General features: G+C 36.3%; 5 protein-coding genes across 7 annotated transcripts; all 5 read left to right on the forward strand.

Annotated features, from left to right (window-relative positions):
* Positions 1-6,695: 6,695 nt before the first annotated feature.
* On the forward strand, positions 6,696-11,637 carry LOC141903895 (uncharacterized). Of its 3 annotated transcripts, XM_074792271.1 has the most exons (7): positions 6,696-6,779; positions 7,320-7,394; positions 8,009-8,318; positions 8,542-8,710; positions 9,004-9,393; positions 9,851-10,443; positions 10,978-11,637. In XM_074792271.1, the coding sequence occupies exons 4-7, from the start codon at positions 8,542-8,544 to the stop codon at positions 11,314-11,316; spliced, it is 1,491 nt and encodes a 496-aa protein (XP_074648372.1). In that variant the 5' UTR covers positions 6,696-6,779; positions 7,320-7,394; positions 8,009-8,318; the 3' UTR covers positions 11,317-11,637. The 3 variants fall into 3 exon arrangements, with proteins under 3 accessions (XP_074648372.1, XP_074648371.1, XP_074648373.1); XM_074792270.1 differs by lacking the exon at positions 8,009-8,318; XM_074792272.1 differs by lacking the exons at positions 6,696-6,779; positions 7,320-7,394 and having other exon boundaries at positions 7,725-8,318.
* A 6,268-nt stretch (positions 11,638-17,905) lies between these two features.
* LOC141904571 (uncharacterized) lies at positions 17,906-19,972 on the forward strand. The gene is made up of 8 exons (XM_074793181.1): positions 17,906-17,981; positions 18,075-18,162; positions 18,434-18,607; positions 18,730-18,827; positions 18,948-19,075; positions 19,186-19,298; positions 19,381-19,532; positions 19,622-19,972. Exons 2-8 carry the CDS (start codon positions 18,104-18,106, stop codon positions 19,825-19,827), a joined length of 930 nt encoding a protein of 309 aa, XP_074649282.1. The 5' UTR covers positions 17,906-17,981; positions 18,075-18,103; the 3' UTR covers positions 19,828-19,972.
* Positions 19,973-28,360: 8,388 nt separating this feature from the next.
* Positions 28,361-37,596, forward strand: LOC141904374 (coagulation factor VIII-like). The gene is made up of 5 exons (XM_074792959.1): positions 28,361-28,411; positions 30,318-30,560; positions 32,469-32,756; positions 34,198-34,446; positions 37,423-37,596. The coding sequence occupies exons 1-5, from the start codon at positions 28,361-28,363 to the stop codon at positions 37,594-37,596; spliced, it is 1,005 nt and encodes a 334-aa protein (XP_074649060.1).
* Positions 37,597-39,006: 1,410 nt separating this feature from the next.
* Positions 39,007-41,345, forward strand: LOC141904375 (uncharacterized). The gene is made up of 2 exons (XM_074792960.1): positions 39,007-39,095; positions 39,257-41,345. The coding sequence occupies exons 1-2, from the start codon at positions 39,007-39,009 to the stop codon at positions 41,343-41,345; spliced, it is 2,178 nt and encodes a 725-aa protein (XP_074649061.1).
* Positions 41,346-41,411: 66 nt separating this feature from the next.
* On the forward strand, positions 41,412-44,396 carry LOC141904377 (uncharacterized). Its single transcript, XM_074792961.1, has one exon. It carries the CDS (start codon positions 41,412-41,414, stop codon positions 44,394-44,396), a length of 2,985 nt encoding a protein of 994 aa, XP_074649062.1.
* The last annotated feature ends 27,693 nt before the right edge of the window (positions 44,397-72,089 follow it).

Genomic DNA, 72,089 nt, shown 5'->3' on the forward strand with positions numbered 1-72,089 from the left:
AACCATGGACTCCAAAACGTTTGTGAGTCCATGATTTCACCGAACACAAATTCGGCGCTAGGCTGGACTGACTGCACAGTTCAAACTTCAATAGCGGGGAAAACCGGATCCCGAAAGCAAGCTTAAACGAATGCTCCCGCCAATATTGTACAAACAAGATAGGGATTATAATCTCAATATATCCCTATGGAAAATGTGAAGAAATTGAATGTCATTTAAGATTTCTTGTCACAAATCTCAACGTTCAGTGAAATGGCGTTGCGCAGTGGGAGACCCCTTTGGCGCGTAATCTCGAACTCTAGCGGTTACACATCAGTCATTAGGGAAGGTATTTAATAAAATTCAACGCAAGCTAAAACTGCAAATAATGCTCTTTAACCTCAGTAAAGATGGAAAATCTAGCTTTACTAACCACTTTCAAAATTAATAAAAATCGCAATTTTTTTGACGCGCGGTTAGTATGCGGTCCTTGGTTTCACATCGACATTGCTCTTAATTGTTGCATTCAAAAATTCCAAGAATCACCGGCAAATATCTGCATTTCATTTCCTTTAAAATGGTCTATGAATTAATTTAATCGAGCAAGGGACTGCAGAGGTATGACATTCAATCAAAACTTATGTTTCAAAAATGAGCGTAAGTTACCAACAATGGGGACCTCGAGGGACCGCCACAGAATGGCGCCTAGAAACTGGAAACTTCTTTATTAGACTTGATCGGTTATGTTGATAATGATAATTTAGAAGCATTTTTGGTAACCATTGATCAAATGAAAGTGTTCGATCGACGTGTTGACTGGCAATATATGTTTAAAACTTTAGAATCTTTTGGCATTGGAGATAATCTAATTCGATACATCAAAACCGGCTATTCAAATCCAAAATCAAAAATATATGGCAGATAGTAACAGCTTCTTAACTATACCTTTCACATCAGAAAGGCGTAAAAAGGCGTACGTAACCTACGAGCAATTATCTAACTCGTGCCCCATGAGCGCAATACTCTACGATAGCAGCAGAACCGCAAGCAATCACAATACGAGAAAACAATTACATCAAAGGAGTATAGCTACCATGACACAGAAATTAAGATCAAACAATACGCTGACGACACCACGCTATGTTTAACCGACGTCTTCACCACTTTGTTAATTTTGCACTTTTTGAACGAGTATTTGGGTGCAAAAATTAATAAAGATAAAACTGAATGTATGTATTGGATCTTGGAAAACTAGAAACGATAAACCTTTATACCTAAATTGGAGGAAATCAAAGAAAATTTATGGTATCCATTTCAGAAATGGTACTGAAATGAATACTGATGATTTAAACTGGAATCCAAAAATTGATAAAATTAAAAATATAACAGCCCTTCGGTGCCAAACTAAATTATCTTAACACGGAAAAAGGTCGTCATTAACAATATTACCGATTTTATGGTACACTTCCGAGATATTTCCAACTCCGGATATATACATCAAAATCCTTGAACCAAAAATCGTAAATTTCCTATTGGATAATGGAAAATGCCTTGTCGGTAAAGACATACATGAAATTCAAAAAGAATCGAACACGGAGGCTTTGACATACACAACATAAAATACAGACAACAAACAGGCAATGAGGACGATAACCACGCTCTAAGACCAACAAAACCTGAAAACCGCTTATTGACTACAATTTAGGGTAAAACCTTGGCCCAGGCTGGATTATTTCAAACGTCAAATTCGAAACGAGGTACCGAAAAAAACATTACAAACGACTGTTAGACATTTATCAAAATCACAGACAGCTTTCCAACAACATTTGACTCCAAATGAAACCATTACCGAAATTCTGCAAAACCCTATCTTTGACAATCCTAAAAATAAACTAAGAAAACCCATTCACAGAAAACATGCAACACGGTATAACTAATCTGCTATTAGATAACCGTGATAATTACAAACCACTTATCGAAACTCCACTAACAAATAAATCGAAATACGCAAGCAACGTGATACCGCAACATTGGAAACTAATTCTATCAGACCTTAATTAAAACCATGGTGGGTTACCAAAAATGTTCAATTTCACAACATAAGTTGCACCAAAAGACACATTTAATCATCTCAAGTTAACATTTAGAATTCTACAATTCAAAAGTCTCCATCAAATCACACCGACTGGGCAAACAAAATTACTGAAATGTCTTGAATTGAAGGGAAGTAATTCATGGAAAAGTAATTCATCAGTCAGGAGCAACTGTTGAATACATCGACCAACTACTCTCGAAAATTAGCTCCAATATTGCCCATCCCGATTCTGTTGAAAGTGTCGTGGTCCATCTCGGCACTAACGACATTAATCGACATACTCCGAGGTTGACAATGTTAAAATGAACTTCACCATTGGGATAGCGAAAGTTCAGGAGCATTTTCCGAATTCGAAAATTTGCGTATCAAGCATTATACCTAAGAAGGGATCATCTCCTACCGTAAAAGATTATAATGCAGCGTTTGGTTTCGTAAATAAATATATGGAGGCGTTTTGTGTTAAGCAAAATATGATTTATATAAATAATGATGTGATCATCAAACCTACAGGCAATATTCGAGATAGGTATTACAATGTCAGTGATAGTCGCGGGGTGCATCTTAATGATTTAGGAAAGTCGGCACTTTCCAGTAACTTTGAATCTGCTCTTAAGCCTGACGACAAAGTTACATCTACGCCATCAAATAACAAAAGAAAGAACAGATCGGTGACCTCTCCACCCAGCGCTGAAAAATTAGCGAAAAAACCAAATGTGGAATCAGATGGCGATGATGAATAAGACTCTTGACAGTGTGACCCGACTCGGGTCAATGTTGACATTAATGTGTTCACTCGACTAGAACATTTATTCTATGGTTGATATATCAGTCAATAACACCTGTCGTTATCACGACGAAAATGAATTACTCTCATGTGGAGATAATTTATCTTTTTTTCTCATAATGCCAGGAGTTTCAATTCAAATTTTGATAAAATTACGGATTTTCTCTACTATTCGGCTAATAAATTTTCTGTAATAGGATTCACAGAGACATGGGCAAATGATGACCACGAAAATAATATAATGTATAATATGGGGGTGAAACCCAGGGTGGTGGAGTAAAAAATGGAACTCAGTCTGATTTCTTTGACAGTTTCATCAGCCTAAGACAATGAGATAATTTGTCTCCTCTTTTTTCTGTCATTATCAACGACCTAGAGTCGTATCTCTGTAGTTGTTCGCTTTCTCTCGGCTGTGACGTATTTCGGCCCACTTCGATACGTGTTACTGCTGCTATTCATAGTGTTTTCATCACTTAAAGTACAATAACAGTTCTAAAATATAGCTGCAGAGCAGCGATAACGGATTTTCTGACAAGCCATGCTGCTGAAATTAAAGCAATTAGAGAAAAAAAAGATATTTCATTCGCGTGATTCGAACTTGATGTGGCACCTTCTGATTTAAGAATACATTTCCGGAGATTTGAACCAGATATAACTGGAGAAAATTAAAAGATGTCACCGAAGTAAACGGGTGCAGACAAAGATGTATGCAGGAATACGAAGCACCTGAATGGACATACCGATAGCATATTTCTTCCGGTGTTAACTGTCTGACAGTAAGTAATTCTAAGTTTAAAATAGGATGGAAAGCACATACATAGAATCTACGCCGAGAGAATCTGTTATATTACTACCAGAGTTCAACATTTCGTTTAGAATATGTTAGTTTAGTCAAATCTGATAGATGAATTTTAAGTGACGAAAAAAGTTAAAATATGTAATAATAATGATAATCAACAGAATTACAAAAGGGATTTCGACGAAAGCCAAAAAACCCTAATTATTGATTTCATAGAACAAAATATAAAAACAAGTTCATTGATGTAGGATGTCTAACTACGCATTAATTTTTTAAATTTCCATTAATCTAGAAATATGTCGTCTTATATTAATATCATCGTGTGAATAGGTCTATCATGTTAGTGTTGATATAATAATATTCTCATTTTTCAATTACCTCTATTTTTTAAATAAATGACTGATTCACTTTTAATTTCTAGAAATATTTCATACATAAACTGTTTACTCAATATTTGAAATCTGAAATAGATAAGAATATCATGTTCAATGTTCTCATATTCTCATATTCCCATAATCATCTGCATATTTCGTTCTGGCATTTTTTTTCGTGTGAAATTTTTACCTCTGACATTAATACCTGGATTCGGCAATGTTAACTTGTTTAACTCCTTTAAAAATCGCTATGAACACCTTTTCCATGGAGGATTACTCTCATTTTTAGCCTTTCAATTAATATTTTATTTGCCCTATTAGCATAATAACTCCACCAAAATGCCTCCACCTAAATATACCACACCCAGAATCCCTCCACCCAGAATACCCTCATATGTGACTAGAATACCTCTAGGCCCTAAATACAGTGGATTCATGCCTGAAGGAAAAAATTAGGAATATATTAGTGAAAATTTTTTAGAAAGAACATTCTCTGTGATGGTGGAGCTAGAATGTGCAGGACAGACTCATTGTTGAAACCAACTAAAGTTCTAACGTATAGTGTAGTGATTAAAATTATTTTTATCAAAAATTTCATCTCCAAACTAGCAAGGGCACATTTAGTCGTCCCTAATCAACAACTCAGTAAAGAGATCATTTTTTTATTGTACGAGGCAGATAATTTCAAAGAAAAATGGCACATTCAGTCTACCATCAATACCGAAAAATTAAAGAAGAAAGGGCACCTTGTTTTTATCAATCCCAAAAATAGGAAAGTGCATATTTTTACTAGACGAGGCAACAAAACGGTTTACCATTTTTCAGGATTTCATCTTTATTGCATTGAAACTACATTTTAATGCATTAGATTACCTAAAAGCACAATTTGCATCAGGAATTCATTAATTGCTGGCAAAAGCAGTAAATCTTCAAAACATTTCTTGGGGAGGTTTCCCAGACCACCCTCGTTTTTCGGAGATAATGCCCTTTTTTACAAGTCGTCCCGTGATCCGTTCATCTTTGTGGTCCAGATTGCAGGAAATTTATCTAAAAACTGGTAAATACACCAAAATTTTCTCACCCCTTTGGCGATCACACTGTCCGGCCCACCGCCATCACCATCTTGTGTGCCTTCGTGGTGACATTGCCCTTTTTCTCTCAACAGAACTCCCTCCCCCTAAAAAAAGTCCTGTGTACACGGGCCTGTCTAGTACACTGTTTTCTTAGATTTTAAGACTAATTAATATCCTATAATCTGAATATTACTTCCTTTACTATATGGATCAAAGAAATCTTGCAGCAGATTAAAGACTGATTGAGGTTATCAACCCGGATTTGTTCTTCCCAGTTTCAGATACGTTTTTGGTGTTTACTTTGTTTTCTAGATCACGTTCGAATGCGAAGTCACTTCAGAACCGATAGCCACGATCACTTTTTACAAAACATCAAAATCTCCAAACTTGCAGCCGGAGTACATTGTGTCTGAGACGGGTAGCACGCCCATAGCGACGACTTCCAGAGGAAAATGTGGTGAAAGCTAGGCTGACTGTCGATAGCCTGTAACCAGGGAAACACGAGCCTGGATACTGGTACATTTGCAACGCGGACAACGGATACGACAGTAGCTTCCAGGGGTTGTATATCAACCTAATCTCCGAATAGTAGCAAGGGGAACGAAGCTCGATGGCGATTAATAAACGGACAACCTATGTAGAATATTGAATAATATGTAATAGATGAAATCGAAGTGACGGACGCCTCGTCACAGCGAATTTTATTAAGTACATGATACATTATAGAACTACGGAAAGATGACTTGTACGTTTGGTGTGAAACATAGAAAATCAGCGAAAACAATCTTTTAGAAAGAAATTAACATTCACAAATTTACGATTTTGTGAATAAAGCTTCCTAAAATCCCTAAATCTTAGTTCATGTGTAAAAGTTATCCGATGCCGTCGATTTTATATTGAAAAGCCCATTGATCCCTGGGATGCATAAATCATGGCAATCTAATACCATGAAATCAATAAAATCTAAAATTACCCGATCCAAAAATGCTGGATTTAGTGAATGCGCTGCCGGATGACGTAAATTTACTTCCGATTTCGCCATGAACTTCAAACCGGACATCAATTGACATCATTTTTTCTGGCTTTGTCAAACTCAGATTCGGTTAAAAGGCATTTTGAAGTAACCACATATACGTGTTTATCAAAGTCGCGCTCATTCAAAATAGCCGTATGTTATTAAGTGATTAGAATTATTTCGATGAAATCTTTGTGCGCCTCCCAGTGCGACATTTAAACCGGCAAGGCAGAAAACCGTTGTCTTTGCTGTGCGGCTATATTTTTCGTTATATTTTGGCTTTTGGGAATGACGCAGGCGGCTTCGCGATTTGATGAGAAACAAGGTATCACTTTATTGATGGGCCTAATCGTGTTTATATATATATGCAGAAAAATAAGCATATTTCTATAGAAATTGAACGATATCTAAGTCAATATGAGAATATCTATAACTCATGTTTGTTGACGACTTGTTTGTTGAAATTGTATGCCATCCAATTTTTGTTAATACTGCCCAATCAAGCAATTTACCACGGAAATTGGCATGAAATATGTAATTACGAGAAAACCAGACACAGCAGTTATGTGCGTATGAATAATACCGAAAATGCATACAACACCGTTTTTCGACACTACTCAATGACACAGTACATGGAGATTACCTAAAAAATAATATAAGGTAGAATATACATGAACTGAATCCAGTTTCAGAGTTGTAAGTTAAGATTGTATTTAACTGAGTTAACTCTTAACTTGAAAGTTAACTCATTGGAAATGCACTAATTTAACTCACGACTGTAAAACTGGGCCAAGTTCTATAGTTTTGAGTATAGATTTGACTCAAAACACATTCCAAAATGGACTATCTTTATTTCAGAACTGTGAAACTGGGCACAGTTCCATGGTTATGAGTTAAGATTGGGCTCGAGGGTTAACTAATTGAATCTAATGTTAACATAGAGTTACTCACAACTCCAATGCAAATGAGACCTTGGACCCAGTTCCATGGTTAGGGGCTGACTCGGAGTTAACTCATTGAGAATGAAGTGATTTCAATTAAGATCCGGTAAATCAGTTTGTGAGTCAAGATTTGACTGAGAAATGTGGGGCTTGTACAGGTGCTTTACATATTTGTATATAATTCTGTTACTTAATAATACTTTGTACTTATCATTCTGTTAATGTTATAGTAAACTGGTTTTGTTTTTGATTCTTCCAGGTACCATCGACAATGACGCGGTACTACAAGTTGTTTATCTTAATCCTCTTAGTTCAAGTTAGTGGAGCCATGAAGGTTGGTATCGTAGTATTTAATAGATGATATCAGCTATTGTTCCACAGTCAGGCGCTGATCTAGGGGTTTGTGGCCCTTGCACAAACAAGACTCAACTATTTTGAGTTGCCCTTTTCTGAATGCTCTTTTCGACAATATCATTTGAAATACAGCTGTTTGACGGCCAATATGACGCATGTGAACAATTTGTGTGACTAGGCTCTTCAGTATTCCTGAATATGACCATCAGGGTGAACGTTAAACTACTAACTCAAGGAAACATTACTGACTCTTTTACTCTCAGTGTTGAATTCTGTATCATCTTTACAACACTCAGACTCAGAGTGTTCCTTCCACCAATGATTATAACGTGAACAGCATCGCATTCCCTGATGAGATGACTATTAGGATGTAGTCGGAACTTCGAATATTCTGTACCTAGTTTATATCATTTTCTTATTACTTAATTAGTGTCCTTGTTCAGATTAATTCGGTTATAGGGTCTAACACTAGTACTCCTGAAGATAGCATATGCAGTCGAAATCTTCTATAAACAACTCGCTCAAGGAGATATTTCAGACTATTTTCATTCTTAGTGTAGGATTTTATATTATCTTTACAACACGGACCGAAAGTTTCATCATTGGTTGTAATGAGAACAACAGCAGTCTTCCTGAAGATGATGACTATTAGGACATAAACGTTGAAATAACTACTAGCTCAAGGAAAGTAACAGACTTTATATTTTCTATTGTTAGTGTGGGATCCTCTACATATCCACCACTTAAAAACTAGTCAAAATATTACATTCGAATATGATAAAAACCGACTGTGTATTTTATGTATTTTAAAAACATAGACACTAAGATTTAATATTCGAAAATAGACAAGGCGTTTCAACTAGACAACTGAGGATGAATACGCGGAAAGCTATCATAACAGAAGGTGCTTATAATAAAACTGAAATGAATTTAAGTTTGGTTTCATTTAAATGAACCATTGGAAAAACATTCTTTAGCCGGAGTTGTAACGATTAATCGCATCAGGAAAGAAGTAATCCGATTTTTGGACACGTTTTGGACTTTTTCTATCGTTTGAATGTACCTGTACAATGAATGTAATTAACCGTCTGTTGTTTTTCACATTTTCAATCATTTATATCTAACAGATGGCCAGGACAAACCCGTGTCGAGCCGAGCTGGGCATAATCCGAAAGCTCGACGTATCGAACACCGGATCAGGTCGCGTCTTTAGAGCTCAGCTTGAATATGAAACTAATTTGCAATACGAAGTAGCCATAGCGACAATGAAGAAAGATAATGTTTACTTAGCAAAAGGTATTTGAAATTGTTTTCTCTTTGATCAGATAATTTCCCTAAATTACTCCTATTAAATACAGTGAACCCTGGCAAACGGAGCATCTGGCTTTTGCAACGAAGCTGTTAAAAAAACCCTGATATACTTCCACCATACTTTTTATGCCGCTCAAATTCTAAATCACCATGGCTTGATTTCAGATATCATTCTAATGAGCCCTTCCTTGTTTACTTAGACAGTCTAAGGAGCTCGTTCCCCTTCAGGTCATAGGTGCGACATATCATAATACCGTGAAGATTTGTTTTCGTTTCAGAAAATGAACGTGATTCATCTGAAGTAACTGCTGACGGCAAAGCATTGTCGGTTAAAACCTTCGAGTTTAAGGTCCGATCAGATACCCAAATCGACGAGCTCAATTTTCAGTTCTTCATCACTGACAACGGGAACTGTTTCGGAGTGTTTCTAGCCCACGTCAAACTAGGCCCGGTTTCTGATAGTAAAGTCGAGGTGACCGACTTTCAGTTGCCCACTATTGATATGATCACGCCGCTCGTGCAGAACGTGAAGCCCGGTTCCAAATTTTCGCTTATCACCGAAATGTCGCTGAAAGCCCCCGAAAAAATCGACGGACTGAGCACCTATGGACGATGGGCGAAAAATCTTCCGAGACGCGATCGAAATAAGAACGTAGTCAAAAACGAAGGTTAGTATCCTGGCAGAAGCTGTGGCGAAGATGCAACCGATCTGCTTAAATTCCTCAAAGAGAAGAACAAATCTTCAGAAATATGAATAGGAATTTGTAAAGAACTTAACGCACTTGAGAAAGATGTCTTCAGAAAGTGCTTGCGATAGAATAAACTTAAGTACACCAAACGATTACATGAATTGTACGTTATAAGTACCCCACACGTAGTTTGCTCTACTTCGTGTTTTTTAGTTTGTAACTGTGTTTATGCTGTTTACAATCCCTTGTTTGTGCGAGATATTGTTACTTAGTTAATCTCTTTGTTCTGGAACGTATACATATTCCGAGGTTTTTGTTACGCTATATTCAGGGATTCTAGAATCCCTGAAGATACCGTTACGGCCTATGATATAGTTAAAGGTATCGAAAAGAAAGGTATAATTCTTGTAAGAAGAAAATAAATCGTGTTTTTCAGTTAGGAAAAACTGGTTGAGCTCCGAAAAGATGCATGTAGTGCGACCCGAAATGGTAGTAAGCAAGGCGACCCCTAGCGACGAAGGCACGTACTGCAGTGGGTTCGGTTATGATAATTACAAAAACAGTTTCACGCACTGTGTAGTCGTTCGTTTAGTCGGATCGGGTACTTTTGGCAAAGTTGGCGAGGTTCAGGTTTACAGTTCTAGTACAATGCTGCGGGTTTTGGTACAATCAGGGGCGACCAGCAACACGTTGAAGTTCTTTGGTAATGTGCCAGTCTCGAGAGCGGGTGATATGATCTTTGTCGTTGTCGAGGGATGGCCTCGTCCGCACGTCCAAGTGCTGAAGACCGATAAATACGGCGTCACGAAGAAGTTGTCGAATGATGTATACTGCGGATACGATTTGACGACGGCCAGGGTGTGTTTCTGGTCGGACGATCATGCGGCTAACTCGTACACTGTTGAAGCCGGATATAGGGAGCCGCTAGTGAGGAAGTCGTTTGAAACGAGGGTTTATACGCCGATAAAATTCGCTGATGGCAAAGAGAATAAGAAAGTATCATTTGATGATAGGGACACAAATAATAGGGTGAGTGGATGAGTTTTAGTATGCAACAAAGTGCTCTTCTTCTTGATATACGTACGTAGCTCCGAACTGGTACGGACTTCTGCCTTCTTGTTTGCGTTGCTGCCATTTGTCAAAAAATACATTGTATATACAAAACTAGCTGCAAATTTGACAATGACCCTCTCTAAGATTGCGATTTTCGGGAGTACATAAAAATCGTATGAATGGATTACATTTTCCTGAATCGTTGAACTAATGATTGGTAAGGCTTAGAATAAAAACCATTCTAAGTAAGCTCATCTTAGATTTATTACCGATCAACTTAATGCCAGATTAATCGATTGTCATATGGCCAATCTAACACCTTAAAACCAGTCTAAGATTTGGGTTCTATCACCAATCTAACACCGTAAGCATGATAAACATAACATTTGCAACTACTTGAGCATCACGACTTAGCTAGATAGTTTTCCACGTTGAATTCTCATCATCTTTCAAACGAATATTTTACCAATAGGCATTATTTCAACTCACTGATTATATTGTGTTTTATAGATCACATTTGAATGCGAAGTCACCTCAGAACCGAAAGCCACGATCAAATTTTTCGAAACATCGTTCGGCATTGTAGATTCGAACTGGCAGCCTGAGTACGCGGGTCCCGCATTAACGGAGACGAGAGACACCCGTGTCGAGACTTCTTCACGAGGAAATACTTCGAAAGCTAAGCTCACCGTCAATAACATGCTACCAGGGGAATACGAATCTGAGCGCACGTATATATGTGGCGCCGACAACGGCTACGACAATATTTTCAAAACGTTGGTTGTAAAATGGCCCGCGACAGGTCATTCCTTCAACGCAACAATGTTCCACCACTTAGAAATCGATTAGATTCGCCGAGTTAATACACAAGTTAAATGGAAACTTACCTGTAAATTGAAGTTGGATTGCAATTATCTTGTCATAGTATACATCCATACTCCCTACTCATAATTTAACACTTTTTAACTTCCTTATAGTCTCTGCCATTTGACTGCAAAGTATAGAGCCAATAACGTTACCAGTTTCATCGCCAATGACTTAAGAGTCAACTCCGATAGCATCAATGAAACATTCAAACATTAACACATTAACATCCCAAGTTTGTATATAACGTGGCAGTGCTAGTCTATTATTGAAAATGCCTTATTATCCTTGAAAACTCTTACTAAAATCTCTCAATATACGTTCTGTACTCTGTTTGCTTGTTTCTGTCCCCGAAAATCCTTCGTTCTCCGGACACCTGCCGACAAATGGCACGCGACAACTTTTGCCACAGTGGGTGTTCCACATCCGATTCCGGTTGCCTCACTAACCTACGGTTTTTTGCCGCTAGTAGTAGAACGTGGGTGGAATACTAAGAATATGTCGGCCGGATTAAAGGAGGAAAGGAGGAAAATGTAGAAACTAAGACAACGCCATTCAACAGTGGGTGCATCTACAGTCCACGCTTCCGTATCAGGCTAACACGACACACATCTGTCAACATGACGGTTATTCCTCAATACAAACAAATCTACGCCAATAAGCAGATTTAAATCAGTTCTTAAAATTTCAAAAATGTTGGGATTGAGCATCCACTCAGTTTTCTGATTACATTCCTACTGTAAAAAATCGGCTTTATTTACCCCAGGTAGGCAGCACTGATCCATATTCTATCTATCAGAGAGCTTACTTAACAAACTTCAAACTATGTTGGAATTCATGCCCTCTGGGGACTGAAAAGAGTTATCTCTCGATTCGGGTGCTTCATCTTTATTTGTGGAAGCTAGTTAATTGGCGCTTTGCCTTTTTAGCTGGCATTTTGCCTTTCCCGATCATCCCCTTCTTAATAGGTAGCGCCTCCTTCTGGCGACCCGAAGTCCCAGGCTCCATGCTCGCAGTACGAGCAGACACACCCACCTCGCTCCCTTTTGTACCCCTCATCGTAGACCAAGAGAAGCTAATCGTTGAACTCAGCTCGGACACGATCACAGAGGTTAATTCCAGTAAATGTAGAATATCGGGTGACAAAACGTTCAGTTAGAATAAACACCAAACACAAACAAGAGCTTCCACGGAAAAGTAATCGCCTCTGCGAACCACAGAAAAATAAACACGTGTTACTGAGTTAAAAGCACTATGTACAATGAGCAGAAAGTATAGATGTATATCTCATGTTTTCTCGAGGTGACCAGGAAGGATAATGAGAATGGGAACCGTTAAACCAATGATCCCGCAAGGTGGCGTTATGAGCACTCGATCTTACGTTGTCAAAAGTAATTCATTGTCAATCAGCTTGGAACTGAATTTCTTGGCTCCCGAATCCATACAGTACTTAAAGACCCACCAAATATACATCACATTCATTTTACCAGTGATTGGCATAGTTTCCATTGAATTTTACTAATTAAGTGAAAGTTTTATTCGATTTTTACTGTTAAATGTCGAAGAAATTGAACGTGAAATACTGAAGCACCATAAGCTTGCCATAGTGGAATCCCCGATTGCCACACTAACAATGGGAGCTGACCATTGCGTACGTTGCTATGTTTCAGGCTAGATGAATACCATATAGATAAGATCGTTGTTTAGATTATTTGTTATTATATATATATATATATATATATATATATATATATATATATATATATATATATATATATATATATATATATATATATATATATATATATATATATATATATATATATATATATATATATATATATATATATGTATGTATGTATGTATGTATGTATGTATGTATATATATATATATATATATATATATATATATATATATATATATATATATATATATATATATATATATATATATATATATATATATATATATATATATATATATATATATATATATATATATATATATATATATATATATATATATATATATATATATATATATATGCATACATGCATGCATGCATGCATGTATGCATATATACATACATACATACATACATACATACATACATACATACATACATACATACATACATACATACATATATATAATAACAAATAATCTAAACAACGATCTGAACTCTTTTGGTAATGCGCCTCATTATACTGCTATTTCTACACGTTTATAGAACTATAGAATGAATAAACAAGTCAGGCCCGTACATAGGGGTTCGAGAGGGTAGGACGAAGTGTCCTTTTCAAATTTTTGCCGCCTGAAAGATTTCTCAAATTTTTCCCAAAAATGTTATCCCCAAACTAAAACGGGCACATGTTGTCGTCCCTATCAATCGCAAAAGTAAATAAGGGCACATTTTTACAGGATGAGGCAGATAATTTTAAAGATAAAAGGCACGACCGTTCGTCAATCAAAAAATAAGAAAGGGCACGTTTAGTCGTTTTTATCAATCCCAAAAGTAGGAAAGGACATATCTTTACAAGACGAGGCAGATATTTTTCAACAAAAAGGGCCATTCTTCGGGATTTCATCTTTATTGTCTGTAAACTACATCTCAAGACAGTTAACTTCCTAAAAAGCAATTTGCATCAAGACTTCATTTATTGCTTGGAAATCGCACCAAAAAGCAGTAAATCTACAAAGACTTGAGATCGCGAGATGGGGTAGCTCGAGGGGTGTCCCTCTCGACGTTTAGAAAGTTTTGGAAAATCCTCGGGAACATGGTGGAATATGACGGCATTTGAGCGATGGTTTCTGTAAAGATTATTACAGCCTACTGAGTCATGATAGTACCACAGCCAGGATGAGGTGTTGATAATTCAATTGCGATACCGCAATATTGATTCGGGGAGACTAAGCAGAGCAATTCAATTTAATGTAATACCTCTTTGGCATTCGTATTCAGATGAAATGCCCCGTGATTTTGAAAGTGTATATCTAAGATTGTAATTAGCTGATGAACGTACCACATCCGTTCAAACTAAGCGCACAGATATAGGTGGGATTTGAAAAGCAATCCATGTCATTCTCTGGTAAGGAATACGGACTTTCACGTTATCATTCGGGATTATCGTTAAGTGAGTGTAATTAATACCATGGTTAGACATAATACCGCACGATAATATTTTTGACTTATGAACTGATGAATGCAGGGGCGGATTTAGGTTTTTCAAAGGAGGGTGGCTGACATGAAACGTAATGAAGAGACTGTGACCAGCGCGCCGCGCAGCGGCCAAGTCTGAGTCGCGAGGCGGGGGAGCTCGAGGGGGTGCCCCCTCAACGTTCAGAAAATTTTAAAAATCCTCGGGAAATGGTGGAATTTTGATATCATTTTTTCAGTAAAAAAATAATTACAGCCTGCTGAGTCATAGTGCCGCGGCCAGGAAAAGGTGTTGATGATCTTAATGAGATATCCGCACGATTGATTTGGGGAAGCAGGTCATTTATCAAACATTTGTCATTATAATTTTTCAATTTGTCATAGCACTGATCTCGGGAATTTTTTCACACAGATTGGGAAAAATTTAGATAATTCTAATTGGAAAAATGACCGTTTACCGGACACATTTTCGGCCTAGCGGAATGCCTGTAACACTGAACGAAAATAGGGCCTAATAACAAATATCGGGTGGAGCTGCACTTACATATACACGGCGTCATAGGTATGTAATACAAAGTTGTTGCGCTACGAACTGTAAGTTCTGATACCGAGGCAGTGAAGCAACAATCTTATTGGCCCAAAAATTCACAAACCATGTTCATCTTAATTCAACAGTGGGAGTTTCAGAAACGCTACATAAGTCGATGTGAACAGATTTCTGATCTAGTGCTAACATGGAAAACTGGTGTACTTTAACCGCGGCGAATTCGATCCCTCGCACGAGTCAAGCATGACCTGGAGCGTCAATGTCTGCCGAACTGCTGCGATGACAGAAATAGGCTATTTACACGTACTAGAGAAGAAACACAAACTATATTTGTCGCAAACAGAGACGACATTCCTCGGTAATTTACTAAAAGTAACACAGGCTTAACTGGACCTTCTTTTATTTCAGTTACCTAGAAAATAAAAAATTATACAAACCATACAAACATACAAATAGAGGAAATAGGAAGTAGGAAACAAGAAATAAGGCTACAAAATTACTAATTCCAACACTCTTGAGACCTTTACCTATCCATGGATGGGGGGGGGGGGCGAATGCCACGAACATTGAAACATGATAAACCACGTAAACTTAAAATCATAAGCGTGAAAAACATGAGCACACGAGAACAGATATCAAATATCTGGTGGGGACAACTAAATATCGGCAATAATAGCTAAGAACTGATATGACAGTACAGAATGAGACGTATTGAGAAAGATATAATAATACATGACATTTCAATACACAAACGCAGAAAGCAGATTCAATCTTCAACAATATTAAAGGACCATGCGGGTTCAGAAGGATCAACTGAGAATGTTTTACTTGAGCACAATAATCAGGTTGTTCTCGAATTTGCAATATCGTTTAACATGAAATTATGGTGCACTGTACGTACGTGTTAGTAAGCATCTTCAACTTTGATGGTATATACATGGTCGGGGTTTTCCCATGACTCACTAGCACATGGCCGAACGAACTACATATGTTCGTGATGATGACGTCACTGGGAAAGCCCTTCACTAAAATGCTTTCCCAAGGGGCACTACACTTTTCACATTCGCTTTTCATAGATCAAATGATGCACAATCTGTGGGTTATTACATATTTGTCAAAAAAAAACTCTCACCCGATCAATAGACAATTGTGGTGTTATTAGCAGAGGCACTGAGGCTTGCACAAACGAATATCACAGATCAATCTTCACCGATGGTCTAATGAATAATTTGAATGTGGAATAAAATAATCTTTAATTTGATGAATGTCAAATTTTGCCCGATAAAGTAAACTTGACTTGGATTTGATATTTCTTGCGGAATAAGATTTTATTGAATTTGCAATTCGTGCACATGGCTAATTAACATATCACGGTCATCTATCCGATTTGAGAAAAAAGGCGGTTTTTCCCGAACAATTGTCGAGGATGAATATTCGCTCCATTTGTACAGGCTCAGCGGACGGCTGGCCTTAATATTACCTCCCGATGTTATTACTCTTACATTATTTTGTTTATTTCATCAACTGACATTGGCAAGATAATATATTCGTAGAGACGCGCGCGTAGTGCGCAATAGCAATTCGTGTCTGCTTATACTACGTTTGTAAGCACGCGCAGGTCGGCATTAGTGTGTGTGCTTCAGTGATGAACAACAGCACTCTCACACATCTGCGACGCGCGCGTGTTAGCATCTTTATCAGACAAACTAACTAGGCAAAGTTTGATGCAGTCCATAAAAGACTGGATAAAAGACTGCCCTCTAGAAAGCGATTACTATGGTGGCTGATAAGGGCCATAGCGTAAAATTCCTGGTATGTAAATGAGGGCGCCAGAACGCCAGAACGCCAAAACGAAAAAAAACGTCCAATTTTCTCTGAAAGTTCGTTTTGGCGCGCCAAAACAAAGAAAATTCCGTTTTGGCGCCCCCGCCAAAACGAACTTTCATTTTGGCGCCCCCGCCAAAACGAACTTTCGTTTTGGCGCCCCCGCCAAAACAACGAAAAACGTCGAAATTTCTCTAAAAGTTCGTTTTGGCGCGCCAAAACAAAGAAAATTCCGTTTTGGCGCCCCCGCCAAAACGAACTTTCATTTTGGCGCCCCCGCCAAAACGAACTTTCGTTTTGGCGCCCCCGCCAAAACAACGAAAAACGTCGAAATTTCTCTAAAAGTTCGTTTTGGCGCGCCAAAACGGAGAATATTCCGTTTTGGCGCCCCCGCCAAAACGAACTTTCATTTTGGCGCCCCCGCCAAAACGAACTTTCGTTTTGGCGCCCCCGCCAAAACAACGAAAAACGTCGAAATTTCTCTAAAAGTTCGTTTTGGCGCGCCAAAACAAAGAAAATTCCGTTTTGGCGCCCCCGCCAAAACGAACTTTCATTTTGGCGCCCCCGCCAAAACGAACTTTCGTTTTGGCGCCCCGGAAACGTGTCTACTCCAGATGCTGACATACAAATTATGTACATACGCATACGTACTCGTGCACGACCGCTTAATTATAATGGACACCGTTCGGACTTGTATCCTTTTACGTAATAAAGACCAAGTTGCTCAACGGTCGATTTTGCTGTTGATCTTGTTGATGATCTTAACAGATTCCTCTAGTTGATGATACTGTTCGGAAGCTTTTTGCAGATGGGTACACAAATGCAGAAATGAGGATTGCCATGTTATCTAACTTCGGAATAACTATTAGGTACGTATATATAAATTCCATGGCCTACATCAAGATGGTCTAAGAATAGATTTTAATTGTCTGCAGCTACGTATGGGCACTGCCATTTTTATTCAATATTACTCCTTATAATGATGTGATATAGTAGTTTAGTTCACAAACCGTCTTGTTTATTTTAAACTTTCAGTGGACGCCACCTCAAACGACAATTGAATAGGTTAGGTTTGAAAAGAAACAACAATTACGTTCTCAATGACGTAACCGCTGCAGTCGAGGAAAGTAATCCGAATTTTTGAAGTGATGCTTATATCTGATAGAAATTGAAAATGTCTTTTGGGTTTAAGATTATGTTCTCTGCATTATTACAGGTTGAGCTTGCTGGCAGCGGATGTTGCATGGGATATCGTGCTATGTCACAACGTCTCCGTCAACGCTACGGAATAAGAGCCCCTAGGTAAGATGTATGGTCGGGTGGCTACCTGCACGGTTAATTCCTGACATGATAAATGAGGGCGCTAAAGTACCAAAACGCCATAACTAAAAAAACTTAATTTCTCGAAAAATATTTTTTGGCCAAATTGAAGAATTGTCAGTTTTGTTACTCCTGACAAAAAGAACTTTCGAATCGGCCAGCATATGTATAAATGTGTATTTGATTGATGTAAGACCTTTAAGATGAGATCTGGATCACTTCACTCATGTGTTATATGATTGTTTACTTCTAGGTCTCTAGTTTCCAATATCCTTCAGAATTTAGACTTCGAAGGAGTACAGAATAGGACCCATGGAGTTTTAAGACGACGACGTTACTTTAACAAGGGTCCCAATTATCTTGTCCATCTCGATGGTTATGACAAGCTCAAGCCTTTTGGTTTCCCGATTCATGGGTGTATAGATGGGTAAACATAATATATAATTGATATATCCTAAAAGATATTATTTCCACCTATCAACAGCAGTTGCTATAAGTTCAGAATTTGGTTTGTCGAACATGTTCATAAACACAGTCTATATTTAAAAGATTTTCCCGACGAATCCTTTGGTTAAGAGTTGGAAATACTAATAATGACCCAGAGGTGGTTGCGTGGTACTTTTTAGATTTCGTTCAGGACATTGAAGGTAGATAGAATTGTCATATATAAATACACAATGTGCCGAAATTATGCCTGGGAAAAATTATCTGTTATCAATCGTCGATTAAGATAATACTCTGACCGTCATCTTTATATCATCATTCAGCAGTTCCTCGCTGCATCCGTATGGACGCTGGAACCGAAAATGGCAGAATTGCAGCGATTCAGAAGGCCTTTAGAGCAGAATATGATGACGAAACGTGCGTTCTTGTGGGTAGATCTACGAGTAATCAGGTTCGTGGTGTCATTAATATGGGTAGATTTGGACAATCCCCATTTCTGCGCTAGAACCAACTTAAGATACTTCAAAACTCACCAATTATTTTATTTTTCTTTGTTTTTAGCGCATTGAACGATGGTGGCGAAGTCTTCGAAACGAAGTTGTTCAGTTTTGGATGAACGTTTTTAAAGATATGGAGGAAAATGGAAGTCTATCTACCGCGGACGTTGTGCACATGTAGGTTAAATACCCGCCTTTAAAGCGCGTGGCGATTTTTTGTGATCCACGTAGTAATTTCCCTTTCTCCAATATTTTTCAGTCAAACCTTAAGATACTGTTTTTTTGATTTGATAAATGCCGATCTTCAGGATTTCGTGCAGGAGTGGAATACACATGCCATCAGGCCTCAACGAAATGTGGATGTTCCACCCGGAAAACCTGATCTATTATACTTCTCGCCGGAATATTACGGTACGAAATACGCTGTATAAAAATGAGCATAGGTTTCTAAGTTTACGATGTTTTTATCACTTCTTGATAATACGAAATAATATTTTCAGGCACGATAGACTACAAATTTCCAGTGGACGCTGGACTACTTCCGCAAATTCGAGAGGAATTTTGTAGTAAGCCGAATGAATCGAGAGGCTGTGATCCGGACTTTTCAGCGATGTGTGATCTTATAACGAGGCAGGGACAACAATCAAGACCGACATCAACCCCAGAAGCCGCTGCTTTGTATGACTGGCTATTAACTCAATTCTGAGAGCATACATGTTAGAATCATTTTTATACGTATCTGTCCTGCACGGTTTATGTGTTGTCTGTTCATGATGTATTTCGAAGATTCAAATATATCTATGATACACGTTACGCGTTGAAAAGAATATGATTGTAATTTTTCATGGATTCATGCGACTGTTTGGGCTTAGTTATACATCATACTAACACTACCCATGTTTTAATTCGCTATCCAACCCCATCTTAAGTAGGTGTCTCAGAAATAGAATACGCGTGCCATCAATTTACATGGAGAATTATCTGCGAAAGCGTACTCCAGTATCCGCTATTCTCAAAACGCTTCAGAATAAATTTGCGTATGGTTCAAAAAGATGTATTTTTGATTGAATTTATTTTGAGAAAGTTCTATGAAGCGGTTGTTTAAAAAGTGGTCTTATGGACAAGTCACATATCTTTCATCCTCGCATGCCAGGGGTCTGGTATCGCACCCCGAACTCGTTTCCACCACCCCCTGGCCTCACGACGCGTGATTTCATTACTGGTTGAAATACCTCCTTGTACGTTGATTGGTCCATTTAACGGGAAAATCAACAGAAGCCTATAATATCGTTTGCTTAAAGCGCTGTGATTGGTACGACCGGATTCTGGTCGGCTAGTAACGACTCCAACGACTCGCGAGGTCAAGGGGTTCGGGGAACACGGCTTTAGCTTAGTGAATTCGATTCCCACGACAGGTGAAGATGCATACATTGGAACCTCGTTACAACGAACCTCTGGGGACCAGAAAATATTGTTCATTTTAACAGATATTTCGTCATATCCAGTGTGAAATTAATCAAATTGTCTAATGTGGGACACAATCTTGTATTTGTTATGTCCGATGAATCGTTGTATCCCAGTTAGTTATAACGAGTTCCACTGTATCTCTATATGAATGTGCAATTTTGACAGTATATAATTTAATCGTGTTCGAATACGTGCCAATGACACTTTCGTACTACGATATCATTTGCAGCTCGAGTGAAAGTGAGACACCATGAAAGAACGAAAACGCAATGAAGTGAAGATATTTGAATATTTTAATCGAAGTATCAAAGTTTCTCTTAAAAGCCTTAAAACATTATCTACGTTTTAATACCGTGTTGATACAATATATCAATATGTACTTAAAGATGATTGTCTTACAATTTCGAGACAAAACATAACTTGACAGCAGAGAAGTGGCACCCCCAAATCGCCCTGTTTTCAATACAAACAAAAAACGTATTTGGTCATGATTGATTCCCTAATTTGAAACGACAAATATAAGGAGCAAGTTTAACAGCTCTCGGTAAGGTTTGACTCGAGAGTCAAGTCGGTTTTTTTCAATATTTCCAATGCTTTAACTCTAGAGTCAAACTTAACCGAGAACTGTAGAACCTGGTCAAAATGCACTGCATGAATAATTACTTCTATCATCAAAAAGATCGTCACTAAGTAATTCTATGATAAAAGAAACGACATCAGGGCTGGCAATATTAAAAATAAACACACCACTTTTGGCCTAAACAAAAGAACTTAAACACGTTTTGATCCAACTTTGAAAATATGAAACTTACGTGGATTACGTCATTTCGTTTCTAGAATAATTTTATACGACGTCCATAACCCAAACATTGCTCTGGAGAATATTATCGAATTCTTGTTTCAGTTCGACGTATTCGTCATATGTTTCTGGTAACTCCAATATCTGGGCACATGTTCGAGCAACTGGAGCTCGTTGGAGACCGTCTACCTTAGTAAAGGTCACGTCAATCTTTTGGCAGTTACAGATGTCAGAACCAGTACAATAGCGGAGGAACTTAGACAACATGCTTTCATCCAATGATCTGACATATCTCTTCAGTAACGTAGCAACATTTGACTGAGGAGCTGACAAAACGTTTGGAAAAGAAAGTAATTCTACCACTTTGCGACAGGAGGGTTTAAGATCCGTACAAAGATCGAGGTACTGTTTATATGATATTGTTACATATTTCTGTATCATAGGTTTTATACAATCAACTATAAATCTCGGCTTTTGCACCAATTCCTGGTGACTAATTTCCCGAATCAACATGGAGAAGTTCTCCTTCGTAGGAAGTTTCCGACATTCATATCCCCCCAGTATGTCTATTATCTCTTCGACGTCATTTGCTTCATCATCGAAATTAGCCAATGCGCGTCGAAATACCAGCTCCTCAGACGGAGAAACATATTTCAGGAATGATTCGACCAAGTCTACGCTATCATCCTGCTGGAAGAAAAATTCGGAAACAAATGGCTGCGCGAGGAATATTGGGAAATATGATGTTTCCTGAAATCCTTTACTGATGATGCGTCCTACAGCCTCCCATTTCTCTGTGCCATAATCATGGCGTATGAGAGGGATCATCTGACTACTACCCGTCATACATTGCTTTCTAAATTCTGACCAAAATTCAGTAAGACACTCTCGAAAGACACCGTGTCCTTCTCCGGCTTCAACATTTCCATTAGGGAGTATCATTCGAGCATTTATTATTTTCCCCATCACCGATGCATCACAAAAAGCGTTTATCATATCTTCGACCATGGCTGTTCTGCGAACCAGAAGGTTGTATTCTTCCCGTTCAATGCGATTAATCTCTTCTTGTGATAACTCGCCACTCGTCTGTACTCTGAATTGAATTGTAGGCGTATCAGGCTGTATCAATTCGAAATCATTAAAGTTGATATCTGCTATACCATCACGGGAATGTGTATCATTTGCACCCGTATGTATGCCAACAGCACCGGTAGGCACATAACCAGACTGAATCCCGGCCGCAAATGGAGTTGAAAGTGTATGGGCAGATTGGGTATGCGTAGTTAAAACGATAGGTTGAATATCACTACTAGCCGAAATTGTAGATGAGGCTGCTGGCGTAAACGACAATGCCGGTTGCATCAACGAAAACATAGGTAAAGTTGACTCAGAAATCGGTGGCTGGTGGGTATTAGCAAGAAAGGATGACATGGATGGCAAGGATGTTTCATCATCACTATCGTCAACTAAAACAGTTGTGTGAAGATAGAGCCTAATAGGGTTTGTTTTATGTGCTGCGATGTAGGCCTCTAGACCAAAAACATTACCACACTCAAGATAATCACATAACCGATTACCATTGAAATTTGCTAAGTAATAGCTCACATCATTGATTTTTAGGTTCATCGCATTCGATTTGCCGTCTGGAAAAAATAGGTTTAAGAACTCCATGGTTAAGGCCGACAAGTTCATTTCTTTTTTCAGGTCCAAAGTGTGTGTCCCCCCACCCTTGCTTGCAGTAACTAGTACAAAGGTCCCGCTTTTGATGGCGTGTTTCCAACCTAGTTTTATTCGTCGTATATCTTTCTCTGCATTTTTTGTCGTCATTGATTTCTTGGTGCCGGCCTTACGTTTTTGAAATTGCGTTCTCAACCTGCACAAAACACTAGATGATCCTGAAAATGAAATAATAAAGGAAAGTGTTATATATTTCAAGTAAACAATTTACAAATTTGTAAAAAGATCCATTGATCGCAGACCCGTCGTAAGTCGAATCGCAAGGATAGAACAAGTTCTATTTCAGCGATGAGTTATGCGTCAAATGACCTTTGGACTCGGCGATGATTGAATCGTTGTCGATCTGACTGTGACAAACGAATCGCCAATCGGCGGTCACGTGTTTACTACCGCTGTTTTTACGACGAGATGGTCGTCGTAAGTCGACCTCAGCTTAGCTTAATCACGAGAAATAGGCACAAGCCTGCATAACCTCTCTAAAAGTATAACCCTCTGATAGCACAATCTCATGGACAGAATTGAATTAGCGTAACGGTCAGTGACAACGGTCATGAAAGTTGGAATTAAGCACGTGATTTATCTTAAAACTCAAATTATTACCTGCACTAGACACATTTTCATCTTCTTTAGGCTGAGAATTTACTATCCTACACCTATTCCTTAGCCGGACTCTATCCCCGATAGCTGTAACTCCTGCTGCTTCAAAATCACTATCTGTCATGGTCGTGACGTCACTAACACCTATCTGGATGAGAAATTAAAATATGATACATTTTCAGAAGTTATGGCCCTATAGCATTACCAATCGGGGCAAGTCTGTGTATACATAAAGTATTGAAACACGGTACCTTATTTTCGAGAAACTTTGCAATGTATTGGCCTAATCCCAATTCTAGGAGTATGTTGTCCATCTGTAAAGAAGACATTTACGAATTAACGCCATTGAATGATTATAATTCATTAGTTTTCACTAATGCAGACCGAGCAAAATAATCGTCGCTTACAATGATTAGGCAGTACGAGAGAAACGGCTCACGTCGAAAACTTAGAATACTACCAGTACGTGTTATATTGCCTGCGCATACCAGAGAACGACATCGGTTTTTTTAATATGTTTTCAGCGGCCGAAAATCAATCGATTTTTAAAATATATTGGCATATTAAAGAACAAAGTTTATGAATAGGCCTATGTGAGCTAAGCAATGCGAGGCAATGTATAGGATTTAAATGATACCAGGGGCTGATCCAGCATTTTTTAAGGAGTGGGGGTCGAGGGGGTACGGTGGTGCTCTGCTGGTCATCCCGAGAAATCTTAAAAACTTAGTCCCATTTTCATGAATTGTAAGCGTTTTTAGGCGCTACTTGATCATCTCATACATTTAAGATGTAGGCCTAACATGTCTACTTTGAAAAGTAGTTTTCCAAGTGAAAGGGGTTCTCGAGGACCCAAAGCAACCCCTGCATTTAACCCTGAATAGGCTACATACCTGTTCGTTAGTCCGTTAATGTATACACCACCACCATCGACAACGATATGTATTATCACGTATACCTAGATCCGACTCGTAACAAAATCGAAGGGAGACGAATCGGATTTTCAAAGAAAGTTCGACGTTTTTCGCTGTTTGGCGGGGGGCGCCAAAACGAAAGTTCATTTTGGCGGGGGCGCCAAAATGAAAGTTCGTTTTGGCGGGGGCGCCAAAACGGAATATTCTCCGTTTTGGCGCGCCAAAACGAACTTTTAGAGAAATTTCGACGCTTTTCGTTGTTTTGGCGGGGGCGCCAAAATGAAAGTTCGTTTTGGCGGGGGCGCCAAAACGGAATATTCTCCGTTTTGGCGCGCCAAAACGAACTTTTAGAGAAATTTCGACGTTTTTCGTTGTTTTGGCGGGGGCGCCAAAACGAAAGTTCGTTTTGGCGGGGGCGCCAAAATGAAAGTTCGTTTTGGCGGGGGCGCCAAAACGGAATATTCTCCGTTTTGGCGCGCCAAAACGAACTTTTAGAGAAATTTCGACGTTTTTCGTTGTTTTGGCGGGGGCGCCAAAACGGAATTTTCTTTGTTTTGGCGCGCCAAAACGAACTTTTAGAGAAATTTCGACGTTTTTCGTTGTTTTGGCGGGGGCGCCAAAACGAAAGTTCGTTTTGGCGGGGGCGCCAAAATGAAAGTTCGTTTTGGCGGGGGCGCCAAAACGGAATTTTCTTTGTTTTGGCGCGCCAAAACGAACTTTTAGAGAAATTTCGACGTTTTTCGTTGTTTTGGTGGGGGCGCCAAAACGAAAGTTCGTTTTGGCGGGGGCGCCAAAATGAAAGTTCGTTTTGGCGGGGGCGCCAAAACGGAATTTTCTTTGTTTTGGCGCGCCAAAACGAACTTTTAGAGAAATTTCGACGTTTTTCGTTGTTTTGGCGGGGGCGCCAAAACGAAAGTTCGTTTTGGCGGGGGCGCCAAAATGAAAGTTCGTTTTGGCGGGGGCGCCAAAACGGAATATTCTCCGTTTTGGCGCGCCAAAACGAACTTTTAGAGAAATTTCGACGAACTTTCATTTTCGACTGCCGACATTCCCAAAGCAGCCACTCAAAGCGCAGTTTCCCATAATGACGTAAAAAGCGCTGGCATTCCCAAAACAATCAATCAGAGCGTGGACGGATTTTCCATAATCACGTCAGCGCTCGACATAGCAGTGCTGTGCCGACAATATGTGCCATAGTCTAGCTATAGTCTTTCAAGGAATCCTGTCAATTTTTTTAAAAATCAAATGACGGAAATATTGGACAGCGTATTAAACTTAATCTAACATTCGATAGTACAAGTAAGTTGTATATGGCGAAAAGTGTAGACATTATGTTGTTACGGAGAAAACTGAACGGTAAGAATTTGAATGACCTAGAAGACAACATGACGTCATTTGAACAGGATAACAATTGGTCGTTCACTACGTGAACCGACGAGTACACAAAAAGTACACCAAACTATAAAATGAACTTAACGTTTTTCTATTGACCTATGGAGTACGACAGGACAATGCGGGCGATGAATGTTCAATCAGGACAAATTGTGCTTGAAAGCTACGTCTAAATATGAGAATCATTACGTGCTTTTGCATTTGAATACATGACCAGACCTTCGACTGACAATTCGTTGAGCCCGTGGAAAGCAATTTTGTATAATACCGCATGTCCTAAATGGCTAATTTACTAAAAATTGATACCACTATTCGACTATAAACCTGCTTCACAGCCCATTCGATCAATTAATCTCTCAGGATTGAGCATAAAACCTGGACGTTTAGTCACCAGTTGGACTGTTTGTAGTTGGTAAATTATTCTGGACATACGTATACATCATCTCTTGATCAACAGAAAAACCGCCGTCACCGAGAATACGCATATCCAAGAGTCAGGTGAATGACTATTATGACAAGAATATTTTTTCAAAAAAGAAATCTATCAGAAAAAGGCTGTTGAAAGTACATTAGAAGTAGATTGTAACGCCACTTAAGGACCAATGGAAAATATGGCGTTATAACAAATTTGAATTGTAAAGAATTGTATTTCCATTGAATTTGAGTAAGATTGAGCAAATTCGTTCTGAAAAATCTTGGCTTTAAGTGAGCAGTGGCATCATAAAGGATGCAGCTTTATAACATACTTCGAATGTAATAGAAAACCCTATCTACGTACATACAAATATAAAGCGACTAAAAAGGAAATTTATCAATCAAGAATTAACTCAATTTGTATACGTCTACCGGTCTATTTGGGGTTTAATCTTATCAATGCCTATTAAATCATAAAATTGCTTATTGCATATCGGAATTAGGTGTTTCGTTACGTTTTGCCTTGCTACCCCACTATACATATTGTATATCATTCCCATTTAATCAACTTAAGCTCGAATAGATTGTGAAATATGCAAAAACACTCGTAGGAGTAATAGGGTATATGACTTTTCATACCAGAGGTCGAGATGTCGAGCACGTAAAAATAGAAATAAATTCTCACACGCTCGAATTTATCTTTACTTTTACTCACTCGCCCCCTCAACTTCTGATATGAAAAGACATGTACCCTATTATTCTGATAATTTCATATATATATGAACATAATATATTAAATGAATATCATATATGAAAATCAATTATATAGATTTCGAATAAAAACATATGTAAAATAAATGGTAGAATTAAAAGAATATAACAAGCGCATAAAAGATCCCATATGGTCTCTACGGGCACGGGTGATCACACCACATAATAGGCCACTTTAAAATGATCGTACTCAATTCACGTGCAATGAATTATTAAGTTGGAAAATCTACGTTTTAAAATCACCCGGCTTTCCAGTACTAGTAATGCTTAAATTGTTATCATACCATTAATTGAAAAACGAGATAGTCGTTAATGATTTAAAGTAGGACATATAGATGGGATGATATCTAAAATAATGCAATTATCATTTTGTATCAGAAAGTACAGTTTGGCGTAATTCTGGATATATCTCGTCCACTAAGTACGTACATTTTCTAAGAGACTCCCTACAGAAAAGTACGTCCATTTTCTTTCACACCTCTCCCCGTTCGAAATTTAGTACAATATTTGTTATCTCCCTCCCCTGGAAATCGTTACGTATACTAATTGAACGTTCATCCTCGAAGTTTGTAAATCCCCTGATTTTCTTTTGTTGTTATGTATATAAGGCGAGTCTCCAGCACTGAACAAACTATGTCGTCACGTTCACGTGCAACTACTCTGTTCTGCTCATAAAAAATGTTCATTTCTATTTTCAATGAATGCAGAAAATGGCGAGCTCAGTCGTTGAAGTGTTTACTGCAGCTGTGATTATTTCAATGCTATTCCAGTCATCACAAGGTCAGTATACAACGAAAGCCTGAATTTCCGTTCACATTCACTTCTTATTGCAATTATCGTTTATAATAATCTTAATTATCATTGATGGATTTATCATCATTTCTTAAACCTTGAAACCAAGCGGACAGAACGTCCAGTGTCTGTACAGCCTTTCATGGCTTTCAGCAGGGTCCTAATACACTTCATATTTCTATGATCCATTTACGTAACCTAATTCAATGATGATATTATAATTTCAAGACAAATTTAATGATTCTTTTTAATACAATTCAATAAATACAATACAAATGGTGTTTTTAGTTTCAGCCAACGATGTGCAATGCTCAAATATGATCGATCTGTTAAAATCAATCCCATTGTCGAACATAAGAATGTCTCATCACGCCTTAGACGATCATTTCGACATAACTGATGCCTTAGAGGTAGGCTTAAAGGGCCAGGGTGTAAAATTCTGGTCAATTTATTCTTTGTACAATCGTAAACAGACAATTCAGAAAAACGCTTTCTCATTATCGACAATTGATTGAGATCACTACTACTAGATAAACCTTCTGCTATTTCGGGACCCTATCGTTAATCATCGTGAATATTTGGATTTTCTGCTACTTTGCAGAAGGCTATTGTTATTTTATTCATGATAACTTTTTCCGCCCCTTCCAGCCAGTCAGTGTTCATAAAGTGTTTATCGCCTATCGAACCGACTACTATCAAAATCGCCTATCAAACCGACTACTTACAGCTACTAACGCAATGAATAATCCGCTGGCATACGTCATATCTCTAATATATGTACATTCCTTCTTATTTAAGTCGTTGAATAATACATTGTTTTACATTGTTAATGATGAATCATGAATAAATGGCATAATATCAATCGATAATATTTTGAATTTCAGTATATCAGTTATTGAATTGAATTGACCAACAACCAGTCTAGCTCAGATATATAGCGCTGAAAAATATCAGGACATGTAAATTTATCAAACAGAAAATTAATAAAAATAAATAAAATAAATGCCAAAATTCACGATTGTAATTTTGAAGTAACGATATTGATCATGTAGTACACATCGAATCCCACAGAACCCTTCTTTAAATAACGCATAATATAGTTATCAATGTATACACATTATTGTACGGCGTCAAAAATCCGAATGATATGTAGAAATCATCGTGCGACGGCGAATTTATTTTTCACAAGTGACCAGCGCATGCGCAGTAATGAAATGGCTACCGGTATTGGATGATGCCAATCTTGATTGTCGATAGAAAATGGCGGCTTTTTAAATAGTCGTTCTATAGAGCGTCCAGAGCGTAAGGTTATGTTTACAGAGTCCAACGGGTCAGAGTTAAGTTAGGATTAGAGTAGGCTTAGGTTTAGGATTAGGGTTTTAAGGGGAAAGAACAATAGGTAAATATGTAAAAATAGGTAAACATGTAAATATAATAAAAATTGCTTAGCCGGTACTCGAGCAGTGCGTGCATGTTCAAATCCCATCTTTTGAAATCAACATCGAATTTTCTAAGACGACTAAACATACTAAAAAACTCATAAAGGTAATTATCTAAGAGAGTTCATGTAAACATCGAGAGTTCCTGTTAATATATTGATTGAACTGCTGAAAAGTGAACTATTGTTCCGTTGACTCCTAGATGAATACAGCAGTAATAGCTGCTGTAAGTTTTTGATGGATATCCAATGCATATATATTCTGAATTCTAATTTGAAGTACATTACTTATTGCTGTCATAGAACTAGGCGTTTTTAGAAATTACAATTTTGGTTGACCTATGCATTAGTAGGCCTTCGTAACTTGCGTTTTGTTTTCTTGAGGTAATGATGGGCAATTCATCGATCGATTTTCAGTTCAACTCATGCAGTGAATCCAACGGTGCATCTAAACAATAGTTGACAAAACAATTTGACTAATAAAAAGTTTCATTTTTGATGCAGTAATTGTTTATTTCCTTCTTTTTTCTTTATTCTTTATTAATGTTATGGTTTACGTCTAGCAAAATATATGGTCTGCGCATGCGCCGGTCTCTTGTGAAAAATAAATTCGCCGTGCGACGAGTTAATTCCCTACAAACTTTACCCGACGACCTTGAGATATGTCCCATGTATTAGTAAAATAGGACTGCTCCGGAAATGTCAAATCAGGACAGTGTCTAAGTAACATTGCCAAAATTCAACTCTATTTATATTATCAGGTTCGAATCCCAGCAATATGTTTTTTCCAGTTTCCATAATTCCCTTCAATTTGTTTGCGGTTGTTGCAGAAACCGTTTTCTCGCTGTTTGTCGCTGTATTCATTGTTATTATTACAGGGCAAAGACCATTATGACAACACAGCCGAGCGCTTATATCTGGACGATCCGTTTGGTTGGCACACTTATTCCACTGACGTTTGGGTCGAACTTGACTTCGGGAAAACGGTTGAAATCAATGATATCGTCACGAGGGGCACCGTGCATCATCTCGGAAAGTTTTGGGTTCAGGAATATCGTCTGAAATACAAGGACAGAGGCGATAGTTGGTATTACGTCACGAATGAAGATGGTAGTCCCAAGGTAAAGATGGTGGCTATTATTTGCGCAAAAGCTATTGTGAAACTGCGAATGAATGGGGAACTGCAATTATACTATAGTTTTCCTGCCAGATGGCGTGATGAGCAGTCTTACGTTATCAGAATGAGTTCATTATCGATTTAAACTAGACTCCTGAATCCACATATTATCACAGTACTGGTACACACATACACACCAAATACACTTTTGATTCATTTTTCTAGTCAGTTATACGGGATATCGGCAAATTAAAGTTCTTGAATTACTCGTTTGATGGCGCTAGTCAGAACCGGAAATTGGAACCTAAATCCGCCATGTTTTAGTTCATTTGCAATAAAAATCTCTCGCTTCAAGTTTTTAGTTAGCGATATTTTACTTACTATACAACGGCATGCATAATCCTTTGAGTATGATATCCTGACAATGTGTTGAATTCGATAAAAACCCACTTCGAACGCTAAAGATTACTAGAAATGTAAAAAAACTACCAAAAATAACAAATTTAGCGATGACGCTCGAAGCAGCTAACGGAAATAATGACTGGTGCCGGGTGTCATCACTTTGTTGTTGAGTTCAAGACTCTTAAGGTTAATTTATTGCAGGCTACACTGATAAATATAAAATACTATTGTGAAATAAAATTGATTTTAGAAAGACTAAACTCGTAGATTCATAATAGAAATATGAAAAGTACCAGGACTCGAACCAACAATCAAAATTGGACCGTCAAGTGCTGCCACCATGTGACACCTGGCAACCAGTCTTTGCATCGTCAGCAGTTGCAAAATGTTTTTTGATAATTTTAGGACATTTATAGTGATTTCTAGCCTTTGCAGTGAGGTTTCATCATATCCAACGTAGTGGTAGGATATCATATTTAAAGGATTATGCGTGACGATATATAGTAAGTCAAATATCGCTCATTGAAAACTTGAAGCGAGAGATTTTCATTGCAAATGAACTAGAGCATGGCGGATTTAGATTCCAATTTCCGGTTCTGACTAGCGCCATCAAACGAGTAATTCAAGAACTTGAATTTGTCGATATCCCGTATTGGGATAGCTTTCGTAGATAATTGATTTAATTTACGAACTAATTTCGTTCAAGATTTGGACTGGATGTAACAGTAACAGTAACAGTAACAGTAACAGTAACTGTAACATTAAGTGATGGACCGCTTTGGCGATCTTAACACTGTTTAACGATACACAGTTGTTAGATTTTAAAGTTAATGCACAGAAGAAATTGAACACGGAGTTACTACTCGTGACACCTGGTGGATCCTTGTTTGTCATTAGGGGAATCTTTGATTACCACAGTAGAGTTGGAAATTCCCTTTTAAACCTATATAGAATATGTGACCTTTGACAGAAAAATAGGTTTTATATATTATCACTTGTAAAAGGCGCCGAAAAACCCTTATATACGAACCAATGATAGGATACCAAACACCTTCCGAGGTCCACACATAAGACAGGTGTTTCGATTTCTATCGGAGGCGTCAGAAGAGAATTTTCTCTTCTGACGCCTTATTGTTTCGGCCAGAATATGCGAGCTTCCTCTTCCGGAATAGCATAATAAAGCTGAGAGAAGCGGTCGGTCGAGAGTTCGTTATCCGGAATCGATATTCTTGACTCGGAAAATGTTCGACCGAAATCTGTCTAAGTAGGCTATTGACATGAGAAGTTCGAATATACATTTCTGTGTTGAAATTATAAATCAAGAGGTATAAGCAACACGTTTCCTATTTAAGTACTCATCGGACAAATCAAGTCAGTATTGCTAGGGCCAATTATACGGTAACATAATAACAAAAATCAGAAACAATTGGCAGCACTAGGTATATGGTTATTAACCCTTGGAGAAAATACGACTAATTTTGAGATAATGAACGACTTTGTATTTTTTCAGCTATTTTCTGCAAACTCAGATCCCCGCGGAGAAGTACGCCATGCAGTGTATTTAACGGCGACGGCGCTGCGGTTAGAAGCAACGAAAACTAAACGATGCTGTTTCGTCGAGTTCACCGACCCGCCGCACGTCACCGGGATGAGACTCAAGGTCGAGGGCTGTTTTACCCCGAGGGAACGAAAACCTTGCGAACCGAACGTCGACCTCGTAAAAGCGACGTCTTTATCCGATATAAAAGTTGCCCATACGGCTAGCGATGAGAATTTCGACGTTAATGACCCAATGAGAGTAAGAAGCTTTTTAATGTTTTTCTTATCTAGAATTCCATTCACAAGTAAGATTCATTGAGTTCGCTAATCGTGATGAGTCCTACTATTTTTGGATCGCCAAAATATTCTTTAAAAATCAGAAGATTGGGGCCCGTTTTACTAACTCTTAGAGAGAATCCATCTCATTCGTCCTCATTCTTTTCTGGTCACTCCGATATAACCCAACGCCGGGTACCACCACGAACCACATCACAAATAATGATGTGATGTTGTGCACCTCGACTCATCTACGAGCAATTTAGATAATTGCTCGTAGGACTCATAAACTACTGGTAACCCCTGATTAAAAACACATCATGGCATCAACGTATGGAATCATTATTGTAACGGTTCTTAGGGCGTACAAAATATGAAAATTCATCACATTTTTGAAAATAATAGTTATGAAATTCATCTAGTTACAAAATAAACGCAAAGTTTGATAGTTGTAAATGTCATTTTGAAACGCCAATATTGATGACGTAAACACACTACCCTTTGAATAAAGCATAGCAGTAATGAGATAAGTGTCTTTTCATACCAGAGGTCGAAAGGTCGAGCTCATAAGAAATAAAAAATGAATTCTATAATTTAAAACTGTATTAAATATTTTAGGATTTTTGATTCCATTATCTATTAGTTCAGTAATTAAATATGTTGATAATATTTGATTAATTATACTAATATTATCAATTTTATATTGTCTTGCATACAATAAATTTGTTGCTGAGATATAATGTTTAATGTTAAATAATGAAAATAAGTTATTAGTTTCTTTTCTAATATGATTTTTAGATTTTAAATGTTGTTCATAATATCTTTTGTTACTGAATGATTGATTACATGTATCACATTTATATATTTCTTTTTCATTCTTTAATTCTTCTAATTTAGTTTCTAATATATCATTATTATATTCTAATTTCAATTTATTTTCTAAATGAGATTTACTTTTATGAGATGAGTGTCTTTTCATATCAGAGGTAGAGAGGTTGAGTGAGTAAAAAATAAAAAATAATTTCGAGCATGCGAGAATTTATTTTTTAATTTTTTATGAGCTTGACCTTTGGACCTCTGGTATGGAACGACACTTATCTCATTACTCATAGTAATTACTGACTATCGAGCATGTAGTAAAGGTGAATAATATAATGCCTTGATAATACCACTGTTGGTACCAATTTGAAAATATGGCGTTATAACTAATTCGGCAACGTTATAAAGAATTGTATTTCCATTGAGTTAGATAAAAAGCAAATTTAAGCTCTGAAAAAATGTTGGCGTTTAGTGAGCGGTGGCAGCGTTATAACAGACCTTGACCTGTGTAAAAATATTCAGTAACGGTTTTTACGGCGTCAACAAATTAGTAATTAAACCATCCATTGACTAATAATTATACAATTTAAACGAATCTTTTATAGAACGGAAAACATCTGAACGTAACAGCCGAGCGTCTGTACTTCGACGACCCGTACGGCTGGAATACTTACGCCGCTAAAGTTTGGCTGCAATTAGACTTCCATAGAACGGCTGAAATTCACGCGATCGTCACCAAAGGAACGATCCACCACATGGGCGTTATCTGGGTCAGAGAATACCGTCTGAAATACCAGAAACCAGGAAACGATGACAGATGGTATGATGTCACAGATGAGAACGGGAATCCCAAGGTAAAAGTGATCGAATCTTTAAAACAATTAAGTAGGCCTAAACTTGGCTATGGTAAAAAGGCTGTCAATTATCGTGCTTCCTAAGAAAAGCGGTAGGGTATGTGTAAATTATCTATAATTCGGCTGACGACTCTAGATCTAAAATTTGAAATGATTCTGAAAACTATCCGGTGTATTTGAATTTACATAATCATAAAACAACCCTATCATTTGTTGATTTCATAAATTTCCAAAATACATGAATACATTCAAACAAATAAAAAGAGGATCGCTATGATATATGTAATAGGAATCTGATATCATTCTAACGACACATTTCTGTAGCAAATGTAGGTATTGCTGATTCGTTACAGTAGCTTAAGTATGGTTCAACTAAATCAAAATATAGAGTATAGATTGGGGTAATGGGCGTTTTAATCTATTCAATATCCCTACACTGTGGGGAACCTTATGTCGAACACAACCCAGGAAGAAAGCCACTAAATATTTGGATGGATATATGAAAGCTGTGGGTACTGGAGTGTGTAATGGGTAGTGTAGTGTGATCTGTGTGAATTTGTGGCCAGCACACAGATCACATTGTTCATTGGGGTTTATTATTTTTTTTCAACAACACGGAAGTAACGTGTAATAAATGATGACTTGAATTGCATGACTACCTACCACCCCTCATTATTGTTGGAAAAGTAAAGGTTCCGCACTGACTGAAAATTAGTAATAATAATTAATAACATTTTAGAAATGGCCAGAATTTAGGTTCTATCTCATTTTTATTTTACAATTGCGATTGGTATAATTTTTTTTTTAAACGGCCGTTAAGGCTTCATGTTTCGTTTGCAATTCACTGCAAATAGTTACGCAACTATGCACATTTCAGTGTTTTTGGCAGCTGTACACTCAATTGGCACCGTTCGTGACTAGCTTCACTGCGGAATTATCATTAATTAACATCGCCATATCACATCATCAACTTATATTGTGCCTTAAAACCCTAACAGCCGAAATAATTGAAATGCACACGCGATTTCTATCATTGAAAATTGAGAGAGTGGCCATGTTTGTGTTTGCTGCTTCGCGTAAATCCCGCGCGGTGGCGCATCCGCGCGGAGTGGGGCCGATACGTCTAGGAAATTAGTATTTCGGCCCTGTCAATTGCTTGACCACTTATTTGAATTGAAGTATTATCAGGTAAATTGGAACTGAACACAATGAAATGCGTCTTTTTTAAGTTTAAAGATAGTTTGTTGGCTTGGATCCACTCGGCCAATTTATCATGTGCGTAGTTCAGGGTTTGCACTAAACGTATTAAATGTATATGTTTGAAACTCTGAGGTAAGCCTAGGTGACAATTGGAGTCCAATGTCCAGTTTGACTCTAGGGTTAAGACACTACAAGGTATATTTCTAAAAGAAAAAATACTGCGACAGGTGGTTTTGCAAAGTCATTAAAGATTAAGATTAAAAGCCTCTAAGGATATAATTCTTCCGATTATGGTGGGAGAAGTCATGAAGAATGAATAAATTAATGAAGATTAAAAAATCGGAAATATGAAAATAATAAACGAAACATGTTGTTCATTTTGAAAAGAAGCACCGTGATAAAATGTAGATTTAAAGTATTATATAATCATACATTATGAAAAACGGAATGAAATGAAACATGCTACGGTAAGTATTCACGTAATCAAATTGTAGAATAAAAAAAGTATAAGAGAATAAAGAATTTAATTGAATATAAGCCACGAGAGAAGAGCAAAGAGATTTAGTCAATCAATATCCGGCGCGGCTTAAAATAAAGAAACCCCTCAAAATGAATAAACTAAAATGCAAGATTTTTGCTTTTGAATGATTTGTAATTTCCCAGAATAGGCCTAAGGCTCATATAACTCTGTATTTTTGAGTTTTAAATTTTGTAATCAAAAGATCTAAAAATAGTATTCATCATTAGCGGGACGTCGATTCGGCAATAATTTTTCAGGGAAGCCGGAGCTGATAAGCCTTTCCCGAAAGGGAAATGCGCATCCGTAGTCGAAAAAAAACTTATTGCTCATTAAATTTGATAAATGAAAAATATGATACGTTGTTTTCTGATTACTTATAGATTCTTAATTCTATTTGTGTACTGTCTACTTAATTGTGGAAATCCGGAAACAATAAACTGGGAACAAAAAAGTATATTTGAACTTGAATTGAGCCCATTAGGTGGTGGTATTGGAAGACACCAGGCGGTTTGGTCAACTTGATATGCTCTAGCGCCGTGGTGCTATCGCAAAAAATAAACTTATTCGAACTGTTAAACTTAATCGACAACAGTAGAACTGGGTCCAAACACAATACAAAAAACCTCATCTAGTAATCAGACACAGTCAACTCGAACTTTTGGCCTACCAAACCTAACATTCTAATCGTCTCTTTCTTAGCCGCCCTAATTTTGACCATTAACGATGCCGACTATAGCAATACGCCGGAGTTTCTAAAATGTCAATTTATGATAATGTAGCTTATTATTTACCCTGGTCCCAACCGTCGAAAACTGAACGAAGTTATTGAATGAAATTCGTTTTATAAGTTGCATTTTAGCAAAACGCTGAATCGACTATGATACTGCAAAATGACAATTTGAGAGGAAAAAGCCGAAACAACGATAGCAAAATTTTGGGGAAAAGGCGTCTAAATTTTCCGCTCCCACTCACTATGGAATATTCTGCCCATAGTTAGTTATATTAGATCTAGCCTTACAGACGAAACTTTTAAATCAAATCTTATGAGTTATCTTTTTAAATCAACCTATTTGTCTTCATTATTGTGCAAAGATTACATAATTGTAGTTGATGTGCGATTATTTTTACCATAATGTCATTAGGGTTTCTTTCTGCCGAGCGGAAAACCCTGACAATGCTTATATAACGCAAACACTCCAGCTAGATGCTTAAGAGAAATAATAAAAATCAGTTAATGTTTCACTTCAAATTTCTAGATATTCGCAGGTAACACCGACGCACTCGGCGAAGTACGTCACGAAGTGCGTTTAACAACCACGGCGCTACGGTTGGAAGCGACGAAGACAAAACGCTGTTGTTTCGTCCAGTTAACAGATCCGCCTCATGTCACCGGTATGAGACTCAAGATCGAGGGCTGCTTTGAAAAATAGGAAATTAACGTTGTATATACATTATATGGTATAATAAAAGAATTATTCGATGGAAACGAAAAGTTGTAGCTAATTCCAGTAGTAATGCCTCATATCGATAATCCAATAGTAAAACTGCAGATACATCAAACGCCATATCTCTCGCTTGCCAGGGGAGTGCTTTAACCATTCTAGCAATCGGGGCGACCCACAAATTCTAGCTTTTCCTTTAATTTTTCAGTCCAGGCCAAGTCAGGTCCTAGATAAAACAGGGAGTAAGAAATGCCGATGAGATGTAGCAGATAGCCCTCCACAATGTGAACTTACTCAAGAGCGTTTCATAATTTTGCAAGACCCTCAAATCTTGGAACAGAGCCTCTGGAAATCAATTTTACAATGATCTCAGCGATTTCACTGAATGATTTATAACAATATTTGCAATATCATGTTTGAAATCATAGACTCTGGTAATTATAACAAGAAACTGCTGTCATTAGGGTTTTCTGACTTTCGTCGTAAACCCTCTTGTAATTCTGCTGATTGTTATTTCTTTTCCCCTTTCCAGCCATAAAAAACTTCATAAAATGTTTCTTCTCTGAGATTCGACTAATGGACAATAAGTGCTCTTATCAATGTAGTTGATATTCATAGGACACTGAAAGTGTGGGCTGGAATTCTTTTTATAGTATTCATCGAATTAATCTCATGACGGATATACAGAGACCTTACTAGATAATGGATTCGCCATTCGTTTATTTCTAATCCTTAAATTCCTAATTCCACCCGATGACCTTGAGAATGGTCTCTGTGTAAGTCAAAAAGAAGATTGCTCAGAGAATAACCAAATCAGGGAAATCCAAATCAGCTCCGTTTACTAACGGCTACTGAACGCGTTCAACAATTAAGTGAGAGCATTCTGGAAACGATGATTGGAATTCTTTGAATGTAGCTGCGACGAAAAGCCAGTACCGACTAAAATAGATTGGTCGTCCTGTAAACTCTACCCGACAAGAAAATGAAATAACGTATAACCGATCCGTGTCGGTGACGCCATTCAGTTTGACACAATTCTTTCTATAGTTTATAGTTTGAACCGCTCTTATCAGTACACTTTCATTCAGGCATTACGGTAATTCGACTCTCTTTAGATAAACGACTATTTCCAGGCATCACCCACGTCTCTCTTTCCTCTGCGCATGCGTATATAATCATAACCTTATAGTTTTAGTAAAATATATTCAGTTAATCATATGGAAATTCATGAGTTAGATCTGATCAATCGATAGTCGCCACTCGGACGGCCAGAGTCGACGACATTGGTGCCGTGACCAGGATACTAATCATCATCATCAATACACAACGCAATGCATTAATGGATAAAAAAGTCAACTAACTCAAACGAAGTCAAAAGTTAAGAAAATTCAATTCATCATGACGAAGATCGAACAACTCATCAGAAAAAGAGAATCAACCATCGACGCATTTGATGCGGAATACTCTGTTATTCTGCAAATAATGCAGTAAACAACGGTAACCGAAGACCAGGGGACTGAGCTCGAAGCTCGCCTGGAAGAATTACAAGACGCACACGAAACACGGGAAAACGTTTCTAATCAAATCCAAGAGATGATTAGAAACGACGACGACTATAAAAACGAAACGAAAAAACATCAAACGCAAGACGATCAGAAGAACGAGTTAAACTTCTGAAAACCAAACGATATATTGAAAACCACACGAAGTCTAAACAACCCGAAACATCAACTGTCCGGGTAACAGACGACAATGATCATCATCAATTTACGGCGAGATTACCTAAATTGAAACTGCCTGTATTCGACGGAACTTACACCCAGTGGACAGCGTTCTGGGAAACGATTGAATGCGACGTCATCGCAGGAAAATTCAGCGATATAACAAAATTCAACTATATCGTCGGTCAGCTTCGGGGAAGCGCCCTCGAAGCAGTTAAGGGACTATTCGCATCCGGCTCGAATCTCGAGACATTGACATCAATTCTGAAAGATCGTTTCGGACAAAATCGTAAAATTGTTCGAGCGCATATTCAGGAAATCTATGATATTCCATCAACAACTTCGAACTATTCAGGACTGTCACAATTTCTAAATAAGATCAACGCGAATGTAAGATCATTAAAACATCTGGGCGTTGACGTTAACGCGTGTGCACCATTCATCATAACATCGTTAGAGAAAAAACTACCGCGTAATCTATTAGAAAAAATGGGCACATGCGGTCAAAAAGATAACTTTGATCTGGATAAATTCATTAACACATACGAAGAGTGTCTCGACAATCTGGGTGAAAATGTAAGTGAAAAATCTCTACAGTACCAACATCAGTATCGAAATTCGAGATCCGGTACTGCGACATCATTGGTATCCGTCACTAAACAGACACAGTTGAAATGCACATTTTGTGACGGTGAACACTACCCAACAAACTGTCAACTACCAATCGAAGAACGTCTTCAAAGGGTAATCGAAAGACGATTATGTCGAAACTGTCTCAAACCAAATCATCAAGCAAAGGACTGTCAAAACCGCAATCGCTGTAAAATATGCAAGAAGACACATCACACGTCAATTCACCGAGATCAACATCAACAAACCGTCTCCGGATGTACATTCGTCAACCAAGGTCATGCGCTGGATAAAATCGTTCAAACATCGGATATAAATAATGTCAAATCATGCGAGGATATGAATTTCAGTATCGATTTCGGAAAATACGCATTGGATACTACCAACATGGTCAGTAATGAAAATCATGATTATCAAAATGAGGTTGTGTTGCTGCAAACGGGGCAGGTGAGTATTGAATATCACAATCACACTTTGGAAGCCAATACCCTGCTCGACAATTGTTCCTCTATGTCATACATTCGCTTCGCTGTTGCCAAAGCTCTCAAATTGGTACCGTCGTACCAACTATCGAAAAAGGTAAATGGTTTCGGTGGCCATTCTACGAAGCGCGTATTTGATATGGCACCCATAGGCATTAGAACATCTGATGGCGTTAAATTCATCGACGTAGCTGTCACTGATGAGATAATTCGTCCCATCTATCGACACGGTTGGGCTGATTGTCTAAAGTACGAACAAATCTCAAATGCACACCTCGCAGATAACTTCAAATCCGAGGTATTCGTGGTCGATTTATTAATCGGTACTGCCCATCATCATCTATTCTTAAAGAACAATCTGGAGGACGTACCGGACGGTCCCCAGTTACAACACACGAATCTCGGTAGTTTCGTTTTCGGGCCCTTACACAGGTTGTTAACCCCTATTGATACAAATAGGTCTAGTACAAATGCATACACGGTAAGTACCCTTACAGACTCATCAATTAACAATCGGGAACTGTTGGATGACCAAAGCATAGGAGACTATCTACACCAAAACATAGCTGAGTTTCCCGGGGATAACACTTTCGATCGAGAAAGTTTCATAACGCAGTATCAAGGTAAGATAGAGTATAAACATGGGTGTTACTGGGCCCCACTCCCATGGAAACATGAACATGATGAGCTGGGTACCAATCTGGAACAATGCCGGGCTAGATTGTTTCAGATCACCAATCGTCTCCAAAGAACCAATCGACTTGACCAGTACATAAAAGTAATGGAAGAACATCGCAACCGAGGTACAGTATCTGAATTACCAAACCCTGATTCTGTCAAGGAAGGGGATTGTTACTACTTGCCACATTTCCCTGTACTAAAGGAGAGTAACACAACCCCTTAACGGATCGTCTTTGCGGCTAACGCAGGCTCCCCATCATTAAACGACTGTCTGTATGAGGGTCCAAATATGCTCATTGATCTACCTACCCTCATAATGAAATTCAGAATTGGTAGAATTGGTTTGTCGGCTGACATAGCTAAGGCATTTCTATCAGTTAAACTACAGGAAGGTGACAGGAGGTATGTACGATTTCTCTGGTACAAGGACAATAACCCAAACAATCCGATCGTTCCTTACCAACACAATACCGTTATTTTCGGTTCTACTGCTAGCCCGTTCATGCTAGCGGCAGTGTTGAATAAGCATTTGCAACTGAGCGATTCTTGGATCGCAGCGGATATGATCAACAGATTTTACGTTGATAATCTACTCACGAGTGTGATGTCAGAGGTCGATGCTCTGTCATATTATCAATCATCGAACAAAATTCTCAACGACGCAGGTTTCCACTTACGTCAGTGGGCCTCGAACTCGAAACAGGTAAGCGATGCAGCGAAAATCGATGAAATTCAGTACCCCACAGAAGAGGTGTCAGTTCTAGGAATGAGCTGGAATACTAGAACTGACCTCATTTCGTTATCTCAGGCTCAGTTGGTTACAACAACAACAAATACTAAACGGTCTGTAGTTTCGCAAACAGCCTCGGTTTATGACCCACTTGGCTTAGCTGGCCCAGTTATCGCATTAGCTAAGATATTTATCAACAAACTGTGGCTGACTGGAAAAGACTGGGATGACAGGTTATCAACAGAAGAAACGGGTGAGTGGGATGTTATTAGGTCAAATTTGCGACAGACGAATGAAATCATAGTGCCGCGTTGGCTTGGTATGGACACCAATCAGAAGGTACATTTCATGGTATTCTCCGATGCTGCTCCGAATGTAGCCATCGGCTGTGTGGTTTATGCAAAACAAGGTGGAAATGTACAGATTATAGGTTCTAAAAACAAAGTCGTGTCCAAAAACAAATCCGGATGGACTGTTCCAAAGTTGGAGCTCGAAGCGATGACTATGGCTGTCAAATATGTAAACACAGTCATAGACGCATATTCATCACAATTCAAAACAATTGAGGTAAGATATTTTACCGATTCAACTATAGCTCTGTGTTGGCTGAAATCAAACAAGGATTTGACCCAATTTGTAAAGAATCGAGTCGAAAAGATCAAGAATGGGAGCCTTGTGGATCGCTGGACGCATATGGCTTCAGAACACAATCCGGCTGACATCATTTCTAGAGGCATGTCCTTTGACAATCTTAGAAGATCTATGTGGTTCACAGGCCCTCAGTGGATGCTAGCCTCTTTGGCCCCTCCCGTTGCTAATGAGGATATCGGGGTCACAATCCTCGCAGCAGCAACAGAATACGAAAATGAATTCATCACTCGAGAAACGCAAGATTCCGACAAACAAGGTATTCACAACATTATTGATGTCAACGAATTCACTGATTGGACCAAGCTCATAAAGGTTATAGCGTTGGTCAAGCGAGCCTTTAAAAAAGGGCTAACACACAAACGATGTCAATTGTCTGCTGCTGACATGTACTCAGCTGAAATGACACTGATACTTAGCCACCAACGTAGAACATACCCTGATGTTTTCAGATACATCGAAACAAACAAAGGTAAGTGCCCTGCTCTTGTTAGGCAGTTAGGTATCGAAAAAGACAAACATGGTGGTTACCTTCGTTGTGTAGGTCGACTTAAGAATGCGAAACGGGTAAACCCTCTTCTCAATTCACACAACTCATACCTAGCTACGCTCATCATACGCCAATCTCACGAAAATGTCCTACACTACGGTGTTGGTATGACAATATGCGATGTTCGGAAGCGATATTGGATCTCGGCGGTCAGATTCGTTGCCAAGAAAAATCTCCATCGATGCGTAACATGCAAAAAGCTGTACGGTAAGCCCTATACCGCCCCTGACCCCCCACCTCTTCCGGACTTCAGGTTGACCAATTTCAGGCCTTTCTCCGCCACTGCCATGGATTTCACTGGCCATTTGAATGTCCGGAAAGGGGTGACAGAGGTAGGTAAATGTTACATATGTTTGTACACGTGTTGTACAACCCATTTAGAAGTGGTTAACGACCTGTCCGTAGATTCTTACATACGCTCGTTTCGACGTTTTTGTACGGCCTATTCGACTCCAAATATACTCTACAGCGATAATGCGAAAACCTTCGTCGCGGGGGAGGCCGAAATAAAGCGTTTATTTGAAATCGCAAATTCGTCTCAATCACAAAACCATTATGCTGAAAAGCGTGTTGCCTTCAAGTATGCTCCAGTCCAAGCCCCTTGGATGGCGGGAGTTCACGAGCGGTGCGTAGGTACGATAAAACGAGCTGTCAAGAAAACGCTTAAGAATGCTCTCGTTACAATTGAAGAATTACAAACGCTTGTTAAAGAAATTCAGGCTATAGTAAATAATAGGCCCCTAACTTACGTCGAAGAAAAAATTGACGAGCTAAAACCAGTCACTCCTAATTCGTTAATCTATGGACGTGACGTCGAGTTGATACCTAACGAAGAAATCGGGGAATCTGTAATATTTGATGCGGATTATTTGAACAACACGAGCATAACGTTGCAAAAGATGGCCTTTTATAGAGCCAAGCTCATTACTGATTTTCAAAACCGTTTTAAATCTGAGTACCTAGCTGTACTCCGCGAACGACATAGAACTGAAATTAAAAAGCGACATCACAAAAAGGCCACAATAAAAAACGGAGATGTGGTAGTGATTAACGACAAAGACACTCCTCGTCACAAATGGAAACTCGGAATTATTACCGAAACCCTCGAAAGTAGTGACGGCGGTATCCGCGCGGCTAGGGTCAAAACCATCAACGGAACAACTTGTCGAGCAGTGTCAAAATCATATCCACTTGAATTTAGTGTAGATGTGATTGTGAAACAAAACAAATCAGCAGCTGACAAACCCAAACCATTAAAAAGACCCTGTCGTGAAGCAGCACACAAAGCTCGAGCTAAGATTGCTCAACTGGCGACTGATAGTGATCATGATTCGGATTCGACTTAGTTGGGAATTTACATTCGAACGTGTTTAAGTTTACATAAAAATTCTTATGTTGAAAATTGTGTGCATCTCGTTCAATCTCGCATATATTTTAGTTTAGCGTAGATTAGTATTAGATTAAATAGTTTGTTATATATGTTACATGTTCAAATGAAATCAAAGTGTATGGGTGATTACATATTCGTGGATTATTTCAACGCGCGCAGCCATGACCTATGGAATGGAACACAGTGACCTACAACCGTGGATAACTCATATCACCGGATGATATAAACATTAGTAATTTTAATCACGCCAGTAACTGTTTACGCGTTTACACCTGGAACTTTAATTGTTCAACTACAAATTGCATATGCGGATATTATAAAAAGACACTAGAACTACGCTGCGACTATTTCATATCTTGTACCTATCTTCCGGCGGGGGAGGATGTCTGTGACGCCATTCAGTTTGACACAATTCTTTCTATAGTTTATAGTTTGAACCGCTCTTATCAGTACACTTTCATTCAGGCATTACGGTAATTCGACTCTCTTTAGATAAACGACTATTTCCAGGCATCACCCACGTCTCTCTTTCCTCTGCGCATGCGTATATAATCATAACCTTATAGTTTTAGTAAAATATATTCAGTTAATCATATGGAAATTCATGAGTTAGATCTGATCAATCGATAGTCGCCACTCGGACGGCCAGAGTCGACGACAATCCGTAATGCCGATCTGGATACGTCATTTAAACTCACCCACGCAACAGTGAAAAACCATCGTTTTCGTACTGATTTAAGATGGATTTTTACCAAATATAAGAACGATATTCGAACTAACATGTCAGAAAACATGTTATCGCTGCTTTGCAGCTATGTTTCTTCTGGTATTTATGGTGGCTGATAAGGGCCATTGTGTAAATTTCCTGGTATGTAAATGAGGGCGCCAGAACGCCAAAACGAAAAAAAACCCTCAAATTTTCTCTGAAAGTAGTTTGTTTTGGCGCGCCAAAACAAAGAATGTTCCATTTTGGCGCCCCCGCCAATACGAACTTTCATTTTGGCGCCCCCGCCAAAACGAACTTTCAACCACGTAAAATAATTCTATATATGCGAATTTATGCAAATTACACACAGGATCAACGCGCCAAATTGAAAAATAATTTTACTGTGGTTGAATGCTTGTTTTGGCGGGGGCGCCAAAACGGAAATAACCGCGCCAAAACGAAATAATCTTTGTTTTGGCGCGCCAAAACGAACTTTCAGAGAAAATTTGACGTTTTTCGTTGTTTTGGCGGGGGCGCCAAAACGGAATATTCTTTGTCTTGGCGCGCCAAAACGAACTTTCAGAGAAAATTGGACGTTTTTTTTTCGTTTTGGCGTTCTGGCGTTCTGGCGCCCTTATTTACATACCAGGCATTTTACGCTATGGCACTTATCATCCACCATAGGTATTGTTATATTGATTGATTGATTTTATTTTCATAGAACATAGTCTAGTATAATAATTTATCTTACAAAATACCACTATGAACTATGAAGGACTCGTCCAGAGCCTGAAGGCTGTAGCTCTGAACAGAGTGGACGAGCCCCGGTGACTATGAAATGGATTATGATGACAAATACACAGATGTCAATATTATAAGATTTATCTATGGTAAGCTATTTTCAAAACAACATACAACATACAATGGTAATTATACTTCAATAACTATTATATAACATAAACATACTATGATAGAATATTTTAGGGGGACGGGATGAATATTCAATATCTATTGATGAGCTGTTTTTTGTAGAGCCTGGTGAATGAATGAATTAATGGAGATTTTCTGATTGTGTTATCGATTGTTTGCCAAATGACTGGAACTTTGTTAAGAAACGATTTATTGAACATATTCGTTTTGTGACGGGCAGATTGTGAATAATTTCTTGATCTTGTGTTATGTGTGTGGTTTACTTGGTTATGTTGGAACAATGCTCTTATCGGGGTGGGCAATTTTCCTTCGAAGTATTTGTAGCCAATTTTTGCGAGGTCTAAATTTATTATGTCTTCAAATTCTAGGATATCATATTTTCTAAATAAGTGTGATGTGGGGGCCATTATAGCGGCTGTTATCGATATATCTGATTGCCCTTTTCTGCAATTTGAAAATGGTGTCTATTTGTTTTTTTGAGAGAAGAGTGCCCCACGATGTCACTGCATAAGATAAATGTGTATGTATATAGCTTAATACAGCAGTTTCTTACTCCAAGCAGGTATAAATTTTTTTATTCTTCTTAATAAATACAAGTTTCTATTGATTTTTGAACAGATTTGTTTGAATTGTTGTTCACAAGATAGATTTTCATCAATAAGTACTCCTAAAAATTTACACTGCTTTAATGATCTTATTTTCTCAGTACCAAATATGAGATCTATACCTGTTTGGAAACTTTTACTTCTGGGACTGTTAATTTGTTAGCATGGAACCAATCGATCAGTGTAGATAGGTCATCTTTCAGAAGATCTAAAATAGTGTTAAGATTCTTTCCGGTAATATATATGCTAGTGTCGTCTGCGAATAATATACTTTTACAGGATTTTAAAACTTGTAGGGCATCGTTAACATATATAAGCAGTGGTCCGAGTATAGAGCCTTGAGGAATTCCATATTCGACTTTAGTTAGATTTGATTTGATTCCGTTGACCTTTACATACATTCTCCTTTCACTGTGGTAACTTTTCAACCATTGCAATGGAATTCCTCTTATTCCATACTTATCTAATTTGTATACTAACGTTGGGATATCGAGCGAGTCAAACGCTTTAGACAGATCAAGGAAGACTCAAATAGTGTTATTACCATTGTCGAAGCTACTAATTATATTTCCGGTTAATTCAAGTATTGCTTGAGCAGTTGAATGATTTTCTCTGTACCCATATTGGCTGCTGTAGAGTAAGTTGTTCGTAATAAAAAAGTTATATAGCCTGTTGTGAACTATTTTTTCTAGTATTTTAGATATTACGGGTAAAAGTGAGATAGGCCTGTAGTTAGTTGCTTGGGATTTATCATCACCTTTGTGGATAGGAATAACTTCTGCAATTTTCATTAATTTATTTTCATTATATTATATTAATGTAAAATGTTTATGCTTTGTAAATTCTACTTGTAAATATAACTCTGGAGACCACGACCCTAAAGGGTGTAATAAGTACAATAAAGAGATTATTGAATTGAATTGTTTGGAATCGAATAGCGTCACAGAGGGTTATGAGCCCTGAAACCTCCTCGGAGCTCTCCTGAAGTCGTACGTTTGTGAAGCTATCGTTTTGTGGCGCGCTCTTGTGGAGACGCCGCCTTGAATCTTTGTCAAATTACACCGGCTTATAACCACAGAAGGCATGCGGAAGGAAACATCCACCAAGCTCTGGAGGTGGATCCACAGTGGTCAACGACGCTCTGCGATCCTTCTACACCCATCTGCAGTACACTGAGCTGCCAAGTTGTAACTACTGTCACACCTGCTCTCCATGCGATGTTTTGGTCCGTAATTTCGTTAATAATCGGTTTAAGTAATAGGGAATATCTTATTTCATACCAGAGGTCGAAGGGTCGAGCTCGCAATAAAATAAAAACAAATTCTCACACGCTCGAATTTATTTTTATTTTTTTACTCACTCACCTCTTCAACCTCTGATATGAAAAAAAGATATTCCTAATTACTCTAAACATTTCATATATATGAATATCATTTATATATATGAGTATCATTTATATAAATATCATGTATATGAAAATCAATTTTAATAAAAAGTATGTATAATAAATGGAGAGTAAAAAAATACACTGTGAATTCCTAGCTAAAATTAAAGATACTACAAATGTCACATCTATAGATTATAAATTTAAAAAGTTATATGAATTAACATTACATAATAAATATTTAATTACAAATATAGCTGCGAAGCAGCGATAACGGGTTTTCTGTACAGTCTTAAAAACCTGTTAAACGGTCAACACAGTTTTATAAAAGGAAGGTCGACAAATAGTCAATTATACCTACTTGAAGCCATGGACGACTGGACCAGATGGTCTTGTTTAACTCTTGAGAATCGACTGTTAGGCCTTAATTAGTCTTTATGGATTTCGACACAAAGCCTTTGATAAGGAACAACATCGGCCATTGCTAAACAAGCTATTGGGAAACATTATCAATAGTAATTAGAAGATGGCGTTTTCAACCCAGAGTACGAGAGTACGAGCTTGCAAAAATGAAAAACATGAAAATAATAGCAATTTCTACTTGAATTAGCAGCGAAACTCATAAAAATGAACATTATTTACATAAATTTCATATATTTTAAAATCATTTATATGTTAATTATAACTCATTTCATACCAGACGAGACACCCGTCATCACAAGTAATTTTTTTTCCTTATAAATGGGAGATAGAAAAGCATTCTTAGCAACAATAAATAACAGAATTAAACCAGCAAAAAAACAATTTGAAATAAAAAAGTTAGTTGATGTTACAAATGAAATTGAACATAAAATATTGAAATTAGAAAAGATAAAAACTAAATATGGAGAGAAAGTATCAGCTAATTTAAGCTACTGTAATGTTAGTACATCGCGAGAATTTAAAGTATTTTTACCTGATAAATGGGTTTCATTGAGTACAGAGGAATTAAAAGATTTAGAAGGATTTAAAATAATCTATCATGGAAAAAATGAAGATGGTCATCATGATTTAGAAATTGTTGATTAAATTTAAAAAAAAATAAATTAATTAAAATAATGAATATCTAGAATCCGAAATGACTTATCTGGACAATTTAATTGCTCCGCATAGATAGACAAAAGTAGTGAGATATTCAATTAATTTAAAAAAAATTATTTTTTTTGCTTTTTTCTAAAATATTAATCCATTTTTTTATTGTCAATTTTGGAATTTCAGAAGTATTTTCATTTTTGATAGCAGTTGTTTCAGAATTATAAATATCATGAATTTTATTTGATTTCTTATACCAATTACGCCCAATCAAAATGAATACAATTACAAATCGAACTGTAAAATATAAATATTTATCAAATATTTTATTACCAGAAGGAGTAGAAATAACAATATTTTCACTATTATTAAAATTTTCATTATTTATTCCTTCTTTTTTAGCTTTTTTATATTCTTGTGATTTAATTCCAAATTGCCGAGACCATTCATTTTGTTTCGGACTTCTCAGGTTTTTCTTCACAGTTAATTCCTTCACTTCTTCCACTTCGCTCATTAATTGTAGAAAAATTTCTACTTTCAATATTCGAAAATGTTATAACTCCAGTTGATAATAATGTCATAAATCCACTTATTGAAATGATAAATATCCAATCCACTTATTTAATTCAGTCATAACTAAATAATCATTTTTTAAATCGGAATAATATCTTTTTTCATCTTGAATTGGCAGCATATAATTACATAATTTAATATAACTTTTTACTACATTTTCTGATATCACGTCATTAATTCTAGCTATTCTCGCAGTTTCATAAATCTTAAATAATTTAATAATTTCATCTGATTTCATTGTATCTAATTCATTATAAGTTAAATTTTTACTAATAAAACTTTTACATTTCCCAGATGCTATTAATATTTCTAATTGATGTTTACAATAAAGATAATATTCATAATTATTATTTGTTGTGACATTATTTAAAGCACCATCATCTGGAGTTAATTTTGTTTCTGTTATTCCTATATCATCTAAAGTTTTTTCAATTGGAACATCGCCATTTTTAGATTTTTTCTTTTCACCTCCCATTTATATAACAAAAAAATTAGTTGTGATGTTGCGACTAGAATTTAACTAGAATGTAACTAAAAATCAACTAGATTAACAAACTAGTTGAATTATTATTGTTTTTATTTATTTCTTGTTAAATCTAGTTGATTTTTGTTCCAACTACCAATAACTAGAATTCAACTGGAATGTAACTAAAAATATACTAGATTAACAAGCTAGTTAAAATATTGTTGAATTTTATTTGATTTTTGTTTCAACTACCAATAACTAGAATTCAACTAGAATGTAACTAAATATGTAATAGATTAACAAGCTAGTTGAATTTAAATAAATTCATATTTAAAAGGGTGCTGTAATCGAAATAGTAATTTTGATCTTTTATTAATTTTCAATTTATCCATATATTCATTATGTAAATCATGTGGAATAATATCATTTTCCTCAAGCGCATTTTTCATCGATTTCCTATCTTTATTGTAGAATAAAACTAAAAATCTAATGTTTTCTCTAAAATCTTTAACAATTGAATTATATTTTTGATTTAAAACCCAAGTTGTCATCCTAAAATGTCTACCAGAAAAAGCTAAATAACATAACTCACTTTCTCTAACTTTTGAATCATGTAAATTTGCACAATCATCTATAATGAATAATGTATTTGATCCTTCATAAACATCAATTGCTATTTTAATACAATTATCTAAATTTTCTTTTACTGTTTTAGGATCTAATATAATAAATTTATTATTTTTAGTTATATTTCTATCATAAGTTTGATTAAATTCATATGTTGGACAAAATAATACTATATTATCAAAATAGTTTTTATAAACAGTTTCTAATAAATTTAATATAAAATAAGTATTTCCGTCGAGTACTGTACCCTTTCCTATGGTTTTTGCCAATATTTTCTAAATTTGGATTTATCGCCAATGGTTTTTCTATACGACCCGGCCCTGCGGTATTGCATTTAGCCACCGGCGAAATCCGCCATCTTTTTTCTTGGCGTTCTCGCAGTAGAACGCGTTGGATTTTTTCGCCGTAAAAATCTGGGAATTAGGATATTAGAGAGTTTTCACTCTCATAACGGTGAGTCCGTTCGGTTTGGGGGTTATCCCTGGTTTCTTTTTTTCCGTAAGAATTTTATTTACAAATATAATTTGATTGAATTGAATTGTTTTGATTTGTAACATGATAATTATGCCCCCCCCTCCTAAGGGTCAGCATCGTGGCGGGGAGGGATGCGGGCATTTGTTTGGCGCCTGGGACAACCACGATTCATGTGCGTCGTGCAGGCGCAAATCCGGTCAAATATGTGCAAGGAGCAATCCTTGCAAGATTTGCGTCGTGTGGTCCGAGGACCTTTGGCTTCGGGCCGATAAGGCTCTTAAACTAAGAGATCGTCGTCGAGTTAGCAGGGATTCGTCGGTTTCGGCCGATGTGCCAACCGACGTTTCTAATCCTGTTTCTTATCGTAAAGCGGAGCGGTCGCCGGTCGTCCAGGTACGATCGGCTTCCCAACTCCGTTCACCGGGGAGGAACGCTGGTTCACCGGCACCGGTCTCCGGTCATTCACCGGTCTCTGGTCGTTCACCGGTTCGGCCGGTTCAGACAACATGTTCGGAACCGAGCGCGCGCCGCGGTAGTCGCGAACGGCCCGCACCGGTTCGGTCGGTACCGGTCCGGTCCGGGTCGGGCATCGGTCCGGTTCGGTCCGGTTCGGCCACCGGTCCGGTCCAGACGTCGTCCGGTTCAAAACATCCGGTACGTTCATCGTCTGATTCTGATCGTCGCTCCGGGGATAGAGCTCGCTCTCCCACTAGATTTAGACGCCGTGAGCGTAATAAACGAGCAAGATCTCCTCGCAGATCAAGGTTTGATCGCGAGAGGGACTACGATCGTTATTGTCGGAAGTTTCGCCGTCGGTCTTCTCATCGTTCGTCGACGTCGGTTAGCGATGAAAGCGATCCTTCTAGTAGGTCGCGATCCCGTTCGAGGGACCGTCACCGAAGTCGGCATGATCGTCGGGATACTGGAAAATACCTGACTCAGAAGGATCTCCATGTATTTGAGGAGAAAATTTTAAACTTGTTATCTTCGTCGCAACAAGTCGCTGCAACTTCTACAACAGGTAAGCCTATTCCTGATTGTCCGGTTAGAAGTTCGCCAGCCCACTCAGTTTTTCGGAATTCTGACTCTGAATTCCTGGATCCGGTCCCAGAAGCGGCAATTGCTTCTGGGGTCGTTCCTGTCGCAAGCAATTGTGGGTTGCCCCAGACGATGGGGGCTTCCCTGGCTCGCAATGTATCTCCGTCCCGTTCAGTTTTATCCGAACCAGCGGGGGACATGCCATTTAGAGCAATGATAAGTGAGTTCTTTGTCAAGCACGGGGCAACTCGCGCTAAGCCCACAGCAGCTCCTCTGGTCGGTGAGTCAATGGAAGCTTATCGCCCTCTTAACGTTTTACGGGAATCGTCAGCGGTTTCGAGAGAATGGGCTCGATTGGATACGCAATTATGGGGTGAATGTCGGCCTGGAACATTTTCATTTCCCCCTCCAGAACGGGGTATGAAATCTGGGAAATGTTTTAGTTCAACCGATCCACCTATAGGCGCATTTCGCTCGGCGTATTACGCAACTCCAGGTGCTGTGGATCACAGTCATAACTGCCTGGATGCTGATTATACTTTGATCAGCCCGGATACTGTTACAGCACAGTCGGGTATTCGTTTGCCTAAGTCCTGTTTGGTGGCCATGACGTCAATCCTGGACAATCTTACCAGGGTTGGTTCGTTTCAAGATATGGCACTTAAGGTGTTGACGGGTGAGCTTCGCGAGACTCACGCCGCCGTTCATGCGGGCTCCGACCCAGAGTCAGTTGCCCTAAAACTGGAGGGAATGGACCGGATTATCCAATCTTTGGCTCGGTCTGTTTCGCATGTAATTCCGTTGTCGGTTCGGGGTCAGGCTAATCTGGTGTTAGCCTCCCGTCAGTCAGTGATGGACTCCAGTTCCAAAACTCGTCTACCGTATATGGTGTCCAATGCTTTGCTGAGAGCCCCATTGGGGACGTCTTCACGTCTCTTCTCCGGTTGGTGCGCTCCGGTTTCCGCAGAGCTGAGGAAGATTCGGGAGGTTCAGGCCAAGTCCAACCCCCGGACTCCGTGGAAAAAGCGTTCTGGTCCGACGCCGGCGGCGCAAGGTTCGGCACGGACGCAAATAGGACCATCTCAAACTTCAGCGCTTTCTCAGGCGGCTTCGGATGCCGGTTGGAGAACTAGCGCGCAACTTCAACAATCGTGTCAAGCCTCGTCCGGTCGTAACAGTTCCGGTTCGTATCGAGGCATGGGGAAGGCTCCAAAAAGGGGCTCTTCCTTTCGGAAAAACTCGAAATGAATTCTTGGGACCAGTGGGAGGTTGTCTGCAGCAGGCAGCAACCCACTGGTCCGACCTCTTTGGAGACGGTTGGCCCTCCCGGGTCGTCTCTCGTGGCTACCGTCTCCGTTTCCTAAGGCGACCGCGCCTGATGAGGTCACCACCCGACATGCGGCCAAAACCAGGTCAGGAGCCCTTAATCTCTCCGGCTCTCAAGGAACTGGCAGAGAAGGGAGCGATAGAACCAGTTTGCAACGAAACTTCTCCCGGCTGGTTTTCTCGAATATTCATGGTACCAAAGGCCACAGGGGGTCAACGGACAGTAATAGATCTGTCATCCCTCAATCGGCACCTAGACATTCCAAGGTTCCGGATGACCAAGCCCAAGGACGTGATTCAAGGGCTCCGTCCGGGTCAATGGGCGGCTTCATTGGACCTGAAAGATGCTTACTTTCAGGTTCCAATTCACCCAAGATCTCGGCGATTTCTCAGGATAAAGTGGAAAGGCCGCCAGTTCCAATTCAGGTCTCTTCCATTTGGCCTCAGTACGGCCCCGTGGGTTTTCACCAAGTTGGTCAATTCAGTTCAGAAGGTACTTCAGTCAAGGGGTGTTCGACTGTTCGTTTACCTCGACGACTGGTTAATAGTCGCGAATTCGGCTCAGGAATGTCGGGAGGCAATGACCTCAGTCTTGGACTTAGTCCATCAGCTAGGGTTCCGCGTAAACAGGGAAAAATCTCAGTTGACGCCGGCCCAACAGTTCACTTATCTGGGCATGGACTTCGATCTCCGAATCGGCAAAGTCTTTCCGTCTATGGTTCGAGTAGCCAAACTTCAAGAAGCTGTAGCGGGAGTGTCCACAACCCCGAGAACAGCTCGTTACTGGTCACGGCTTCTAGGCTCCATCAGCTCCATGGGTCTGGTGGTGCCCTTAGGCCGCCTCAGAAGCAGGCGCTTGCAACAATATTGGAAGGGCTTCTGGTCTCAGTCGAAGGGCAACTGGGGGGCCTTGATTCCCGTACCTCCAACCGATCTAAGTCCGGATCTTCAGTGGTGGGCGGCAACTACGAATCTTCGGCTCGGGGTGTCACTAGCCCTGTTAGAGGCTCCAGTTCGTGTATTCACGGATGCCAGTCACCAAGGATGGAGGGCACATCTGGAGAACCGAGTCAAAGCCGGGAGATGGTCTCGCTACGAGGCCGCCAACCACATAAATTTCCTAGAAATGCTGGCCGTGTGGAAGGCCCTGAAGTTCTTTCACAGGAGAGTGGAGGGCCACCACGTTTGGTTAGCCACAGACAATTCAACAGTGAGGGCTTACCTTCAGAACCAAGGGGGCACTCACTCAGAAACCCACACAGGTATGTCGGCCAAAATTCTTCTTTGGTGCCAGACAAAGGGCGTGTCCCTGACTGTGGCACATTTAGCAGGGAAAAGGAACGTGATGGCCGATGCTCTGTCTCGTCGAGGTCAGGCTATTGCGACAGAATGGGTTCTCCACCAAGAAGTAGCCGATCGGGTTCGGGGCATTTTTGGCAATCCGCTGCTGGATCTGTTTGCCACCCGGTTCAATCGGAGGTGTCCTCTGTTTGTGTCCCCGTTTCCAGATCCGGAAGCGTGGGGGTCGATGCCTTCTCTCTGGACTGGTCGGGGATGCATGCGTATGCGTTCCCGCCCACACCAGTCCTGCCGCGCTTACTTGATCAAATAGAGAGATCAGTCAAATGCAACATAGTTCTGGTAGCACCATGTTGGCCGGCTCAGAAATGGTTCCTACCACTTCTCAGCCTACTGTGCGACAACCCCAGGATTCTTCCGAATTTCCCATCGCTTCTGTCTCAGGGGAACTTTCGGCATCATCCAAACAGCCAGTGGTTAAATCTGCTCGCCTGGCCATTGTCCAGCGATCCTTGTCAGCTTCAGGCTTTTCAGAACAGGCTGCCTCCTTTATCGCAGGATCTAAGCGGCCATCAACAAGTACCATTTACGATGCCAAATGGAGTCATTTTGCGGATTGGTGTGCTGCAGGGGAAATTGATCCATGCTCACCCTCTGTAGCTCAATTGGCAGATTTTTTACTGCACCTATTTGTAGTAAAAGGTTTGCAGGTCATAACTATTAAAGGTTACCGCTCCGCGATTTCTCATACATTGCGTGCGTCTGGATGGCCAAATGTAGCAGGGGATCATTGGATATCCCAGCTGGTTGCAGGGTTTTCTATTTCCCGGCCTCGGGTAACAAGGACAGTTCCACCGTTGGATCTGTCTGTAATTTTGAAGAAGTTAATGGAGGCTCCATTTGAACCTCTTTCGGCAGCGTCATTTGCAAATTTGTCAAAAAAGACTGTATTTTTGCTGTTCTTGGCTTGCTCGGCCCGTCGCTCTGAGATTCATACGCTTTCAGTCCGACAAGGTCATATTGTCTTTGGGCCAGGGAATGAATTTGTTTTCCCTGCGGCCTGCTTTGGAATTTTTGGCAAAGAACCAACGACCAGGCTCGGTTGGGCGTCAATGGCGAATTGAAGGCCTAAAACATCGAGTGGAACCGGGCATCCCGGACAGGACTTTATGTCCTGTGCGGGCGTTGTGTTTCTATTTAGATCGCTCTGCTTCACGGAGGGGTTCACGGGAGCGGTTATTTATTCCGCTGCTGGATCACCTAAAGGGGGATATTTCGCGGGACACAGTGGCCCGATGGGTCTCTTCACTGATCAAGGACATTTTATTGAAGGAGAACCTTTCCTCGGAGGGAGTGGTTTCTCATCAAGTGAGGTCTATAGCTACTTCCTGCACAGCCTTTTCGGGTGCTCCGTTGGAGGAAGTCTGTCGGGCCGCCTTTTGGAATTCACCGTCGACATTCACGTCATTTTATTTACGGGATGTTTCAGGCCAGTTAGGCTCATTAGCTTCACTTGGTCCTGTTGTCATGGCTCAAGGTGTCCGTTCTTTCCGATCGGACCCTTTAGTGTAGAATATTTATGTTGCATTATCAGGATCACAGGAGGTATATCCTTGTACATAGTTTGGGCTCATATCTGCAAGTATTAATTTCGCAAAATTCTGGGGGGCCCCTGAGCTGGACGGACTCACTGTGGCCAACCGGTCTTCCCTGTGCTACAGTGCTCCATTCCGTGCTTGGGTAAGTGCTCTCTTTTTCCCTCTTACCTTGCGTTTGAGCGGTGGTTTTTCTATCTACCTTTCCCACCATCCTTGTGCTAGGCTAGTCTAGCAAAAACCATAGGAAAGGGTACAGTACTCGTCGGAAATATTACAATTTTTGGAACTAAAATTTGTACTTCCGAGTAGTACTTACCCTTTCCTATGGTGGGAATCCCGCCCACCTGCCCCGCATAGCTGTTTTTTTGGTCTGCTATGACGTAAAAAGATGGCGGATTTCGCCGGTGGCTAAATGCAATACCGCAGGGCCGGGTCGTATAGAAAAACCATTGGCGATAAATCCAAATTTAGAAAATATTGGCAAAAACCATAGGAAAGGGTAAGTACTACTCGGAAATACAAATTTTAGTTCCAAAAATTGTAATTTTTCCACAATTTGTTACACCAGAAATTAACATATTATGAGGCTCAAATATAAATAATTCCTTATTCATTTATATATTTTTAATTTTACTTGATAATATCCATTCATTGAATTTATCTGGCCATCCAACCCATTTTACTAAAGAATATTTTTTTTCTTTTAACAGTTTTTGTTTTTAATACTCTTTCAATTTTATATTCTTGTCCTAGATTTTCAGTAGTTAAACTCAATTCTTCTTCATAAAAATACCCATCAACTTCTTCACCATTTAAATCTTCTAATTTATAGACATATGGTTTATTAACCATAAATGTTATAACCTTTTTTATTTTATATATTTCCCTAGTAAAATTTCGATCGTATCCCTTGTCAAATATCTTTTTATATTTAGAAATTCTAACATTTTGACCAACTTTAAATTTAGGTTCACCAAAATCATCTACAAGAAATGCTCCATATAAATTATTCCAAACAATTTCAGCATTTTCAGGTTTTCTAGCATCAATAGGTTTCATTCCAATAGAAGAATGATAAGAATTATTATATCCTTCTATCAATTTTGGTAAAACATCAATCCATTTAAAAGTATTATTTGCTGTAAAATATTTCTACATTCTTGTTCTCAATGTTCTATTAAATCGTTCAACAACTGCTGCTTTTTTATCCGATTTTGTTGAAAAATATTTAATATTATGAAAACCTAAGAGTCCATGAACCAATGAATTATCAAATTCTTTTCCATCATCAAATTGTATTTTTTCTGGTTTTAGTTTATCATCTGAAAGAAATTTTCTTAAAACATTTGATGTTTGTACAGCATCTTTTCTATAAAGTGGGAAGCTCCATACATAACGACTAAAAATATCAATTATATTCAATATCCACCAATAATCATCATTATCTTTCTTAACATTTTTCATTTCAATTAAATCTCCTTGCCACTGTTGATCTACATAACTTACCATAGTTTTACGAGTCTTATATTTTCTAACAATTTTTTTATGTGTTGTATATGTTGGTTCTTCTAACATAAATTCATTTATATCTTTATATTTAACTAAATTTTGTGGGATTATCTTATCTAATTTATCTTGTTTTACTTGACGCCATATTTTTTTGGTAGAAGAATAAGCAACCGAACTCTCAGGGTTGTAATATAAATTTCTTAAATATTGTTCTTTAGTATTAGGAGTTTTTTTACCACCCATTTATATATCGTTAATTTAAACTTTACATTTCTAATATTGAATACTATCTAATTTTGAATTTACAATATTTAATTGTGCGTCAGATATAATATGAATATGCATTTTGAAATTTAAGCTTCCTTTTTTCTTTTTCATGAATAATTGTATTCCATCTTTAGTGTTCTGTAGTTTTTTCCCAGAACCATGTAGTGAATTATCCTCTGTTGTTCTAAAATCTAACCATAATGCATATTTATTGCCGGTATAATAATCAATTTGATTAATATTACAATTTTCAAATGATTTTACTTTTTCATTCATAAAATGTTTTCTAATTTCTGGCCATTGATCTATCATTCTCATTCCTTGACAAAATATTTTATTTGCTATTCCTTCGATAGTTATTTCTACTTTTGTTATTTCAGGATTATAATAATTATCTACCTTTATTGCGCCATTAGTATATGTTGCAATGGTAAAAAATATTAATATACCTTTAATAGATCTTCGTGGGAAGTTAATATTCTCATTAATTATTTCATCATTTGCATTAATAGTTACAGTTTTAAATTTATCAATATAATCATATAGTAATGAAAATCCATGATTGTATTGAGTTTGAATTGTATTAGCAACATTTTCATTAGTTACTGTATTATATTCTAAACATATATTCGATAATTTATAACCCATATCTTTAACAACGTTAGATAATACAATTTCATTTACAGGAGCAAGTGTTATCTCAAATATGATATCTTCTTGAATTGCATATTTATATAAAGGTGCATTATTATTTATCAATTCAAAGTCTAATGGAATTTTATATTTGCTTCCATAAATCTTTTTAATCAAATTATCTACCTCATCAGCTACTACTGCATTATTGGCTTCAGATCTTAATTTATTTTGGTTTTCCGATTGAATGCCTTGAAATACCATATTATTTCTATTTTATTTAGTTAACCATAAATCTTTATAATGCGTAAATAAATTATAATCATCTAATGAGAAAACTGTTTCTGGTCCAATCTTTATAGTTAATTTTTTAATCAAATATCACCCAACATTAACAACAACATAATTATTATTATTATTGCCGGTTACTTTTATATCGGCTGATAAATAAATACTATTTGGAACATAAAAAGTATTTTGTGTTAATCGAGGAATTCTAACATATAAAGTTTCATCAGGATTAATATTAGAAGGGTTATGAGTAATTATATGATGTGATCTTTCTGCTTTAATAGCATTAGATATTCTAGAATTCTTAGAAGGATTTATATAACTCCCACTCATTTATTTAACAAAAAAATTAATTATTTATTTTTTATTATGTTTACTTGATATCTTTTGATATCATATTCACTAACCCAAAAATAATAGCACTTACAACTGTAATTAAAATAAAATAATATGTTCAGCAGCAAAGTTAAGAATATTCCTAGCAGATTTCAATATAAAACCAACAATTGATGCAATAACTCCGGGTAATGCTGCAGCAGATTTTTTAGATAGTTCCCATAAATATTTTGCTAATTTCTTTAAACCACCCTTAACTTTATCTTTTATAGAATTATTATCATTCGGGGGTTTATCCGGTTTATTGGGAGTAGGAGTAGATTTCAGTGAATTTGATATAGCTAAACCAATTGTTGTGAATACCATAGTTACAGATGTTATAATTGAAAGAATTGTTATACCTTCTAACTTAAATAATAATCTTATTCTATCTTTTAATTATATTTCAGAATTTGGTTTTATTAGATATCTTTTAAAAACATCTTTTAACCTTTTAAAATTATTACCATATTCTTTTAATAATTTATCTCTTTCTTTTTCCTGTAATTCTTTGTTATATTTTAAATCATCTATTTCTTTTTCTAAACGTAATTCCTTTTGCCTATATTCTATTTCATCATTTACATGATGATCAAGATCAGACTTTAATTGTTCTGATTCTTTTCTTGATTTAAATAAATCATCTTCTAAAGTTCCAATTTTTAAATCTCTTATACTTTTATCATGCGCAATTTTATCAGATGCAAGTCTTATACCAATAATTTCTCTAATTGCTTCATCAGAAAATATATTTAAATCTGCTAATTCTTGATTTCTTGCATCAAGTAATCCATTTGGTAAAAGTTTTTCAATTGGTGCTTTATTTGATATAAGTTTACCAGAAGTTGTTTCTGTTTCTAAATTATCATTGATTGTATCAAATAATTCATTAATTCTTTGTTTAAATACTTTTTTATAGGGTTTTATTTCTTCTTGTGTTACATTTTCTATTTCATTATTAATACTAATTTTTCAATTCTATCTGGTTCTAATTTTTCCAAGGTTGATTCTGTTAATATTTTGTTTTGATTTTTATAAGAGATATCAATATAATAATCTTTTTCCAAACGATAATAATAATCACCATCTAAATATTGTAATTCTTGTACTAAAAGTCTAGCGCCTCTATCATTTATATTATATCCAGATTTTTTAAATATAGGTTTGAATTTATACATTTGGTCTATATAATCTAAATCTTGTCTTACTAAATATGGATCTTCATTTTCAGGATTTATTCTCGATTTAGTTCTTCTATCAAATTCACCTGTTGATATGGTTTTAGAACTACTATCTGTTAAATTAGAATTATATGCTGATTCATCATCATTATCAATATTAGTTTCTGCATCATTATAATCATCATCAATATATCCTTCATTATTATTTCCCATTTCTCCCATTTCATAATCTTCTACACCTTCTACATCCATTTACATAATAAAAAAATTAAAATTTGAAATATAATATTCCTCCTATAACAATTCCTATACAAGTTAAAGCTAATTTAGCATTTTCATGGGATTTATTATCATCATTTAGTTTAATTATTTAATGTTGAATATCATCAGTTTTAATATTTTCTGTAGTATTGTAATCTTTTATTTTGGAATCATTATCCAATTTAATATTTTTAGTTTTCGTTTCTGTTGATTGAATATGTTTTTTATTTTTTTCACCTTCCATTAATTTTGGAGCAGTAATTATCTTTTTATTTATATCATTTAATCCAAATAAATTATTTATTGTTGCAGTTTTAATTAGATTATTATAACCAATTATATTTCCCATCTCTAATACTAAATCATTAGAAATAATTAATAGATTAGGGCCTATACAATAATTTAATCTAATATGTGATTTATCTAAATAATTTTGATATCTTACAAGGTTTTCTGGAATCGATCTATTTTTATCATTATGACTAGAATCTTCAAATAATACTTTGAATTGTTTCTGCGCATCAAATGAAGTACTATCATTTCCAACTATTGGTGATCTTGTTTCAACTTGTGCACCTAAAATACAAATTAAATAAGTTCTAATTGATTGATTTATTCTTTGTATACCAGGTTTTGTAAAACCTTCACCATTATCTATAATAAAACTATTCCAACCATCATCATTATCGATTTTATAATTATGATAAGCTGAAATTCTATGCATATAATCAATTCTTTTTATTTCATACTCTTCACCAATACCTTGCAATTTACCATGCGCTCTAAAATCGGAATTAATATTTATATTAAATTCATTATATATTTTATAAAACTTAGATAGATTAATATTATTATCCAATTCTTTAAAATATTTCGATCCAGGTAAAGGACATTCTAATTCATTTAATATAATTCTAATTTGAAAGTATGCATGAAATCTAAATATTGTATGAATGAATTTTTAATCTGAATAAGACAAATTTTTTATATAAATTATTCAAGTGATCATTCCAACTTATACCACACCCTGTTGTTGCACAATAAACAGCAAAATTTAATTGATTCTGCCAATATTTCATATTAGATTTTATTTAATATATATTATATTCATCTCGAGTAAAAGTAACTTCATATGTATTAAATATGTTTTCCATTCTAGAAATGAAAAACTTTGTTTCAGTAACATAAATTTCTAAATTAATTAATGAAGGTAAAACTACATTTTTATATGTTATAATACCATTAAAATCTATAGGTGGAATTAAATATCTATATGATTTATTATATTGGAAAGCTTTTGGAAACCCCATTTATATAATTAAAAAATTTATAATTTATTAATTCTTTTAATAATTTATCTTGTTCTTCAACTGTTATATGGCCATTTAAACTTATTATAAAATCTAGTGTATTCTTCAATTTATTAATTTCTTTTATATTAGTTTTAATTTTTTCTTTATTACTTTTTATATTTAATTTTGAACTTATACCGGTTAAAACACTTGAACTTAAACCTAGCACACCAATTGATATAGCTTAAGGTGTTAATGGTGAGAATATTGCTAGAAATGTTATTACAGAACTAATTGTAACTGAACCACTAATAATAAGATAATATACTAATTTTACTTTTTAAATATTTTTTCTTTTTTATCTTTAAGTCACTTTCAAATTCTAATATTTGTTTTTCTAAATATATTTTTAATTTAGTTTTATTTATATCATGAGGAATAATATCAATATTATCAACTTTATCATCCATTTATTTAACAAAAAAATTACTAATAAGTAAATTTATATGCAACAAATATAACAATAACTGTTCCACCTAAAATCCAAATTATTTCATATTTCTGTTGTTCTTTACTTGGAGTATAATAATCTAATAATTTAGGTTTGTATAGATGTAATTTTTCTTTATTGGTTACCGCGTTATATAAACTCATTGCATCATCAACTGATTGAAAATCTCTATGTGAAATCTTCTGATCATATAATTCTTTGTTAATATAATCCATATAGTTTTGCCTCTTTTCTCTGTATTCTTCTGCTGCTTTATTGTATTTCTCTAATGCTAAGTTATGTCTTTTTTGTTCTTCTAATTAACTATTTTTATCTATATGCCTAAATAAATAACTACCACCAATAAATGCTGAAGCGTTAACAATTGCTGTTCCTATAATAGTTAGAATTAAAGAAGCCATTTATTTAGCAAAAAATTATGTAATTATATAGGAGTAATATATTTTTGTTTTTCCAAATAATCAATAGTTAAATTAGATAAAGTTACTGCTAATGTTAATTTTAAGATATCATTTATATCAAATCTATCAACATTAAATAATGGTATTAAATACTTTTTTTAATACCATTGAATAACCAACAGTTCCAACTGATAGTAATGCTCCATTATATAATCCAGTTATTATCCACTTATTATCACTCATTTATTTATCAAAAATATTACTATCTTCAAAATATTTAGTTATCTTAGTGATGATTAATTCAACATTTATTTCATTACTAGTTTCATTTGTATATATTTCAATTATTTTTTTTAAAAATATCATCGATGATAAAATCTTCATCTAATTCATAAAATCTTAAAGATTCTCTAATTAAATTAGTAATCTTTTTTCTACATTTAAAGTTTCTTTATCTATTGTTGTTTCATACTCAAATGTTGTTTCATTAGAAAATGCAATATTTTTAATATGTATTTTCACCATCCAAAACATATACTCGGTCCAACAGTTATATTCATTTATATAATGAAAAAATTACTCTCTACATCTTATAACTAATTCATATATCACAGGAAAGTTATTTAAATCAATTAAATATCCATTATGATTTCTTATTTCTAATTTAAAATTATCAAATTATGGTATACAAGGTTTAAAATCACATTCAGCTAAATTATAATTTATTTGCGTTCCAAATTGTTTAACATTTTTAATGGTAAAATATTTAATATACTAGAATTACAAATTGTATCTTTAGTTACTTCAAATGTTTTTGTAGGATTAATAAAATTACAATAGATATAGAAATGTATGTAAGGTATTAAGTTTGATCTACCTTCTGCGCTTACTGTAACAATATCTGGGTTAATTCCTTTATTAACAGTTTAGCTAAAGGTTTTCTTACTGTAAATTTAAATTGTTCTTCATGAGCTAACCTAATCTTTATTTTATTAGAACTATCACTTTTTGAAAATCTAATACTAAATCCGGAATCACTTCCTAATTGAGCTCGAACTTTTCTATTAATTTCTTGTGCTAATGTATCTAAATTATATAATCCTGGTTTTAAATATATAAAAAACCATTTATTCCTTTTTTTTGTAAAAGATTGAAAACATTAAATGTTCTAGACTTTTATTCGATATATCATGAAAAGAATTACATAAACTTATATTAACTAATTTTAAATCAACACAATTCTTAAATTCTCTATCTAATTGTATTAGTAAATTATGAGATTTATAATTTGTTAGTTTTCTTGAATCAACAAATATTCTATATTCTTTTAATTCTACCATTATTTATAGCACAAAAAAATTACTGCTCATCACTAAAAATTAATTTTAATTAAGTTTTTCCTAAATAAATGGATGAGAAGATAGGATGTGAAATTTGTGGTGAACTTCTAAGAAAAAGTAATATGGCTCGACATATGAAAAAACATGATGAAAATTATAAACCCCCTAAAATAAACTGCCCAAAATGTAATAAATTGTTCTCAAGAAATTATGTTAAAACGCATTCAGAGAAGTGTAAAATTAATGGCGCAACGGCTAATGTTGATAGTAACGAAAGTAATAGTAGTTCTGTTGAAGTTGAACCTGAAATTATTTGGAAAAGACCTTTCTTATTCTATGATAAGGATAATATAAAAGATCATTTCTGTGAGCCTTGTCGAATGAAATTTAGTCCTGAAAATATAGAAGCTTGGGAGAATCATCAATTTCGAAAGCACATTTAAATTTCTAATAAATTTGAAACAGAATTCAATGAAAGAAAAAATAGTCTATTAGAAAAAATAAAATATGGGAAAACGTTACCAGATAATAAAGAAACAGTCGAAAAGTTAGAAAAACAATATAATGAATTAACAAGAAAAACATATTATTGTAAATATTGTAAATTGATTATTACAACAAGTAATTCAAATCTACATAATAGAACAATAAAACATAAAGAAAACGTAAGAAAAAACTTAATGTAGATCTATTACTATTATTCAAAAATGTCCAAAATGTATTTATGAGTACTTCAGACAAGAAGGTTCTGTGATATTATGTAATGTATGTGGATGGGAAAAAAATTTATGGGGTGATGAAAAAACTAGAGATTTTCTCATAGAACCAAAATTAAAATATCTAGATGAAATATTTAATATATCATACACCAGAATATAAGCAATGGCTTGAAAAAATGGAAATAATAGAAAATAAAAATGGTGAAATAACTAAAAAAGATATAATAAAAACAATTATTCCATCAACATTTAACACTCAAGAAAAGAAAATGTATTTATATTTATTATTTAAAGATTATTATAAAAAACCTAAATTAACAGAAGAAGATATGGAAAATATAAAAGAAACATTCAAACAAATATTAAGATATTATGTGGATAATAGAATAACAAATTCAATCAATTATGAATTCTTTTTAAATAAGATTGTAAATTATTTAAACATCGATATTATAATTCCATTTGATGAATTAACAACAAAAAGAAACAAAGAGAGCGAGATGAAATGTGGAATAATATAGAACTTTATTTGAATGAGAAAAATTAAATGGAAGAACCTAAACAAAAGAAGAAACCAATAGTGATTTCGAGTTTGATGATATTGATCCATTTTAATAACCATAAAGTAATGTTTTTATACCACCATCTGAAATATGTCTATTATCATCAAATGGATTTAAACTAGTTTTTTCAACTTCATTAATGTACATCTCGTGATCTTCTGATCTTAGACAATTCATTTTATGTATCATTACAATTGGGTTATATAAACACTTTATATAATCTTGAAATTCTATGTGTTTATCAACTACATGTTCTGTTACTCCTTTTAATTTTTTAGCTTCATGATCTTTTGTTCTGTAACTATACATTTTACTTCTTATCCCAACAAATTCAATCATTTCATCACCCCCTAATTCATCTCAAAATTTACCAGGAATCTTTTTATTATCATTGCTAAATAGTTCATGATCTTTGTGATAATTGCTAAAATCAAAATGATGTTTTAATGTTTTTAAGTCTTTTGTTATGTCATTTGTCTTGATTTTTAGTATGTACGCATCCGTATTGACCGCTATTAATGGAAATCCACAGTTAAATGTACCATCTTCAATTGATAAATCATAAACATAATCTGTTGGGTTATATATTTCAAATAAATCTTTAACTTCTTCTGTTAACTCATTTTCTACATGGCTTAAATTAAAGGAATTTGGTTTAGATTTAATCAATCCAATATTCATATTAAAACCTAAAGAATTGCATAATATATTCAATCCTGATATAAGCAACTTTTCCTTTTTGAGCTAAAGATATCGTTTTGCGGGTTTTGAAACTTTTTGAACCATCTGCAGCATAGAACCCAATGAAGAACCATTTTCTTAAATTATCTTTTGCATTTAATACATAATCTGGAAGTATCTTTTCTTTTGTTGAAGTATTACTTTTCACTATTGCATGAATATAGAATTCATCATTATATTTTATAGCAAAATCTTTAGGATTATTTACAAGTATTCTATAAACTGCTGATGATTTCATAACATCCATGATTCTAAATGTTTTATGTGAATAAACTTCTTCACAGAATGTCTTAATTCTTTCTAATAATTTCAAGTCTTGATTGCATAAATACCAACAATATTTATTCCCCCAAACATAATTATACACACCTGCTGAACCATCACCCATAAAAAATCCTTTAATAAAATATTCTTTTTCTTCTAATGTTTCAGGTTCTATATTATAAATATTTTCAATTATTTCATCAAATGACATATGATTCATTCTTTGGAAAAATCTTTTATGTAATAATTCATCTCCAATTTTTATATCAGTTGGTTTTATTTCATCGCCATTTCGTTTAATTAAACTATGATCTTCAGTAACATCTACAAACCCTAATTTAGTTCTAACTCTATAGATTTTCTTATTTGTTTTATGCCTAATAATATTCTTTAATTTTTTCCATCCATTTCTTGTACAAACATCTATTAATTCATTTATTTGTATTAATTCTTTTTCACCATACGAAATATAACATTCATTTTGTTTTGGAATTATTTCTGAAATTCTTCTAATTAATATTTGGTTATTGAATTTTAATAATATTGGGGTGTCTGCTGTAACAGAATCAAAATATAAGATTTCTATATGTTTTTCCCCAAAAAGTGGTTGTAAAACATTATAATAAAAGTCATACATTAATAATTTTGATACTTCTAAAACAGTTGAACCAATGAATATAGGTTTATTAAATTTCATTGACGTTCTTTTTAATTTAACTGCTGTTAAATAATCTTCAAATCTTTTATTTCCTAAATGTCTAGGACTTGATTGTTAATGTCTTAATCTTTCAGAATTATTTACTAATTCAATATCATTTCTATTTCTAATATTTTCACATGTTTTACCATAAAAACTATTATTCATTAATTTGAAGAAATCTTTTTCAAAATCTGTTTTTGATATGGTTCTCTGTTGAGTATTGAAATCTATATATTTTTCTAACCACTTCGATTGATTAAATTCAATATATCTATGTACTTTCTTTAATTTCATTCCTTGTTTTAGATAAAATTTTAACATTCTATAATGAACGATATAATTGTATTTATTATTTTGAGTAAGTATTAATTTTTCTGTAAAAACATGATCTTTCGGTTTTATTTTCTTCTGGTATTCACTTAAATAACTATCATCTACGGTTAAATGTTCCGGTTCCTGAACTTCGCTGAAAAAGCTGAAACACTGAATCGCTGAAATAAAAACGCTGAAATTTCAGGGAATTTCCGAAAAACGCCGAAATTTCAGGGAATTCCCGAAAAACGCTGAAATCGTGCTAGGTACCGACAATACACGTTTTGAAATAATATCCGGGCCGGTATCCGCTGCCGAGTCCTGAACCGTCTTTTAGTCTCCACCTTCGGTTACAGAGACATGCATGGGCAGTATGTGTGGAGTATACTTCTAGAGGGCCACTTGTTGAACAAATTAATTCGCTTGAAATCCGGATTTTTAATGCATAAAGGCAGCATGATGAGGAAAACCCATTCACAAACCGTGCAAGCCAACTTAAACACTATGCTCAATATTCCAAGAATATGGTTTACTTCTATCGTTCATGTATAAAACAGGATTATAAGCAACTTTTCTTTTGTCAACACGTTGATGGGCGACGGACTATGGTATTCTCTGAAGGAGGTAAATTAAATTTGACAGCTAGTTATATAAATGATGCAGCTTTTGGACAAAAGGGATCTAACTAAATTTCTTTTTAATTCACCGTGGAATGGAATGGATTGACGCCAATGACATGCAGTAGGCCCCTACTTATAGGTCATACTAATTAGCGTCAACCAATTAATCTAAATCGGGCAAACCATTCAACAACTGTAATTTATTTGTTGTGTTGTGATAATAATAGGTTTTTTTTTTTTAAATGACATACCAACTGTTAGAAAAATGTACCGATTCTTATTTTTAGACTACTACGGTATCTATAAAAGGAGGAGTCATAGATAAAGTTGATTTGCTCAGCTGGACACACTTCTTGTCAAGTACATCATCTCAAGTATTGGGTGTTTTGTAAGTTTGATTTCAGTATTTATTTACTAAGTGCTGTTCCCTCGGACCTCAGTGCTTTCAAACTAGGCCCACCCCATAGGCTATATCTCCAGAGTGTGTTAGCCACTATTCTTTTATTTCCTACTTTAAATGCACTTTTTTTCTATTTTTAGACTCGGGCTAAGAATGTGCAAATTTGAGATACTGAGAAATCAGATGGCACTAGTTAACTTGAACTGCGAAATTTGCAGCAGGATAGCTGAACGACACAATTTTTAAAAACAAAATGGCTATTCGAATGCTATTTCAGTAATAACTTGATTCAACCAGAGAGAAATAAGTCAATTGGGGATGTACAGTACACCCACTTTACTTCCCCGTTTTCCTGGTACCAAATTTTTTATCTTAAGCTAAGCAATATTCTAAGGTATGCTAGTGAATTTCATTAGAATATAAAGCAATGGAACCAGAATTTTAAGCCCGAGTTAAGCGAACTATTGATTCTGATATAATGTAAGAACTGATTTCTTTTGTGTATTCTTATAATGTGTTAAGTATTATTTTAAGCTGTTAAATAATATAATTAGACAAACGTCAAATTATTGGATCTTTCTTGTTGACTCATTTAATTTTGTGAGTTTAGAGTTCCAGTCAATCCACAATGTGCAGTGCCTAGCCTTCATCTAGTACTAAAGCCAAGCCTGTGTATGGGAAAACGTTGTTCGACTCTCATAAGCCAGACAAATAAAAACTTGCAATACATTGCAGATAGTAGTCTCCAGCAAGTAGACAGAGAAAGTAAACCAGGTTTTACCCCGTACCCTACCCGGCATCTTCACCTGTCAAGGGATTCGAACCCACTACACTAAAGCTGTTCTCCGAACCGCTTGACCTCGAGTCGTTACTAGCCGACCAGAATCAGGTCGGGCCAATCACAGCGCTTGTTACAAACGACATTTGGCATCTATGGAATTTCCCGGTAAATGGACCAATCAGCGAACACGTAGCGAAAACGGAAGTATTGTCGCGTGTTGATATATGACGTCATTCGCAAAAACGCCGGTAATGAAATCGCGCGTCGTGAGGCCAGGTGGAAGCGAGTTTGGGAGCGATACTGGTCTCCTGGCAAGCGAGGATGCCTACCCGGGAACGAAAGACACTCCAAGACTCCTTCCTTGAAGAGATTGTAGAAATATGGCACCCAATCGTAGTAATGCTAAGTACAGTATACTATGACGGTTGAACCTTTATTCACACCAAAATAGAATCAAAGTAGTCATAAGTTCCATGATAGCACTTAATTTGGGTTATCAGGTTCAGCCTTACTAGCTGTACTTTCATTCAGCTACTACTTTTGTATGAGACTTGGCAATGATAAGTTGGAAGAAATCACCAAATATAAGAAAAAATATTGAGAATAAATATTACTGTAATTAAGAATTTATTCAAATGAAGTGATAATTTCATTGTTAGATCGTACCGGTATATGCGCATAAAACAAAAAACACATCTAACAATCCACGCAATCCGCAATCGATCAAGTCGAACATGACGACGACCTCAAGGCATGTCTCTGTAACCGAAGGTAGAGTCTAAAAGACGGTTCAGGACTCGGCAGCGGACACCGGCCCGGAAATAATTTCAAAACGTGTATTGTCGGTACCTAGCACGATTTCAGCGTTTTTCGGGAATTCCCTGAAATTTCGGCGTTTTTCGGAAATTCCCTGAAATTTCAGCGTTTTTATTTCAGCGTTTCAGCTTTTCAGTGTTTCAGCTTTTTCAGCGAAGTTCAGGAACCGTAAATGTTCTGGGTAACAATAAGGTAAGTTTCTTGTTTTAAACTTTATATTTTCAGGATATTCTAAATCAACTACAAAGAAATAACCAATTGGTGCTTCATCTTTTAAACTCGCAATTGCGCTTTCCCAGTCAGTTTTATCATCATTTGTTAACTTCTGTTAATTTAAAATTTTTGTATGGTTGAGGTTGCATCATTGCCCAACCATATACATTATTAGCGTCAGTATATAATAACTTATATTCATCATTTGCTTTAAAATACCTATCTCCCATAACACCACTAATTCCACCTCTAATTGATTTTTCAAATAATAAAACCATGTCTGGTTCTTTTAATAAATCTAATTCTACATTTGTGTATTTTAAACCACATTGCCAAGTTAAAACAGGACTAGAGTAGCAATAACAAGGATCAACATTAAAATGATTCAAATTAACTTCTCTAAATTTTTCAAATATGTCAGCCAATATCATAACATCTGATTTTAAATATAAATCAACTAATTCACCATGATTTTTCATCTTAAAATGGTTCCAAATATTTAATGTTCTATTAAACACTTCATCTTTCACATACTCCTCTTTTAATTGATCATAAAATTGATCTTTTAATAATTTTGTTACATTAAAATCATCATGTGTTTTATAAAATGAATAAGGAATTGCGCCTTTATATCTCAATAATTTAAAATCTTGTTCATTTGGATAATAATATCGAGTTATAACAAAATCATTATCAACTAAACTTTTTGATAAATTATCTAATGAACTTGCTAGAAATCTATAAGAATCTAAAAATCTAATGCAACCAAATTGAAATGAAATATAATTTTCAGATGTCTTAGCTAATAGTTTAAAATCATATTTTCTTACATTTGTACCATTCATAACATTATATTCTTCTATTTCTTGATTAATTGCCCCTAATTTTCCCGATAATTGTTTTATAAATAGATGGGTATCATAGCCTGATAAATTATGAAATAATATTGGTACGAAATTAACTTTCTTAGCTTGTAAATTACAATCTTCATGAGCAGCTCCACGATATTTTGAATTTAAATGATTATGATCTCTAACTTTTTTATCAAATGAATAAAAACGTTTTTCACAATAACAACAATGAGTTGCATAATTAAAATCAATTTCATCTTCTTTTGTCATAACTATTCTTTTATTTTTGTTTAATAATTGCACAAAATCACTTTCTAATTCAATTATCTTGTTACAAAAATTATTAACTACATCTTCACCTCTAAAAGAAATATATTGACTTTCATATAATTCAGGATAATTTTATTTTATGTAAATTCCATAAGCAGCAGCTCTTTGATGAACTTTTTTAATTGTATTTATAATTGGTGGGTCTTGTATTGTGTCTTAATTTAGTTCATTTCCTTTATCC

The sequence above is a fragment of the Tubulanus polymorphus genome, chromosome 4, assembly GCF_964204645.1.
Source record: "Tubulanus polymorphus chromosome 4, tnTubPoly1.2, whole genome shotgun sequence".
Taxonomy (NCBI): Eukaryota; Metazoa; Nemertea; class Palaeonemertea; order Tubulaniformes; family Tubulanidae; genus Tubulanus; species Tubulanus polymorphus.

Coding starts and splice junctions, on each gene's coding strand:
- LOC141903895 (XM_074792270.1), top strand. CDS start 7,332: ATGACGCGGTACTACAAGTTGTTTATCTTAATCCTCTTAGTTCAAGTT. Junction 8,711..9,003: donor TAATGTTTACTTAGCAAAAG/GTATTTGAAATT, acceptor TTTTCGTTTCAG/AAAATGAACGTGATTCATCT. Junction 9,394..9,850: donor GAACGTAGTCAAAAACGAAG/GTTAGTATCCTG, acceptor CGTGTTTTTCAG/TTAGGAAAAACTGGTTGAGC.
- LOC141904571 (XM_074793181.1), top strand. CDS start 18,104: ATGGGATATCGTGCTATGTCACAACGTCTCCGTCAACGCTACGGAATA. Junction 18,828..18,947: donor TTTCGTTCAGGACATTGAAG/GTAGATAGAATT, acceptor ATCATCATTCAG/CAGTTCCTCGCTGCATCCGT. Junction 19,299..19,380: donor ACCGCGGACGTTGTGCACAT/GTAGGTTAAATA, acceptor AATATTTTTCAG/TCAAACCTTAAGATACTGTT.
- LOC141904374 (XM_074792959.1), top strand. CDS start 28,361: ATGTCTCATCACGCCTTAGACGATCATTTCGACATAACTGATGCCTTA. Junction 32,757..34,197: donor ACGTTAATGACCCAATGAGA/GTAAGAAGCTTT, acceptor AATCTTTTATAG/AACGGAAAACATCTGAACGT. Junction 34,447..37,422: donor ATGAGAACGGGAATCCCAAG/GTAAAAGTGATC, acceptor TCAAATTTCTAG/ATATTCGCAGGTAACACCGA.
- LOC141904375 (XM_074792960.1), top strand. CDS start 39,007: ATGACGAAGATCGAACAACTCATCAGAAAAAGAGAATCAACCATCGAC. Junction 39,096..39,256: donor GTTATTCTGCAAATAATGCA/GTAAACAACGGT, acceptor ATCAAACGCAAG/ACGATCAGAAGAACGAGTTA.
- LOC141904377 (XM_074792961.1), top strand. CDS start 41,412: ATGCTCATTGATCTACCTACCCTCATAATGAAATTCAGAATTGGTAGA.